This window comes from Trichosurus vulpecula, chromosome 1, assembly GCF_011100635.1.
Source record: "Trichosurus vulpecula isolate mTriVul1 chromosome 1, mTriVul1.pri, whole genome shotgun sequence".
Taxonomy (NCBI): Eukaryota; Metazoa; Chordata; class Mammalia; order Diprotodontia; family Phalangeridae; genus Trichosurus; species Trichosurus vulpecula.
Window position 1 is genome coordinate 63,695,956 of NC_050573.1, and position 53,698 is coordinate 63,749,653.

The 53,698-nt window shown below is 43.0% G+C and overlaps 2 protein-coding genes across 2 annotated transcripts; both read right to left on the reverse strand.

Annotated features, from left to right (window-relative positions):
- Positions 1-5,325: 5,325 nt before the first annotated feature.
- AP1M1 (adaptor related protein complex 1 subunit mu 1) lies at positions 5,326-36,201 on the reverse strand. Its single transcript, XM_036752380.1, has 12 exons — positions 35,963-36,201; positions 29,352-29,508; positions 27,257-27,324; positions 26,042-26,172; positions 25,108-25,255; positions 22,504-22,630; positions 19,289-19,431; positions 14,304-14,375; positions 12,479-12,637; positions 10,729-10,854; positions 9,707-9,782; positions 5,326-6,818 (listed from the first exon to the last, which is right to left on the reverse strand). Exons 1-12 carry the CDS (start codon positions 36,002-36,004, stop codon positions 6,796-6,798), a joined length of 1,272 nt encoding a protein of 423 aa, XP_036608275.1. The 5' UTR covers positions 36,005-36,201; the 3' UTR covers positions 5,326-6,795.
- A 7,895-nt stretch (positions 36,202-44,096) lies between these two features.
- Positions 44,097-49,083, reverse strand: FAM32A (family with sequence similarity 32 member A). Its single transcript, XM_036752392.1, has 4 exons — positions 48,935-49,083; positions 48,618-48,756; positions 45,298-45,351; positions 44,097-44,632 (listed from the first exon to the last, which is right to left on the reverse strand). Exons 1-4 carry the CDS (start codon positions 49,006-49,008, stop codon positions 44,564-44,566), a joined length of 336 nt encoding a protein of 111 aa, XP_036608287.1. The 5' UTR covers positions 49,009-49,083; the 3' UTR covers positions 44,097-44,563.
- Positions 49,084-53,698: the final 4,615 nt, after the last annotated feature.

Consider the following 53,698-nt stretch of genomic DNA (forward strand, 5'->3'; position numbering starts at 1 on the left):
TCCTCCTGGCTTTTACAGTCTGCCCACTTCCTATATGTCCAATCTTCTTACACTTTATAATTCAGCAGTGCTGAGCTTCTTGCTAAACCTTCAACATGACATTCCATCTCCACACCAGCTGCCTCCAATTCTTGGAATGCTCTTCCTCCTCATCTTTGCCTCCCAGCTTCTCGGAAGACTCAGCTCAGTTCTGTAGGAGGCCATTCCAGCTCCCTCCCCACCTCTCTCCCAGCCTAGGACCTTCCAGATGAGATCACCTTTCAATATCACACTGCATGTATTTCTGTATATTCTGTATAATATACATTATATAGTATATATTTACAGTGTGTAGAATATACATTGTATATATTTCATATATAAATTTTTTTTGCATGTTGACTTCATTAGAATGTAAATTCCTTGAGGGCAGAGATAGAGTTTTTGCCTTCCTTTGTATCCCCAGTGCTTCGCACAGTGCCTACTACATAGTTTGTCCTTAGTAGAGGCAGCTAGATGGCACAATGACTAGTGTATTGGACTCAGAGTCAGGAAGACTTGAGTTCAAAACTGGCTTTAGATACTTTCTAGCTGTGTGACCCTGGACAAGTCACGTAACTGTTGCCTGCCTCAGTTTCCCTATCTATAAAATGGAGACAATAAGAACACCTACCTTCCATTGTTGAAGATGAAATGAGATATTTATAAAGTGCTTTGTAAACCTTAAATTTCTCTTTAAGCACTGGCCATTAATACTTATTGGCTGACTTAGCTGAAAAGGGGGCTGTGGGGAATACCCTCAAAGCCTGGGACCCAACACTTGCTGTCACCATCCAGACAAATAAGGTAATAGTTGGCTTGTTCTGCTCAAGGTTGGGAGTAATGGGAGGAAGCTTCAAAGCAGCAGTTGAAGGCTTCCCTTCAGGAAGAACTAATGAGAACTGTCCAGCAGGAGAATAAGCTGCCTCAGGAGGTTGTGGGTTACTTGACTAGAGGTCTTCCATGACAGCTGGTCAGTTCTTCTTTCCAGGGGATTCTGGGAGGGGCCAGGCTAGCTGTTTGCTGAGGTCCCTTTTCCAGCTGAGATTCTGAGAGTAGTTTGACCCTCATCCCTGGGGCAGAGCCCAGTTGCTCCAGGCAATTTCATTCCTCACATTTCTATAAGTGACACAAAGGTGAGGACCAGATAAATGTTGGAGCTGGAAGGGAACTATGAAGTCTTCTAGTCCAGGGGTGTCAAACTCAGATAGAAAAGGGGGCCACTGAACCCGTTGCCTGTGGGCCACACATCAACTTTGAAGGCCACATATGATCTTTTATTGTGTTTTTATCTATTTTGTTAAATATTTCCCCATTATACTTTAATCTACTCCTGGTACACTCAGGAGGGCTGTGGGCCACAAGCCACGTGCCTGACTCCTTTTTTCTTGTCCACTCCTCTCACTTGGCAGATGGCAGCTTGTATCTCATTACAGCACTAATAATTAAAAATCTCTTTCCTTTGCTTCTCTCCTGTGAGCTCGTTAGTATAATAATCGCCCCTATTTTTAAAGATGAGGAAACAGATTCAGAGGGGTCATGAAGCAAGTCACGTGGTAGCAGTAGACAATCACTTGCATTGGAGGGGAAGCTAGGCACTGCAGAAGGGATCTTGTTCAGGTGAGCCTTCAAAGTCCATTAGAGTTTTTTGAATGTGTGACTTGGGTTCGAGGTGACCCAACTTGACCCTGACCCCTAAGGTCAGTTGGTCATTTGACATGAAATCTAGGATTCTTTTTAAAAACCAGAGAAGATACAATAGGCAGGCCTTGTTCTCAGCAGGGTTTGCTGCCTCTGGGTTTTTTTATTCAAAGTTTGAGGTGATTAACCTGAGCCCCAACCTGTTGATTACTCCCACCCATTCCAACTAATTCATCCCTCTGGGGCAGGAGTTGAGTCCCTTTTCCAGGCAGCTCATGATTTTGGTCTTCTTATGTTCAACATTTTCATCAGGGACTTGGATAAAGGCATGGACAATGTGCCTCTCAAGCCTGTGCTGGTTTCAGAGCTGGAGGGTATGACTGCCACGTTGGAAGTAGGCTCCAAAAAGGGCTCTGCAGGCTAGAATGGATCATCTCTAGTATGACCAGATTTAGTTGGAGTAAAGGTAAGTTCTCGCTCCTGAGTTCACAAGAACCAACTGCACGAGTATAGGATGGAGGAGGTGTGGCCAGAAAACCACACGTGAAAGAATGAACTTGTCTTAGTGCACTGCAAACCCAGTGAGTCATTCTGAAGAGACTCCTCCGGTCCAGCAGAGAATCCACTGACCTTGGAGTTGGCGGACCGAGGTTTGAATCCCAGTTCTGCCACTTCCTAGCTGTGTGAATAGGTGAGGGTCACTTGAGCATGATGAACCTGTGTGAGATGGGGTTAATAACAGCACTCACTGCATACGGACTGGTGAAAATCAGAGGAGGGAAGGCATTCAAAGCACTGGATTCCCACTGTACTCTGCCATGGCCAGACTTTGCTTGGTGTTCTGTGTTTGTTTCTAGGAGCTTCATTTTAGAAAGAGCATGGACAACCAGAAAATGTACATAGGAAGGTGATCAGGATAGGAAGGGGATTGGAGATTATGTCAACTGACCAAGAAAACCAGGAATGTTTAGTCTGGAGATGAGATTTTTGTCAAAGGTGTGATTGCTGTCTTCAAGTGTCCTGTCCAATGAGCATTTATTTAGCACCTACTATGCTTGAGGCCCTATGCCTAGCAATGGGGAAACAAAGTGGAAATAATCACTGCATATACAGTATGTACACAGGATAAGTATATACTTTACCTGTGAGAAGGTGCACTGATGACTAAGGGCATTCCTGTAGGACATGACACCTGAGCTGAGCCTTGAAGGATGCTCAGGATTCCTGGAGGTGGAGATGAAGAGGGAGGCACAGGGGACAGCCCAAGCAATGGCACAAGAGATGATGGATCACAGGATCCTTAGATGTCATTTCCTCCAACTTCCTCTTCCTTATTTTACAGATGAGGAAACAGAGGCCCAGAGAGGATAGTCACTTAAGTCCCACAGTTAAGTAGCAAGCTAGGATTTGAATGGAGGCCCTCTGATTCCTGAACCAGACCTTGTTTCTCCACACCTTGCTGTCTTGTGGAGTTTGGGGAAAAGCCATCAGGTTAATTTGGCTGCATCACAGAGTGTGGGGTGGGTAATGTGACATAAGGCAGGGAAGGTAGGCTGGGGTCAGATTGTGAAGGGCTTTAAACGCAAAGCTGAGGAGTTTGTACTGTATAGGGCGGCAAGGAGCCAAAGAAAGTTGTTGAAAACAAGGGAGTGACATGGTCAGACCTGTGCTTTAGGAAGATTATTTTGACAGTTTTGTAGGAGGCAGAATGGAGAGGAAAGACTGGAAGCTGGAAGTCCAATCAGGAGTCTTTCAATAATCCAAGACAATAAAAAAATCCAATGATTCACAAATGAAGAGGACCTAAGCCTGGATGGTGGCCACAGAGATGAAGAGAAGGGGGAGTATGGGAGAGATGTGGAAACAGAATCAACAAGATTTGGAAACTAATTGGATACATGATGTGGAGAGGGATGGGTCCTGGGTGACACCAAGGCTGTGACCCTTGGTGAATGGGAGGAGGGTGGTATCCTCAACAAAAAGAGAAAAGTTTGGAGGAGTGTCAGGTTTAGGCAATGAAGATAGTTCTATTTTGGACATGAATTTGGACATGACTATGATATATTCCAGGTGGAGAAGAGTTACTGTTGCTGGAATGGAGGTCAAGAGAGATTAGGACTGGAAATATAGATCTGTGTAGAAATAATAAGTGAACCCATAGGGGCTAAGATCACCGAGAAGGTAGAAAGGAGGGCCCAAGACAGTCTTACAATGGTTACCCATAGTTAGGGTGGGGCGGAGGATGAGAAGAAAGCAGGGTCACAAAAACCCAAGGAGAGTTACTAGGAGGGGAGTGATCAACCATGAAATGTTGCAGAGAGAGGTAAATAACACCGAAGACTGAAAATAGCTTGTCCCATTTAGCAAAGTTAGGCCCTTGGTAACTTTGGAGAGAGCAAATATAGTTGTGTGGTGAGGTTGGAAGCTAAACTCTCCGGGGTTGAGAAGTGAGTGGGAGGCAGCGTGTATAGAGGAAGTGGAGCAATGTGTGTAGAAGGCTTCTAGGAATCTGGCTGAGAAAGGGAGGGGAGAGAGATAAGATGATAGCTTGAGGTTATGCTAAAGTCAAATGAAGCCTTAAGGATGGGGGAGATTTGGGCACATTTGTTGGCAGCAGGGAAAGAAGGAAAAAGAGAGGGAGGGGGGAGGGAGCAAGAAATGAGGAGAAAGACAGAGATGGAGTCACAGAGGCAGAGGGAAGCTGAAAATCTGGGGATTTCAGGGGCAATCTGCCAGAGGAGGTGAGAGGGGCCATCTCTTCTCTAGCAATTAAGAGCACAGAAGGAAAGAATGAGAAAGGGTGTGGAGGGGTCCTGAGATGGGAGATGGGAGACAGAAGTTCACAACAGGTGACTTCTACGTCCTTGTAGAAGGTACAGGGCCTCTGCCGAGAGATGGGATGAAGTAGAGTCTGGAGAGGCATGTGCCCTCTGGTGATGTCACCCAGGTGCTTCTAGCTGGACTGGTAAACAGGTGTGGAATAGCCGATGTAAAGATTTAGGTAATCAGTTACATGTGGCTAGAAGGATCACTGTACAACAGCGAAGGAGCATGTGTGATTAGCTGATAAAGTTGCTGTGCACTCATCTGGCGTGGTTAAGAAGCATATAAGCATGGGGCAGAGAAGTCAGAATGGGGGGTGGGGTTACTAAAGGCTGGGATTTGGCAAGCACGAGCAAAGAGAAGTCCAGGGATTTGACAGGAGTCTATGGTTGAACTAGTTAACTATAGGGCTGGACTGGGAAGAGCGGGAAGTGAGGTCAGAGCAGGTATGAGAAGCCAGGAGAGGGGGCTGGGGTCACTACAAATAAGTTCTGAGCTCAGAGTTTGGGTGGGGTGGCAGTTAGGAAACTATAGGGATTCAGGTTTCACAGAATGATGTGGAGAAAAATTTCCTTAAGGTTGAAAATTTCTTCTTTGGAGGCGTTTGAGCAGAACTAAGACTACTACTTGTCAGAGATGCTGCAGACAGCATTCCTGCTTCAAATACAAGTGGGACTAGATGAGAGCTGGATGTGTGACTAAAGATAATTTCTGGCACTAGGATTTGCTGGCTTTGACTGAAGTCAGCAGTCATGCCCCGCTAAACCAGGCTATTTCCAGCTCTCAACAAGACTTTTTTGGTTGGACAGCTAAGACTCGTCCAGTCAATTTCAGCAGACAAAGTAGATTTGAAATCTGCATTTAATGCAACATTGACCAATATGTTCTACAGGTGGGTGTAATAACAGTAACTGAATTGGCGTTAACAAAACATACAGCACTTTCATTTACAGAACACGCTCTATTCTCAGTCTCCAGGAGCATCTTCAGAAACACCTGGGCTGAAGTCTCCTCTAGAACGTCACGATGGCAGACTCACAAGGACAGATGAGAGCAGACTGGGGTGCAAGACGGGACCTAATGTCTCAAGTCTCAAGCCCCTGCTACCTAACGGGACAAACACAACACACAGCCCATCTTCACCACACTCATCAGCCATCAGCCCCCCAGCAGAGCTAGAAAAATACTGTTCTGGCTTGTAAAACTAACAGAATGGCACGTGGTGTGTAAGGAGACCCAGAACCAGGGCCCCAGCCTAGTTTCAATACATCCAAAATTCAAGAGTCAGCGAAGCCCCTGGACTGAAGGCACACACAGCCTTTGAACCTTTTGGCATGGCTGTGACCAAAGAGGGCGATGGATTTTGAAAGGGTCTGTAAGATCTCAAAGATCCACCTGAACTAAAAAAGGGTAATTCAACAAGCTTCCCTGGCAAGACTACCTGGAATCAGTAACCCTACCCTAGTCTCAAGTATGATTTCATTTTCTCTATATTTAAATTCATCCTTAAGAACTCTATGTGGTGTTTCGGGGTAGGATGGTGGGTAGTGTGATCATGGGTCACTTCACTACCCTGACAATGTCCTGGGAAAATGAGTTCTGGCAGCCTGAAAGCAGGCAGCATGTGCTCTGTAAACATTCAGGGCTGTACCCCACTCCTGGTTAGGGAGACATCCTTGATTCCCAGCTCTGAGGAGCTGTTCTGGAAGCAGATGTGCTTGGTGAGAATCAAGGTGAATATTCGTGTCCTGACCTCCAGAGCTTTGCCAGATGAGCTAAAAGAACAACCTTGCAGAATATATCATTTTCCCTAAATTTCCACTCGGTCTGCTTCACTGGTGCCTCTACCGTATTTTCAGTAAGATGACTCACCTAGCAGTGATTTTGGCAAATCTAACACCATGCTTTTTGGTATCACTGAGCTCACATCACATTAGAAAAGAACATTTTATCTAAAATGGGACTTTTGTCTCCTTCCAAAATTGGCTCGGGCTGGCATGAAAGGGTAATTCTAAGATTATTCCTGTGTTCCTGCCTATTTGGGACAAAGTGTGACTCTTAATTTGAACAGCTGGTAACAGCAGAAACAATGTATACAAATGATGAAAAGATATCCACACAGTCATGGTCAGGGCATATAATGCTGGGTGTCAAAGTCAATAAATATCTATTTAATTCTCTCTCCTCAGTTTGTTCAGATTTATCGAAGTCACCACTGAAGACAAGACGTTGACAGTCTTCAGTACCACAAGAAATTCCTACAAACAAATTTTAGGCCTGGAGATGTGTGTCATCTGGGCTGGCAGAGAAACCTCATTGCGTTCGAAGCTGATAGTCTACAAGAAAGATAATTGAGAACAAGTGAGACGAGCTTCCAAGTTCACCGACAACCACCATTTATCTCCTTCCCTCTCCCACTTCCCTCTCCTTTTTATCAGGGGGTTAATGAAATAAGGATAGAACCAGATAACACGTGTTTTAAAATACAATGCTGACTAAAGACTAAAGCTTAGTGGGTGTGAGCCTCTCTCTCCCTAGAAGGCTCCCCACTCGGCTCTGTTCCTATGAACCTGACAGCCTCTTATAGTACTGTTCTGCCTATGCCAACTAATGACATCTGGGAACCTGTGACAATACAAAGATCGTTCTCACTCTAAAAAAGACAAGGTAAGAATGGGTGGGGAACCTGGATGAAGAATCAAACAGGAGAGAACACTAATGTGTGCTCATAGCTATGTATCTCAATGTGGAGTGAGCTTGGAGAAAGACTATGATTTTTCTGATATGGTCACTCCTTTTAACGATTCAGATCATGACCACATCTTTCCTTTTAATCCTGTGAATTTCTTGTCCATACCCTGCCATAAATCCTTTTTAGGAGGTACACCCAACGTGCTAGAGACTTTCCTCTAGGATTAGCAACCATGGACACCACTGCAGCCCTTATGCTGTCCTTCTGTTACGCCTTGCTCTCCCAACATGACTGGCCCACCTCCTTTTCTGCTAATTCGTCTCTCGAATGATCTATTTTTCACTATTTCTTGGGCATGTCACGTTTAGTGATATACTGTAGACTATTTATGCCCACCATTCATCTTTCCACAGCCCTTTTGTGTCACCCAAAGTTTTGATCTACAGTTTCTAGATTGCAGTGTTTCATGATTTTCAGTCCTATGGAATCAACAGAACAATACTGGTATGAAAAGATGAGTGTATAAAGAAGCAGCTCGGGATGGTTAATTTCCCAAATGTACTATAACATGTTCTTTTCCTTCTCTTCAGTTCCAAACTCAGCTCACTTTCCATCTGCAACACCTATTTTTCAACCACCTGTTATCTTTCCTCCCTTTTAAATATTTTGATAGGTCATCTCCAAATGCTTTCACATTTGTGTTGCCTACAATACAGAACTCTTCTGTGTGTACTTGGTCTGGTTCAGCTCTTTTTCGTGATCTCATTTTCTTAAATGTCATTTCCTCATGTAGCCCATCAAGTATTAAGGTGCTGAGTCCAAAAATGCAAAGTTCCACTGTTACTGATGGCTACAATAGGTAACTAAAAATACTGATAGATTCCGGTTCCATTTTTTTGCCTATATGTTCATCTCCATCTAATTTCATCTACAAATGGTCCTATGCTGATTTTGCTTCCTTAGGTCTTATGCCAAGCCTTCTGCAATCCCTTTCCTCCCTCCTACCAGTCTTAGCTTTATAAAGAGGAAATCCAGCTCATAATCTTCTATTTCGTTCCTCTGCAACATTTTGCACAAGTTTATGTTATTAGCCAATGTTACACTTGGCTGTCATGTTTCTTCTCGGCAAGATCAAGTGCTGAAAAGCTGAGGAAGTTTCTGGGCTCTTTTGCCTCTCTGTTGTGATGATTACTTTTCTATCAGTTAAATTTCAGTAGAAAATATTTTTTCCTTTATCCATAATTTGCGTGAGCTGAAGTTGTAGGGGCTTGCAATGTCTTCTCAAATTTATTCTTTCTTCTTGTTTAGTACTGATTTTAACCTTTAGTCTAACTAGTTGTTCTGAATGCACACTAATAGCTGATTTAGCAGTGCCCCCCACTCAAGTAACCAGTTATTTTCTGTTAAGAGAATCAATTTTAAATTTTGTGTATTTAGTATTGTTACTACCGGCACCTTCTAACAATCTTCTGGAAGAAAATATTCATGATATAAAGGCAGGAGGCTTTTGAATCCTGAACCATACTGTTTGTCCTGGTCTCCCATGCCCACACCTTTGCAAAAAAGTAGCACAATTTCTCTCCGTCTCTCTCTCTCTACATATATACACATATCCAGTCATCTGTCTGTTGTTTTCATTTGCAGGACTTCTTTAGCTCTTCACTGAATTTCTCTACTTCATTCTTGGCAACAGATATTGCTACAAAAACTGCAATTACCTTCTTGGTGGTTCTCTTGCTTATATTTATCATGAAGACCTCAAGGTGAGATAATTAAACATTTCATGATGTTATGTTTCTCTTTGCCTTTGGGTACAAAATAAAACCGATTTTATAAACCCCTTTATTCACCTCTTAAAGGAGAATGTGTAAGTGACCGTTTCATTTTTGTGCAGTTTCCTTGTGTGTCTGTTTTCATTTATGAGTAATGTCAATATTGATATGGTTTCCTTCTGCGTTGCACAAAACAGCTTAAAGACAATTATTTTCAGGGTTTTAATTAGATCATTAATCTCAAATACAGAGTGTGACCTAAAAGTCTGGACTACATCCCTAAAATATGATCCCTCTAAAAGGAAAAACAAAAAAGATCTACTTTGACTGTAAGCCACACTCAGGTTTTATAAAAGTCAGATTATAGAAGAAAGTAGGGCATATTTTTGGATCATATTGGTTATGAAGCATGAGAACTGCACTTCTCCATCTATAACCGTCCTGGAGCATGGATGTGGGAAACTGACCGACCAGTAGGTCTGGCAGCCTGAAGAGTGGGAAGAGCCCTGGACTGGGCAGAGTTTGGGCCCCAGCTCCAACACTTCATAGCTGTGGACAAATCACTTTTCCTCTGTGAATCTATTTCCTAAAATGAGGACAATACCTTCTGCTTAGACTCCCTAAAAAGGTTAGTGAGGCTCAAATAAGATTAACATGTGTAAAGTGCTTTGTGAACCATACATGCTAACAAATGTGAGCTAAAGGGTGATAGTAATGTCCAAGGATTTGAGACATGATCAGCTAGAGTAACCCAACTTACCTCCATTCTGGGTGATGTAACGAACCCAAGGCAAAGCTTGGTAACCACTCTTCTCAATGATCTTCAAGTAACGCACCTGCAAGGCCCAAGAGCAAACAATAAACATCTGCCTGTCCTCAGGAGAATAATGTACTACCTTCTTGGTGACAGACTGCTTTCCTCCTAAGAGCTCACTGAGCTCCAGAATCTGGAAATGCTAAGCAAATGTTCCATTGTAAGCAGATGCAGATGTATGGAAAAGCAGCCAAGCACATGGTCCTCCTTTATTTTTAAAACGTTGAGATAACCCAATTGTAACCTGCTTCAATAGGCAGCATAGGGATGAGGGAACCATGCATGACCTCTCACTAGGGCAGCGTCTAGGAAAGAGGTAATCCATGGTCTATTTTTGGCTCTGCCACTAGCTAGCTCCCTGTATGGACTTTCAGCAAGTGACTCCACTTCTCTGGGGCTCAGTTTCTTCATCTATAAAATGAGAAAGTGAGACTAAATGATCTCTAAGGGCCCTTGCAGTTCTGACACTCTGTGTTCTAAGGGCCCTCCAGCTCTGACATCCCAGGTTCTAAGGACCCTCCCAGCTCTGACACTGTGTTCCAAGGGCCCTCCCAGCTCTGACATCTTGGGTTCTAAGGACCCTTTTAGCTCTGACACTCTGGGTTCCAAGGGCCTTCCCAGCTCTGACATCCTGTGTTCTAAGGACCCTCCCAGCTCTGACACTCTGGGTTCTAAGGGCCCTCCCAGCTCTGACCTTCTATATCTCTTTCAGCTCTGACATTTGGTGCTTTGATGCTTTTAGGGCTTTAAATTACTAACTAGTGTTAGAAGTTCTTATTTGAAACAGCTTTTAGCCTCTTCACTTCCACATCCCTGTCCTCCTTTTCCAATTAGATTCATCTTTTTGCTTCAAAAAAGAACTTGTAGTACCAAAGAATAACAATATGAATATCCCCACCCCCACCCCCTCCCCCTGTCCCCAGCCTTGGACATTACTTCCAATAACTTTACATCATCACAATAAAGACCTGTATCCCTGAGGTGGTGAAGTATGGAATTTCAAACTTGACACTTATGGGTGGTTTTCCTTCTTTGTCCTCAGCTTCAACGCTGGGCAGGCCAAAGTGAGCTCTCATCAGATATTCTTTCCCTCCCTGTACGGAGATGAGAGAGATAAAAGAGTAAATACTGAAATAGAAGCAAATTGAGTCAACCGTCTCACCCCAAACCTTGACCACATTTTTGGCTGGCCTAAGTATTGGTTTAAGAGGAATAAATTCACTGGGAAAAGTCCAAGAAGGAGCACACCATTTCTCACTTGCAATGGCTGTGTGGCAGCAAGTCATTCTCATGTACCATGCTTGCTTTCAAACTTTCTGCCAGTTTTACCAAGAAAAATAGCTGGAGCTATGTCTACAGCTGGCACCTGATAGAGGAGGAGGCAAAAGCTGAATATGAATGGTGGTTACATGCAGGCACATTAGGCTAAAGATACAGGAATGATCTTCTAAAGGGATCTGCAGGACCTGGCCCACTTTAGACACAAACCACTAAATGGAAGTCAACCAGCTGGGTTTAAATTTCCTTGGTTTGATGAAATCTGCACTAAGTGCTGAAGTTTCCAACCTAATTGAGTCAGACCCTTTCCAAAGTTCCAGTTGACTTTAGGTAGAGAAAAATAGAAAAAGCAAAGGGAGAACAAAATCTTCCTATGTGATTCTCCAAAACCTGAAGCCCTGCAGTGGTTCCCTAAGACCATTAGAGAAGCCCAGACTCTCTGGCGGTATACTTGAGGCCCTCTGTACCTGGCATCACCCTGCCTTTCCAGTACCCCATGCTGACTGAGAAGATACTTGTGCTTTACTTCCCAGCTATGGCCAACACCCTTCTCTATAAACCCACCTTGACCTGTGGAAATCTTACCCCTATCTTAGTTCAAAAGAGCAGCTCAATTGCCTTCATTGATCATAATTTTTCCTTCCTTGGGCCTCTGAGATAACTTGGTTTTCTTTATTTTGCATCCCTCATCCACAGCTCTGCACTCAGTAGCTGTGCTACCCTGAATATGTCACTGAACCTCTCTAGGCCTCAGTTTTACATCCATATAATAGGGACAACAATTACACTGCTTACTTTAAGAGGAAAGTGCTCTGTGAACTTTAATGTGCTATTACAATGGAAAGTGGGATTATGATTTTTCATTATAGTTATCTGTTATCCTTAGCTTCCCTACTAAACTGGAAACTTCTAGAAATCAAGGAATGGGTCTTATCACCAATCTCCATATATGTTCCCTCATTAATGTAAGTCCCTTAAGGGCAAGGACTAGCTTTACTTTTGTATTCATATGTCACATCCCCAGTGCTCAGCACAGAGCTTAGCACAAAGTAAGTGCTACTAAATGCTTTTTCATTCATTCAATCACCTAATCCCCTTATTTTCTTTAGTGCCAATCATGGCCTCTGCATGAAGCAGGTACTTAATAAATGTGCTGATCTGAACCTTCCTCATTCAGACTGTGGGGGGAGGGATTAGTGAAAAACCTGAATTTTCCATTTAGAAGTCATTTTTTGGTATATATAGCAATAACCAATCAAGTTGACAATATATAGCTAAATTGGGCTATCACCAAGGCCTAGCAATCAAGCACTCTCCTGGTGCATTTGAAAAGTTCTTTGAGAGTCTTAAACAGGGGAAACACAGGAGGGAAGAGGCTAGATTTTCAGCTTTTAGATGGAGAAGTGGTGCTATCAGTTTGGGGCTGAGGTACCCACTCACCGGGAAGGATTTAATCGACCAAACTATTTCACTGTTCTCTGGGACCCACTTGACGTTCCCCACAGTCGTTTTGAACTTTGGCGAGTCGGCATCATTGGGCACAGGAATGTGGATCTCCACATTGTTTGCAGTGGATCGGCGTTTAAACTGGCTCTTTGCCTACAGAAAGGCCACAAACAAGCTGAGCTTTCTTAGCATAGGATAAAAGCAAGATCCACCACCCCCACTCCTTCAGTGCAACCTGTTCTTTGCAAGCTGTGAAGGGATATGACTACAGCTGTGGTCAGGAAATTGGGCAAGGAGGGAAGCTTTTTTCTGAGTAATATTATGAAAAGACTAGAGTAAAATGGTGTGGGGCAGAGAGAGAAACATTTAGTAAATATATGCCAGAAAAGTGAAATTAAATCCCTTCATGTTTGGCTTCTATTCAAGCATCTGTGGATTAAAAAACAAACCCAACTGGATCTTTGTGTTCTTTTCACCATGTGACAAAGAGTAAAAGACCTGCCTCTGAGTCCTAGCTCCAATACATATCAACTGTGTGACCTTGGGCAAGTCACTTTATGTTTATGTCAATGAATCAATAAAATGACTAAAAGCAGTTTTTTCATTTGGTATAAATAAAAGAAACCTGGATCTTCTCTGCGGGAAGATAGTGGGCTGGCTCCAGCCTACAAAAGGATCTCTTCTGGAAAGCCTAGCCTGCTGCCGTCCTGTAAGTGGCTCCTTCCTCTCTACTTTAGTAGCACTGCTCACATAAGCTTCCCTCGAACAATCCCAATGGGGGCTGAGCTCCCTCCTGCACACCACTATTGACGGGGAGCTCTCTGCTCACAAGGTAGCCTGTCCGTTTTTGCACGGTTCTAGCTGCTTACAAAGTGTCTCTGATATTGGACTGGCAACAAGCTGCCTCCCTGTAACTTTCACTTCTGTTGTGGTGCTCTACCTAGAACAACTCCACTTTGTCTGTCACACAAAGGCCCTTGGGAAGCCCTGGCTTCACAGCCTCCTTCCTGCCAGGCTAAACATTCCCTGTTCCTTCAACTGAACCTCATATGCCATGGTTTTGAGGCTCTCCCCACACTGGGCATACCTCTGGGCATGACTCACTTCTTGTAATCCATTAGGGACTCATTAAGTGTCCAGGCAGTGTGGCTGAGCAGAAGCAGCGCTGGATAGGTGACGTCAATTCAAATTCTGGCTCTGATACTTAATAATTATGAGATCTTGGGCAAGTCACAAACTCTTTGGAGCCTCCTTTTACTAGTAAGGGATAATAATACTATATACTATCTACACATAGGGTTAAGAGGAAAGCATTTTTAAAAGCTATAGAAATGTGAGTTATTCATAGTAGTGGAAACAGTAATGATAAATATCATTACTACACTAATTACAGTCTATAGCTAAATTTACGAGGGTGAGCCAAGCCATGAGTTAAAATTCTCCTTTGAGAGACAAGAGAAATTGCCTAGCATTTTTTTTTTTGGAGGGGGGAAGGCAGGGCCCAAGGTCACACAGCTAGAAAGTGTGTCAAGTGTCTGAGGCCAGATTTGAATTCAGGTCCTCCTGACTCCAGGGCTGGTGCTCTACTCACTGCACCACCTACCTGCCCCTTGCCTAGCATCTTCAAAGCAAACTGTCCCCTACCTCACAGGACTGTTGTGAGCAAAGTGCTTTGTAAACTTTAAACTGTTATAGAAATGGGAGCTGTTACTACAACCACCACCAACCAATAAAAGAATGGTTTAAAAATGAAATCTGTGCTTTGTCTGGCGGGCAGGATCCACTTAAAGCTAACCAGACTTCTGAAGGGGCAACTGACCTTAATCATGTACTCGATGCGGCTGTGGGAATGTTTTTCAATTACAGACTCAATCCATATCAAGGGCTTTACCTGGGAGGAGACACAAACACCATGAAAGCAATGAGTCTGATTTCAGCGTCAATTTAACCCTTGCCAGAAACAGACACCTCAAAACTGTCTAACACAAGGCAACATATCTATCTGTGTTTCTGGCAAACTGGTCTAAGACAGGGCAAATCAGCAAAGCTGTTTTCACAGAGTTAGGCTTGGTAGCCCCATGGAAAGGCTCAGAGCTCCATGAAGGTTGACACATAAGAAATGAAGGATCCTCACTTAGTCACCAATTTTCCATTTCTCCAGGACTGCAGCCTCTGAAGAAGCCGGGCTGCCCTTGCTGGGAAAATGGTCCCTTCAGCTTCCTCCTCCTTAAGCATTTACTCCCAGACCTCATGGCTTTCTTCATCTTCCTCCCACCCTGGCCAACATTTTCCTTCATGGTGTAAGGAGAAATGCTGCTGTTCTAGAAAATAATGTCTATACCACACAATTTAGCATGTGAATCTGGAATGCCCTACTTCCCATTCCTTCCCCAGAGAATCCACTACTAGATCCATATTTAGTTCTGTCCTATGTATAGTAACAAAGAACTGGGAACAATGGTACCCAAGTACTAAAATATTCAATCACTGAGGTATAGCTAAACTAGCTGTGGTATAGCAATAGAACAGACTATTATTGTGCTGTGAAATAGCACAAACATGTACAGAGAAATATGGAGACATACAGCAAAAGGATGCAGAAAAATATCGACAAATCAATTATGATGACATTAAAAACTCACTAGCAACAAAACAGTTCACTGGTAGAAACGAAATTGGAATGGGACAAAGAGCAAGCAAACCGTTACTATTTTATTCAAGTCATTTATAGTTCTATTTTTCCTCCTCTCCTTACTTAACATGTAAATAGCTTGGATTTGATGTTTTTATTGGAGGTTTCTTTCCATACTTTATGTGATGATTTATTAAATTTCTTTTTTATCACTTTGTTTTTAGTTTTCAACATTCACTTCCATAAGTTTTAAATTTTCTCCACCTTCCTTCCCTCTTCCCTCCCTGAGACGGCATGCAATCTAATATGGGCTCTACGTATACATTCTTATTAAACATACTTTCACATTAGTCATGTTGTATAGGAGAATTAGAACAAATGGGAGGAAACACAAGAAAGAAAAAAACAAAACAAAACAAAATTTAAAAAGAGAGCAAATAGTATGCTTCGGACATTTTATTAATTTTCTAAGAAAAATCATTTGTATGAGATATATTGATTTGCATGATTCTCTATTTTACTCTTATACCTTGTCTCCCTAGAGTAAGGAATGCCCCAGATGGATGAATAGTGGGTCAAGAAACTGGTCTCCTAGCCTTGAGCCCTTCCCTACCCTTCCATGAAGGTCTTTGCCATCAGAGTGTCACTGACCTCTTTCATTAAAATGCTAGCATTAGAGGGGGGCGGAGCAAAGATGGCTCTTAAAAACAGGGACTTACTTAAGCTCTCCCCCAAATCCTTCCAAACACCTGTAAAAATGCCTCTCAACAAATTCTAGAGCTACAGAATCCACAAAATAACAGAGGGAAACAAGTCTCCAGCCGAAGATGACCTGGGTGGTGACTGAGAAGGGTCTATCGAATCATGCTGGGAATGAAGCACAGCCCAATGTGGGCCCCACCAGGACAGACCAGGCATGGAGTAGACTGGGCAGAACAGGCCTCAGGGCCCTGACTCGCTGAACTGTGGCAGTCACCAGACTTCTCAACCCACAAATGTCAAAGAAAATGGAGCAGGTCAGTGGGAAAACTGCTGGATCTGGGTGAGGGAAGTGCATGGTTTGGAGACAGCTCTGGGGCAGCGGAGGTGGCTGCAGTAACAACAGCAGTGCAGTGACTGCTTCTGGCCCCAGGCCTACACAGTGGGAGGAATCAAGCAGCTGATAAGAGTGGGAGTGTAGAGATTGCTTTGCTGATGCTGAGACAAGGTTCTCTTGCTTTGCCCTACTTGGATCTGAGTCACAGTCCTGGTTGGCAGTTCTTGGGGGAGGAAGAGCACTAGTGCAGCAAAGCTTTGTGGTACATCATACTACCTCAGAATAGAAGCAGCTCTGAAAACAGCAGTGCAAAACCCCCTGAAGCTTGGGACAGAGCACTCTATACTCTGAAAGCCACCATACCCTGGGAAAAAGCTCAAAAGTCAAGTAATTGGCTGGGAAAATGAGCAAGTAGTATAAAAGGACTCAGACTATAGAATCTTTCTTTGCCGACAAAGAGACTAAAACATACAGCCAGAAGAAGGCAACAAAGTCAAAGAGGCTACGTCAAATGCCTTCAAAAAAATATGAATTGGTCTCAGGCCATGGAAGAGCTCAAAACGGATTTGGAAAAGCAAGTTAAGAGAAATAGGGGAAAAATTGGGAAGAGAAATGAGAGTGATGCAAGAAAAGCATGAAAAATAAGTTAATGACTTACTAAAGGAGACCCAAAAATATACTGAAGAAAATAACACCTTAAAAAACAGACTAACTTAAATGGCAAAAAGAGCTCCAAAAAGCCAATGAGGAGAAGAATGCCTTGAAAGGCAGAATTAGCCAAATAGAAAAGGAGGTCCAAAAGACCACTGAAGAAAATACTGCCTTAAAAATTAGATTGGAGCAAGTGGAAGCTAGTGACCTTATGAGAAATCAAGATAGTATAAAACAGAACTAAAAGAATGAAAAATTGGAAGACAATGTGAAATATTTCACTGGAAGAACGACTGACCTGGAGAATAGATCCAGGAGAGATAATTTAAAAATTATTGGACTAACTGAAAGCCATAAAAGAGCCTAGACATCATCTTTCAAGAAATTATCAAGGAAAACTGCACTGATATTCTAGAACCAGAGGATAAAATAGAAATTGAAAGAATCCACCAACTGCCTCTTGAAACAGATCCCCAAAAGAAAACTCCTAGGAATATTGTTGCCAAATTCCAGAGTTTCCAGATCAAGGAGAAAATATTGCAAGCAGCCAGAAGAAACAATTTGAATATTGTGGAAACACAATCAGAATAACACAAGATCTAGCAGCTTCTACATTAAGGGATCAAAGGGCTTGGAATATGCTATTCCAAAGGTCAAAGGAGCTAGGATTAAAACCAAGAATCACCTACCCAGCAAAACTGAGTATAATGCTCCAGGGCAAAATATGGATTTTCTTTTTTTATTTAAATTTATTTATTTAACATATTTGGTTTTCAGCAGTGATTTTCACAACAGTTTGAATTACAAATTTTCTCCCATTTCCACCCTCCCCCCCCACTCCAAGATGGCATATATTCTGGTTGCCCTGTTCCCCAGTCAGCCCTCCCCTCTATCACCCCCCTCCCCTCTCATCCCCTTTTCCCTTCCTTTCTTGTAGGGCAAGATAAAAAATATGGATTTTCAATGAAATAGAGGACTTTCAAGCAGTCTCGATGAAAAGACCAGAGCTGAATATAAAATCTGACGTTTAAATACTAAAATCAAGAGAAGCATGAAAAAGTAATCAAGAAAGAGAAATCATAAGGGACTTACTAAAATTGAACCATTTTGTTTACATTCCTACATGGAAAGATGATATTTGTAACTCATGAGACCTTTCATAGTGTTTATGTATATATATATATATATATATATAGACAGAGGGCACAGGGTGAGTTGAATATGAAAGGATGATATCTAAAAAATAAAATTAAGGGATGAGACAGGAATATATTGGGAGGAGAAAGGAAGAGATACAATGGGGTAAATTATCTCACATAAAAGTGCCAAGAAAAAGCTGTTGTAATGGAAGGGAAGAGGGGGTAGGTGAAAGGGAATGAATGAATCTTGCTCTCATCGGATCTGACTTGAGGAAATAACATACACATGCAATTGAGCGTCTTACCTTACAGGAAAGTGGGGGGAAGGGGATAAGGGGTGGGGGGGTGATGATAGAAGGGAGGGCAGATTAGGGGAGGAGGTAGTCAAAAGCAAACACTTTTGAAAAGGTACAGGGTCAAGGGAGAAAAGTGAATAAAGGGGGACAGGATAGGATGGAGGGAAATATAGTCTTTAACAACATAACTACTATGGAAGTGTTTTGCCTAATGATACATGTGTGGCCTATGTTGAACTGCTTGCCTTCTCAAGGAGGTGGGTGGGGATGGAAGAAGGGAGAGAATTTGGAACTCAAAGTTCTAAAAACAAATGTTTAAAAAAAAAGTTGCTTTTACAAGCAACTGGGAAATAAGATATACAGGCAATGAGGTATAGAAATCTATCTTGCCCTACAAGAAAGTAAGGGGAAAGGGGATGGGGAAGGAGTGGGGTGATAGAAGGAAAGGCAGACTGGGGAAAGGGGCAATCAGAATTTATGCCATCTTGGGGGGGGTAGAGATAAGGAGAAAATTTGTACCTCAAAATCTTGTGGAAATCAATGTTGAAAACTAAAAATATTAAATTTTTTTAAAAAGGGAAAAAAAGAAACTGGTCTTCTGTGAATGCAGTTAGTGTGTGACTCAATTTACCTATACCTGTTATCCCTAGGTGAACGGAATTTCTGAACCTGCCAGGCTTAGCTTGTAGCCAAGACGCATGGGCAGAGCTCCCAGTTTATTATTATCTGTCTGATATCTCCTTAGGCTGGTGCTTTAATACATTAATTACGAAGCCTTCTTATCTATTCATTAAATGGCTTCCCAGCATGGCTAAGCAAAGCCCTACTCGTAGAGATGGCTGGCTGTCTCCCCAATCAGGAGATAGCATACCTACAGCACTCCTTGGGACACATGGATGCCTATGCCAACAACTGGGAAGATGTTCCTTGTTTCCTTTCTCTCTTAGAGGACATGTTTCACTTAGACTCTGGTGAGGTACCAGGCATTCCTTACCTTTTTAACTAACGTTCACCATCACTGCCACCACAACCTAGCCCAGGCACACTTACATGGGTGTTGAGGCGATAAGACATCAGTTCAAATTCTCCATCAGGAGGGATGAAAGAAATCGTCCGGTCATTCTCAAAGCGGGAGAGGCGCACACATTGGTGGAATTTCACATCTTCCAACTCTACTGACTTGCTTTTCCCACCTGGAAGACAGTAAGGACAGAATGTGAAGAAAAGAAGCAGTGAAGAAGACAGTATACTATCTTAGAAGACAGAATACAAAAGGGGCCAGGAGCGAGTAAGACCTGGCAGGGAGGTCAAGCTTAGTCACTGACAACAAAGCCACTTCTAATCTCTGAGCCTCAGTTTCTTCACCTGAAAAACTGGGAGAATAACCTCTGTATTACCTACCTCATGAGGCTGTGTGAAGAAAACATTTTATCTAAAAGTGAGTGATTAATCATTAACTAACCAAAAACCAGTAAGGAAACAAGGAAACAGGCCTTTCCTCCTTGCCTTATCAGCAAGTTCCACATTTTGCTAGCTGTGGATCTCAGGCACATCACAACCCAAGCCTTAGTTTTCTTGGCTTCAAAATGGCATCTCCCTGATAAGTGGGGTAAGAGGATCGAAAGAAATATTGGATGTAGAAGCCTTTCAAAACTATAATGCATTACAAAAATGCAAGGTGATACTAATGATGATAGTCAATCAATGAGCGTCTAAGGCACATAAGCTCTGCAGACACAAAAAGAAGCAAAAGGCAGTCCCTGCTCTCAAGCTCACAGGCTAACGGAGGTGGCACTATGCAAACAGCTGGACACAAACAAGCTACTGACAGGATAAACAGGAAATAACTGACAGAGGGAAGCTACTAGGATTAGGGAGGAATGGGAAAGGTTTCTTTAGAGGCAGGATCTTAGTTGAGACTTGTAGGATGCCAAGGCTACTGAGAGGTGGAGATGAGGAGGGAGCTCATTCCAGGCATGGGTGGACAACCAGAGAATATGCCGAGAGCAGAGAGATAGATAGCCTTGTTCAAGGAACAGAAGAGCTGGGGTACACAGAGAGGATCACACCATATACTGCATGGGGCAAGAGGGAGGAAGGTGTAAAAAGCCCAGGAAGTTAGGAGGGGGTCAGGGTATGAAGGGCTCCGGATGCCCTTCAAATAGGATTGTATATTTGATCCTGAAGGTCAGAGGGAGAGCTACTGGAGTTTACTGAGTAGGAAAGGGGGTGATGTGGTCAGACCTGAGTTTTCAAAAGATCAGTTGGACAGCTGAGTGTAGGATGGACTGGAGGGTGAGAGAGACTTAAGGCAGGGAGACCAAGCAGTAGGCTAATAATAATAGCTGACATTTATAGCAGACTTTGAACTCTGCAAAACCCTTGATGCTATTATCCCATCTGACTGATAACAACAATCCTGAGAGGTAGAGATCCCCATTTTAGAGAGAAGGAAACTGAAGCACAGAGAGGTTCAATGTCTTGCTTGGGGTCACATGGCAGTTGTATTGGTCTCTTTGCACTACAGGACTCTGACAGCTTCCTTTAGTGGATCTTCTTTCAGATTGTTCCAGCTAACCTTGGCTATCCCCTGAGGCTGTCCTGGGTCCTCTTCTCTTCTCTCTTGGTACTACTTCCCTTGTTGATCTCATCAACTCCCATGGGTTCAACGATCATCTCTATGCTGACGATTCTCAAATCTACTTAACCAAACCTCTCTGAGGACCTCCGGCATCTCCAGCTGGCTCCTGGACATCTCAAACTGGATATCTTGTAAACATCTTAAACTCAACATGTCCAAAACTGAACCTATTTCCTCTCCCCCCAAACTTTCCCCTCTTCCTGGTTTCTATTGCTGCTGAAGGTACCACTATCCTCCTAGCCCCCGGGGCTTACAACCTAGGAGTCATTCTTGACTCCTCGGGCTCTCTCTCTCACCTCCCAGGTCCCATCTGTTGCCCAAGGCCTGTTTTCACCTTTGCAAAATCCCTCACATATACATTGCCTCCTCCTCTTTTTCCTTCTGATGCTGCTACCACCTGGTACAGGCCCTCCTCACCTTGCACTTGGACTACTGCAATGGTCTATGGGTGGGACTACCTGCCTCAAGTTTCTCCCTACTCCAATCCATCCTCCATTCAGCCACCAAAGTGATTTTCCTAAAGTTCAGGTCTGACCATATCACCTCCTTCCTTACCCGATAAACTCCAGTAGTTTCCTATCACCTCCAGTATCAAATATAAAATTCTGTCTTGCATTCAAAGCCCTTCACACCCTGGCCCCACCCCCACCTTTCTGGTCTCCTTATACCTTACTCTCTACCACACACCCCGTGATCCAGTGGTATTGGCCTCCTTTCTGTTTCTTCAAAAAGATCCTCCATCTCCTGATTCTGGGCATTCTCTCTGGCTATCCCCCCATGTTGGAATGTTCTTCCTCATTTCCAATTTATCCTGTCTACAGCCTACCTATTCATGTTGTCTCTACTATGAGATGGAGCTCCTCAAGAGCAGGGGCTGTCTCTTGCTTTCGTATCTGCCAGAGCTTGGCATGGTGCCTGGTACACATAGTAAACACTTAATACATTTTACTGAATGTCTGAGAAGAATGAACATTGGACTATGACCTGAGTCACCATCCTGGCTGACTTGATGACAGGCTGTGTGACCTTGGCAAGTCATGTCCATTTCGTGGGCCTCATTTCTCTCACCTGAAAAAGGACCTGCATGGACTAGATAATCTCTGAGGACCCTGCAAGTCCTGATATTCTATATACTTATGGAGTAAACCACATAAAATATGCTAAATTTCACTGAAGACTTATTGGTAAATCTAGTCTAACACAGACAAAATGTATATTATATGCTACTTGTAAATAAATGTAGTTTCATAGTTTTACATGTATACAGCAATTTCAAACGGCCTAGGAAAGGCTTGATTTTTAAAGAAAAAATAAAAATATTTTGCATCAAGTGTCATCCTGAACAATGAATACTTCAAAAGAGCTTGAAATCAGTTTCTTCCTATGGGGAAGCAAACATTTGTCTTAAAATCTCATATCATTTATTTGCTTAGCAAAGTCATCTTTCTAGGGTAGAAAGGTTTTCTTCCATCTACTGCTTTCCTGGAACAGTGAATAGGGTTTTGCACTCACCTCTAAGAATCAGAGGCTTGTTCTTCTACCAAAGAAAAGGCTAAGTCCTTATACAGCAGGAACATGCTCAAGAGGAAACATGGGCAAAGAGGCCACTAGTGAGTATACTCACGCCCTGTATTGTCAAAGAGAACTTTGTCGTTGAGGCCCAGGCGCAGTTCTGGCATCCCTGAGAGAAACACCCTCATCTTAATGGAGCCCACAATTTCACTACGAAGGACATTCCCATTGGCGCTGACCTATGTGAAGAACCAAGCAGGTTAGGCAAAACTGTTGTGGGATGGATGAAGAGAGCCTTTGTACATTACTATAGTGAAATTAGATCAATCAATCAACAAGCATTTATTAAGTTATTACTACGTGCCAGGTATTGTGAAAAGTGCTGAAGATTCGAAGAAAGGCAAAAACATGGTCCTTGTCCTCAAGGAGCAAACATTCTCATGGGGAAAGATAACATGCAAAAAGACATACATGAGATATATACAGCATAAATGGAAAGTAATCTCAGAGGGAAGGCACTAGCAATGGGGAGGAGGTGCAGTGTCTGGGACAGATCTTAAAATGGCAGAGTTTGACAAGTCTGGGCTTTCAACAAAGTAGTAACATCTCTATGCAGATGACCCTCAAATTCACCTACCCAGCCTTCATCTCTCACCTGAGCTCTAGTCTCATAGGCATCTCGACCTCAACAAGTCCAAAACAGAACTCATGAGGCTTTCCCTCTAAACTCATTCCCTTCTCCTAACTTCACTATTTCTGCTAAGGTAACACCAACTTTCTAGTTACCCAAATTCAAGAATCTTCCATTCTTCACTCTTACTCTCTCCCAACATCCAACTGTTTGCCAAGTGTTGTTGATGGAAATGGAAACTTGGAGAAGTAAAGTGACTAGTGAGTATCAAAGGCAAGATCCCAATCCAAGCCTTCTGATCACAAGTCTAATACTTTTCCCACTTCTGATTCAGAAAAAAAGGACCCTCTTTTTAGCTCAAAATGAGGCATTCAACCAAACTTTCACAAATACATAAAACTACTCTTGCTTAGTTTTACACAGAAATAAATCTTCCATTCTATGCACAAGGACCAAATGGTAGTGCTTCGTGGAAACCCCAAATTCCTGCTAGTTTCAGTGTCACATGTTCCAATGCTCCCACCTCCTTAACCTGGACAGAAGTACTTTCAGCTTGGTGTTGAGTTAGAAAGAACAAGTTCAGGCAGAATAGGTGGGAAGAGAGCAGAGATTATTTTGATCCTCTCCTTGCTTCCCAAACTTTGGGAACCTCTTCCTTTTATGACACACTGATATTGACACTGAATGAAGCAGGCCTCATGTAGGTCTTGTTCATCTAGATGTGGTTTCATAGAACATAGGAACTAAAGAGGACCCTGGAAATCATATTCTACCCCCTCATCTTCTAGACGGAGGACCAGAAAAAAAAGGAACATGGCTCAGTTGCACAGCTAGCAAGAGCCAGAACCAGGGTTCAGGATCCAGGTTTCATGACTTTTACTTCTGCAATCTCAACCAAACAAGGGATGGGATAAAGAGGATCACAGACGATAAAATGGACAATTCTGATAACATGCAACTTAAAAGTTTCTGCACAAACAAAACCAATGCAGCCAAAATTAGAACAGAAGGAGGTAATTGGGGAAAAAAAAATCTTTTCAGCAGGTTTCTCTGATAAAAATCTCATTTCCAAGGTATATAGGGTCCTGACTTAAATTTAAAAGACTAAGAATCATTCCCTAATTGGCAAATGATTAAAGGATAAAAAGAAGAAGTTTTGAAAGAAGGAAATCCATGCTATCAATAGTCATATGAAAAAAATCATTAATATTTAGAGAAGTGCCAATTAAAGCAACTCTGAGGTTCTACCTCATACCCATCATATTGGCAAAATTGACAAAAAAAAAAAAGGAAAATGACAAATATTAGATAGACTGCAGTAAAGGAGGTACATTAATACACTATTGGTAGATCTGTGAATTAATACAGCTATTCTGGAAAACAATTTGGAACTATGCCCCAGAAGTTGTTAAACTGTATTTGATCCAGCAATACCATCACACACACTCCAAAGAAATCAGTGAAAGGGGGAAAAATATTTGTATCGTCTCTTTTTGTAGTAACAAAAAATTGGATACTAAGGGATGCTCATCATTTGGGGAATGACTGAACACATTACAGTATCTGAATACAAACAAATACCATGTGCCAAAAGAATGAAATGGAGTGGTAGCAGTGAAACCTAGGAAGACTTGTATGAACCATTGAAGAGTGAAATGAACAGAACAAGAACAAATTTGGGCAATATCAACAACTCTAAAAACCCACTTCGAAAGATGTAAAACTCTGATCTGCCCAACGACCAACCATGATTGCAGAAGACAAAAAGATGAACCATGCTCCTGACAGAAAGGTGATGGACTCAGGGTGCAGATGAGACGTATTTTTGGACATGGCCAAAGCAGGAATCTGTTTTATTTGACTATGCATATTTGTTATAAGTATTTTTTCTTTTTTTCCCTCACGGATGTAGGGTGGGAGGGGGAGAAAAAATATAAAAAGTAAAATTTAATAAACAATCAAACAAAACATATTTTAGCACTCTTTCCATTATGCTTGGGAATGTGGTAGGCATCTGTAGATCTGCTAGTTTACATAGTAGCTTTTATTTTCACTTAAAAAAAGCAAGTAAATCAATGGGCTTACCAAAAGGTTAACAGATTCTATGACATCCAGGAACACCTCATTCTTTCTATACTTGATTCCCTCAGATCTCCAAGACACAGCATTGGTGACCGTGGCTGGTGGGCGGGGGGCTCCAGTTTCCAGCTTGTGGCCTTCTTGAGTGATGTATCTTTATAACCAGATGATTAGTGTTAAGGAAGTATGACTAACACAGAAATAGTAACTTTAGTCATTGACTTATCGCTACATTTCAAGAGGTGAACAAAGGAAGCTCTTGGCAGCCTAGCAATATCATAAGGCACAGAATGATTACCTCAGAGCTGGAAGGGGGCTTACAGGGATCTAGTCTAGATGGGTACCACTCCTTCCCTGCCCTCCCCTCCCCCATCTATCTACCTAAGCTCTAGGAAAGAGAAGCTTAGTTTTTGGTTTTCCCAAGTCAAAAGAAGTCACTTAATCCATGACTTATCTGGCTGCCAATAAAGAAACTCAGGAGAGCAGGATAAAACCTAACAAAAACATTCTGATGGGGTGAAGCATCATGGCAATTGAAGGCATCAAATTCACTTTAAATTGTGCCCAAAGAGCCCCAATATAAGGACATTCAAACCCTTCAAGGATGGCATATGAAAGATTAGGAGACAAATAATGTTTCTGAGGCTGTATCAGTAACACTGAGATACCACTGTGCCAATTTGCTTCAGGATTTTGAAAGGCTGCCATTTGATGGTACTGGGGCTGACCCAGATCAAAGCCCTGTTTTCAAACATGGTAGGGTTTGTGAATTGCTGTGACTGAAAAGGTCCCTCTCTACACATAGGCTAGGGCTAGCCTGATAGACGCAAAATCCATCGTCCCCCAGGCCACGCCTGTCAGTACCTGCCATGGAAAGGTTACTTCCAAACTACAAGGAGGAAGTGGAAGAGGGTAGATACAGCTGGCTACTGATACTCACTCTTGCAAAATTTTGCTGTCAGTGGTTTGAGGGTATCCAAAATCCATTAATTCATCTAGTAATTCATAAATAATAACAAAATTATCACGAATACTCTCTTCTTCCAACTCTTTGAAATATTCGGAAAACACCTAAAATGAAAGAGAAAGCACATGAAAAGTTCACAACTGATGCCTACATATCTCTGACTCTTCTACTTGGAAAGTAGAAGTGTAGCCTATATGTCACTCTCCAATCATTTGTGCTGGGACAATGAAACATTTAATTTCCTCAGTTCTACGCTGAGGATGGAACAAGTATCAGGATGAGAAGTTCAACCCTGGCTAGAAGGCAGAGAACTGGCTGGTCTAACTTAGTCAGCAGAACACTTTCCCGCAACGACCTATGTCCTCTTCTTTCTAGATGTTTCCCCTCTTCTATCTCAAATCTAGACCTCTGGCAAATATGTCATCTGTCTAATGTGCTGCTCCTTCCTGATCACCTTTTCTAACTCTCAGTCAAGTTCTGATAACCTAGCCTACTGTAACAGTCTGCCAACTGATTTCTCTGCTTCAGGCTCCTATCTCCAATCTCTTTTACCACAGTAATTTTCCTGATTAATGTTCAGATCTGATTAAATCCCACAGCGGGCCCCCCCTCCCGCCCCTGGCACAAAAGCCTTCAGCAATGTGCTCTTGCTATCAAATAAGAAAATCGATTCCCCAACCTGGTATTTAAGGATTTCTAGTTCTACCCTACTTTGCTATCCTTACTTCCCAGTGCTCTCCCACTTACATTATTATTCTTATTTTTATTATGTATCCCAGGCTCCCCTCAATTCACTCTGCCCTTTCTTGCTTCTGTTCATTCATGCAAGCCATTCCTTAGGCCTAGAATAGTATTCCACTCCTTGCCCCCACTTCTGCCTTCCAAGAAACCTTCCATCTTCCTCTACCTGGATATGATCTCCCTCAGGGAACACTGCCAAAGAGCATTCTCACTCACCCCACCCCTCCCCCCACTCCACTATGATCTTCCAGTTCAAACTGTTCCCTGTTACTATCCTCTACACCACTGCAGGACTCTTATCAAGGTCCAAGGGGCAACCTCTGTAGAGTACTGCCCTCTGGGGGACAAAGGGCAGATGACAAGGGTCATAGTGAAGTTGGCTATGCAGGGTGAAAGAGGTTATATCTTCAGGGAAAGGAAAACCCAATTTCCTAATTTGCCACTTACCTGTACTACCTTGTAAAGAAAGGCAAACACCAGAGACACACAGGCATTCTTCTTAGATGTTGCAACCACTGACAGAAACCCCATTAAGGAGCCTTCAAAGGGAGTACATTTGGAAGGGTCTGATAAATCATTTACTCTGCCACAGGCCAAAAGACCTGATGGAATTGTTGTGGTAACTGAGATCACCCTGTACATCAATCATCAACAGGACATGTGTGGCAGTGGACCCTAAATACTTCAAATTGAAGAGCACAAATCACATGAAACCCTCTTCCTAACCTTTAACGCCTGGCTTAAGCCCTCTAGAATTTACTACCTCTCCCTCCCAGTCTATGACTCCTGCTTTTTACATCCCTATATATAAGTGTTAAAGCACGAAAGGCAGCATAGTGCTAGGAGAAGCTCGAGGTCTGTGCTCTGGGATGTTACTCTCTCCACAGGAACTTGGTTGAGTCATTTTACTTTTCTGAGCTTCAATTTCCTCATGTGTAAAATGGGATTAATAATACCTAACTGGGTAGTTGAGAAGGGTGACAAAAATCTAAAGCATTACCACTTACTCACCACGAGGAAAGCATTTTGTAAACCTTTACATGCTATATAAATGTGTAGATCATTATCCTGGTCATTTTAGACCTTGGTTCTTCACCTGAATGTGAATGAGTCTGTGAACTTTCTTTTAAAAAATATTTTTATATTATTTCAATATCATTGGCTTCCTTAGTAATTGTGTATATTTTATTTTATGCATGTAAAAACATGATTCTGAGAAGGGGTCCATAGCTGCCAAAGGGGCCCACACACACAAAAAAGTTAAGAACTTCTGTTTTAGACAGATATCTAGAATTTAATTCTAATCTATACCTGCTTTAGTGCTCTTTATCCTTGCAATGTGTCAGCAAAGGGCTTTGTCCCCCCACCCCCCAGAGTGCCTTCCAGTATGGAGAGCCAAGGGGCAGGGGCAAAATACCTTCCATCCTGTTTCATCACTCCCCCCACTCCTCCCGCCATGGTCTGGCAGGTGCAGGGGACTGAGGAGGGGCACTGCCCTCATGGCTGCTTAGTCTCCAGCTTCTTCTGTCTTCAGTATACATACTCAATCCTTACACTAAACACAATGAAAAAGGTCAGGCAAATACAGTCTCCATAAGGGTGTAAACATTTAGGAGCAACTCAGAACTTTCTCTTCCTGGTGCTCTATTCAGGTCTTTCTAACATCCATCAGTTGCCCTAGATTCTTTCCTTCATGCTTAGGCTCTGAACATGATGAGCATTTTAGTGGCACAGCTGTGATGAATCAGACCCAGTCGGGAGGTCTGCTTCAGGGAGTAAGGATAATACCGGCCTGCATTATGGACTGTCCAAGGATAAAGAATATCTTTCAAGTAGGAATGGAACAGCTTTTATAGCTGAATCCTAAACCTCATTCCCTAATAGTGTCAAATTCTAGATCTGTCGGGGGAAGAAGGCAAAGCAGCTTGCTGTCATTAGTCCCTTCTTACTTAGAGTCATTTCAAATGATGGCAGTAGAATAGAGACAAAAAGGGTTACTACTCTAACAGTTTTGGTACTTGAGCTGCAATAGTACAAGAAAAGCCACAAGTTGAGCTGGGCCTGGGGTTATTTCTTTACACTGTATTAAAGACAGTTATCCTTTAATATGATCAGATCTGCTGGAATAACAAGATGCTTGAAAATGGGGCATTTACTGAATTCAGGAATAGGTACTCAGATAGGAGTAAAGCGGAAGTACAAAAAGGGATTTTGGGAAATAAAGCATCATTAACAAAGACCTAAGAAAAAATCAGGTAAGTGTGTGCGTTTGTGTGTATATACAGAAAGAGGGCTGAGGAAGTCCATAAAATAATGTCAGAGATAAAAAGAACTTCAGAGATCACCTAATCCATTTTTTTCATTTCATAAGGTAAGGAAATTAAGGCAAAAAGAAGGGAAGGGACCTGCCCAAGCCTACAATAAGCTTGCAAATTAGTGACACTGCTGAGGATAAAACCTAGGCCTCCTAGCTCTAGTCACACACCAAAGGTTCTCTTTGGGAATAACTTGGAGTCACAAGAGGTATTCCCCAAAAGGATACAATATAAATTGTTGTGTTTAATCCACATAAAACGAACTCCTCCATGGGCCAAGATGGGAGATAGCATCCCTTCTTCTTCCTTTTCCATCAGGATTGGCATGAAATGCTCCACCTCTGACATGTCCACATCTCCTCGGTAATTTCGACAAATAAGCACCTGTAAAAGAAGCAGCAGCTGACTGCATTTCCAATTCTATCTTCTGAATCACCAAGTCATTACATATGTTCTCTTGTTCTCTTTTGAGACTTTACTAGGAAGGCCTCTTCCTTCCTTCAGTCCGAGGGTATTCCAAGGGTTATTCTGACTGCTAGGCTCTTCAGTCAAGATGTGGGATTCCCCTGGAAGACAAGACCTTTGGAGGCTCCAGTAAACTAACATTTTATTTTGAGCTCTGGGACTGCCTTATTTTGCAATTTTAGTTCTGGCCCTGTCCTATGACAAATAAATCTTAACTTCCTGTTCCTCTTATGCCAGCTGCTCAAAACTACTACTTGCAGGCCTAAGTAAAAATAAAAATCCCTTTTGCCCCTACCTCCCCTTTCCCTCTCCAATCCCTATTATTCTTTGCATGCCCCTTCTGCTGTGCCTTCTTGCAGTCTCCACTCTATTGTTAAGCTCTCCTTCTTGCTAGATATTTTTCTCTGATACTGAATGAAACCTGGCTTTCTTTTAAAGACACCAAACCCGTCTCTATCATTTTCAGTGATGGTGGTTCCCTTTTCTCACACCTGAAACACATTACCCATAAAATGTAAAAGCTTGTCAGCTGACTCACAGCATCAGGAGGACCCCCACTGCCACTTTCAGAACCTGGCTCCACATACCCTCCAGCAATTGTCCTGGATCTTTCTTCTCTTTCTCCCATTTTCAAACTCCAAGAAACAGCTATTTACACTTGTTGCCTCTACTCTCCTTCTTCTCATTCATTCCTCAATGCTTTACGTTTGGTTCCTGACCTCATTACTCAAATGAAACTGCTCTTTCCAAAGCTATTAACAATCTTTTAATTACCAAATATGACAGTCTCTTCTCAGTCTTAATCCTGGACCTCTTCCCTCTCTATCTGATGCTGTTTACTACCCTCTCCTCCTGGACACCTGTCTGAGGATCAGGTCATCCGGACCTTCACCCTGGACAGCAGAGAACAAAAACTGCTGATGTCCATTATTCTGCGGCTGAACTCCAGCAGTGCCTGGCCAGCATGCTTTTTGACACATCTTTCACTTCTCCTGAGACTCCCACCATTGACTATATTCCAAGAACTGAACTGGAGTCAAGGCCACAGACATCCCAGGCATCCCTAGACATCCCAGGCATCCCCTGGCTCTGCTGCTTCCTAGTGTGTGACTCTGGGCACATCAGTTCCCTCCTCTGTGAAGGGACAGAGATGAAATAGTGATCCCTCAGGTCCCTCTCCAGGGGGCATACTCCTCTATGTTCCCCCTCCCCAGCTCATGGAAAAATTTAATACCACCACCTTGGGAGGAGAAAGAAAGAAAAAAGGATTTACAGGTATATGCGAATGGATTAAGGGTGATAATCAGTCTGAGAGTTGGAACACCTTAATCCACGTAAGGTTATTGCCTTTTGCACCCTTGACCAGACTGAATGGTTTGGGGAAATGGTTCCCCGAAAGGTGCACCAACATTTTAAGTCCCTACTTTTCTGTCAGTCAGTAAGCACTTATTAAACACCTACTATGGGTTCAAGGCTAAGCTCTGGGGAGACAAAGAAAGGCAAAAAATCCCCAAACAAACCAGTTCCTGTTCTCAAGGAGCTCCCAGTCTAATGGGGGAGTCAACATGCAAACAACTGTGATGAACAAGCTAAACGCAAGATAAATGGGAGATAATCAACAGAGAGAAGGCACTACCATTAAGGGGAGCGAGGAAAGATTTCTTGTAGAAGAAAGAGTTTGGCTGAGACATGAAGGAAGTCAGGGAAACCAGGAGGAGAAGATGAGGATGGGAGAACGCCAGGCATAGGGGCCAGCCAGTAAAAATGCCCAGAGTTGGAAGATGGAGTCTCTTGTTTGAGGAACAGCAAGGAGACCAGTGATACTTAGCTGCAGAGTATGTTATAATGCTAATGAACAGGTTGGAGAGATTTCTTACCAACTGCTCTTTATTAATAACAGCTGACATTCATAGAGCACTTTTAAATGTTACAATGTGCCTTACACGCATGTTTCTTTGAGCCTCCTAACAACCCTATGAGGTAGTGTAGATATTACTATTCCTTTTTTATAATGAGAAAACAGCCTCAAAGAGATTAAGTGACTTGCTCATAATCACATAACTTGTATGTGTGATGTACATTTTTGTACACTGCAGTCTTATCATTGGCAACCTCCTTGAGATAAAGTCCCTATTGTGAGATTATAGACATTACTGGGTCATAGGATCATAGCTCATCAGATCACAGATTTGGATCACTGACACAGGCTAGAAAGACAGTAGTTACTAACTGATCAATCGTCCAACCTACTCAAAAATCTCCTGTCCTTTAGAGAAATTCAGGATATTGGTTTTGGTTTTTGTTTTAATTGCTGATGGGATTGGGGTGGGGAGGAGGTGGGGAGCGAAAAAGCTCAAGAGCAATGAAGTGAGTGATTTGTTTGATTGGGGTGAGGGGGAGGGGTTTGTTCTCTTTCCTTTTAGCACTTTTCATTCTTCGTGGGAAAACAGCATGACTAGCACTGTTGCAATGCTGCAAAGCCTGTTGAGTGATCTGATCTGTAACATCAACATTGGACATTGACCAAAGCCAACATCCAATGTGTAATCCATTGTTGAGCCTCCTTTCCCTGGAACTGTTTTTAAGTGAGTACCCAAACCACAGTGAGGAGATGATTTAAGTACCTTGTGCAAACAGTGAACCAACAATCACGTGTATTTGTCCCTATTTCTTCTGTATAAGGTTCTTTTCCCTTCTGGCACTTAACATTTAGGTAAACAGAACATTTCTTAAGCACTTACTATGTTCCAGGCACTGTAGTAAGCACTATGGATACAAATATAAGCAAAAAAAGACAATTTCTAACCCTACCTTCAAGGAATTTACATTTTAATGGAAGAAGGCGACACATACAGGGGTTCTGGAACTTGAGGGGTTGGAGTGGTCAGAAGGTGAAATCTAGAGAGTGAGAAGTGAGCAAGAGCAAAGCGAGCATGACATAGGTGCCAAAAATGGCAAAGTGGTGGTCCAGCTAGGGAATCCCCAATCAGAAGAAAGGGCCACATAGCAGAGGCATCTCTAGGGTGAGAAGGCCACTGATGAAAAGGTGAAATCCAGAGTATGAGGAATGCGGCTGGGAGTAGAATGAATTTCAGAACTTGACTTGCAGCATCTAAAAATAATCATTCCTTTAGTGGGCTGAATCCCAAATTATCTTTGTCTTGTCTTTCCCAAGCTTGCTGACAACAGAGGTGTCCATGGACATTTGGTACCTGGGAGTACCAAGGAAGAAGGACTTGAAGAGTCTAGATATGAAGGGAGAAGAGGCCAGAACTGTAGTGTTTAGACAGAAGTGACTTGAAGAGGGAGGTATGCATGCTAGAATTCATTCCAAGGAAGGTTACAGGATCTCAACTGGAAGGAACCTCAAAGATCATCTAATCTAGCCCATTCTCCGAAAACATTAGTAGAAAGAAGTATGGGTATTTATATTGAATACAAGAAACCTTGGTGGGAGCATAATCACTGTCCTCAAATATCTGAAGATTTCCATGTGTAAGATGCAGCAGACTTATTATAGTGAACCCAAGAGCCAGGCATCCAGAGCCCTGAATTCTGGTCCTGTCTCTGTGTCTCCTTCCTCTTTTGTGCCCTTCTAAGCTGCTTCCTCCCTCTGGACTTCTGTTCCTTCACTAGAAAAATGAGCAAACAACTTAAATGGACAAGTGTGGTGGTCTGCTTGTGAGGCTCTGCTGACAGGCAGGGAAGGAAAGTGGAGCTATTTTTTAACTTACGTATAAGAGCTTTTTCCTAAATGATAGAATTAATTAGTTCATTGACCTACACTAGAAAGACCAGCAGTGAGCACCTAAGAGAAAGTCTGGCAATATCTGTCAAATCTATTCATTCAGTTTTAACAAACATTTCAAAATGACTACTATATGCTGAAAGGATGTAAGTTTCTTGACGGCAGAGGACAATGATAACGAATGGAGAGAAGACAATTATTCAACTAGGACTTTGCTTCTGTTTCTCTGCCAAGGAGGATGGTCTTTGAAATAGAACGGAAAGAACCAATAGAGATATCAAAAGAGTACCTAGCTGCCCTTGATGAGTTCAAGTGACCGGGCCCAGGCAAATGGCATTCCAGGCTACTGAAAGAATTTTTGGATGCTATTTCTGAGCCACCGTCAGTCATCTTTCAAGGATCATGCAGAAGAGGAGTGGTGCCGGGGCTAGAGAAAGGCAAACGTCTCTATTTTCATAAAAGGGAAAAGAGCAAAATGTGAAACCCATTGTCCAATAAGCTTGACTTTGACTCCTGGAAAAATTCTAGAATGTATCATTGGAAGGAATCTATCTCAACGCTGGTTAACATTTAGAAAAGAAAGCGGCAATCACAAAGTGCCACACTTTCACCAAACAGGTCATGCTAGACTAACTAACTTCATTTCCTCTTCTGACAGGATAGATCAGGGGACTGGTGTTGATAGTTAACTTCTCTTTAGCAAAGCATTTGATGAAGACCCTCATGCTATTCTTGCAGGCAAGATGGAGAGGTATGGGCTCGGCAGTAACAATCAGGTGGATTAGGAGTTGGCTGAATGGCCATACCCAAAGCACAGTAAAAGACCTACCATAGTGTTCATCGAATTTGTGCTTAGCTCTGTGCTATCTAACATTTTCATCAATAACCTGGAAAATGGTATACATGGCATGCTTATCAAATAAGCAAAAAGCTAGGAGAGGTAGCCAATAAGTCAGATGGTACAGCCAGGACCCAAAAAATACTTGACAGTCTAAGACACTGAGCCAGATTTAATAAGATGAAATTTAATAGATTAATGGAAAGTCTTCCACTGAGGTTTAAAAAAATCAGCTACTCAAGCTGGAGGAGGCACAGCTAAGCAAAATTTCATATGAAAAAGAACTTGTGGTTTTAATGGGCTGCAAGCTGAATATAAGTCAACAGTGTGACAGGACAGCCAAATGATTTTAAGGTACACTGAGGCACAGGTATTCAGAAAGGGGGAGCAGATATTCTCTGCTGAGTTTACACTGTTTTGGTTAGGCCATATTTGGAGTACTATGTTTGATTTTGCATGTCATGTTTTAAGAAGGACATTAACAAGCTGGAGAATGCCCCAGGGAGGGGGAAAAAGAACTGTGAAGGACCTTGAATTCACATCTTGTGATGACTGGTTGGAGGAACCTTGGATCTTTAGACTGGAGGAGAGGCTTAGGAGGGATATGATAGCTGTCTTCTATTATCTGAATGGCAGCTACCTGGAAAGAGGGATTTTACTTGCTCTGTTTAGGACCAGGGAATAGACCTAGGAACAATGTGGAAGCTGCAAAGAAAAAAATTTTAGTCTTAGTGTCAAAGAAAAATTTCCTAACACTGAGAGCTAGCCAAAAGTGCAATGGGATCCACTAAGACAAAGATAGTTTCCCTTCACTAGAGGTCTTCCAGCAAAGACTGGATGATCACACTACCTGGGATGACACAGAGATTTATATTCAGGTGAGGATTGGGTTGGACGGCCTCTGGAACGCTGGGGTCCTGCAGCCAACATAAAGCTCAAGGGCCCCCATCAGGCGTTCTTAACACTCCACAGCCTGGCACCACCCCACTTTTTCAAACATTCTTCCAATCTATACTCTCTAGGCTCCAGTAAAACTGGATGGTCCCCTGTGACCCCAGGCAAGCCCCTCACTTTGCAGCCCTATCTTTGCTTCCGTTGTCGACTGTATCTGGAATGCTCTCCCTTCTCATCTTTATCTCTGGATCGTGTCAGCTGCCTAAAGGCTAAGTCCGGTGCCACCTCTGATCACTTTGCCCTCTTCCTCCAAATCCTCCCCTTTCACTTCATCCGTCTCTAACGTACCTAACACGGACCTTGATACGCATTATCACCACGGCATTTTAACCTCCTCCTAGACCTGACTCAGCTCCTCGATGACATGGCCACGTTCAGCTCTAAACTTCCCTTCTGCAGAGGCAGCGCGGTCGAGAGGGAAAAGCCCTGGCTGGCTCGTGAGAGGGCCTGGGTTCAAATCCCATCTGATGGTCCTCATTTGAACCATGACCTCCTTTCCGCCTCGACGCCTGGAGTCCCAAGACAGAGCTGGCGCTGCCTCTTGCCTTTCTTTGTATCCCCAGAGTTTAGCCTTAAGCGCTTAATAAAAGCTCCTAGGCTGACTGCACACAGCAGGTGCTCCCTAAGTGCTCGTGGATGTGACGGGCTGCCCTGGGGCTGGAGCTGCGGCCAGAAGCGGTAGGGCGGCTGTCAAAGGCTTTCCTTGTGAACACTGACAGGGTGACAGGGACCTAGAGCAGGGTGGGGGAAGTCCCCGCCCCCGCCTTGGGGAGGGGCCGTTACCAGGCAACGCGGAAGGGGAAGCGGCGCTGGCCGCGGCCAGGTTTCCCTACCTTGCCCTTTAGGTCTAGCACATACACGGCGCTGGCCGACATGGCGGCGGCGGCGGCGGCGGCGGCGGCGGCGGCGGCAGCGGCGGGGAGAGGGCGAGGTCGAGGTCGAGGCGCGGCAGCTAGAGAGGCGGCGGCACCCGGGCGAGCAGGCGGGCGTACCCGACCCGCGGCACCTCACTTCCACTTCCGCCCTGGAACCGTTATGTCCGGCCTGGGGAACGGCCTTCGGCCTCTGACGCACGCGCAGAGGAGGGAAGACGTGGACGTATTCTCCGTGCGCGCGCCGCCGGGGCGCAGGCGCACTGAGATCTGCAGAAGCTGTTTATCCTGCCCCAGCTCTGGCGGCAGCCGAGCCCTGGGTTTGAGTGGGAAACCGGGAGGGAGGAGACCGAGAGGGACTAGGCCTACCAGGCCCAGCACGTAGCCATAGTATCCATAACGTTGGAGCTGGATGGCAGCTTAGAACTAGAATGTCAGCGCTCGGAAGCACAGACCATCAAACCTCTGGCAGGGCTTCTAGAACAGGGAATGTCAGGGCTGGAGGGGCCCTTAAAACATAACGTCACAACGTGAAGCGCCCCTAGAACACAGAATGTCAGCTCGGGGAGGGCCCTTAGAACACAATGTCACAGCTTGAAGAGACCCTAGAACGTAGAATGTGAGAGCCAGGAGGAATCGGAGCCAGGGGGCCATTGAACTTGTCAAGTCAAAGGTGGGATTTGAACCCAGGGTCTCCCTGAGTGCAAAGACAGGTACTGCATCACATCCACTGCACCCCACTGCTCTCTGAATTTGAATTCCTTTCTGTATCCTTTAATGAATTCACATGCCACCCCAGGAAGCTTTCCCGGATCCACATGTTCGACCACCTTTGTGCACCTCGGACCTCACATAGCCCTCTCTCTTCAATATACTTCTCTTGTTAGGTTGCATAGTATGGTTACCTGAATTTCTCTTATCCCCCTACTAGGCTTTAAGCCCTGTGAAGGCAGGGGACTGTTTTTATCTAAACATTTTATTTTCCCCATCATCTAGAAACAGTACTGCTCTGCATATAGTGCTATGTGCCAGGCACTGTGCTAAGCACTTTACAATTAATGCCTCATTTGGCCCTCACATTAACCCCAAGAGGCAGATGATATCATTATCCCCATCTTAGGTTGAGTGACTTGCCCAAGGTCTTAAAGTGAGTGTCTAAGGATGAATTTAAGCTCAGGCCTTCATTTAAATTTTAATTTAATTTTGAATTTAAACTCCCGGCCTAGCGGTCTGTGATTTGTGGCTCCCCACAATATTTGTCGAAAAAACAGAATTTTAGAGCTATAAGGTGGTAGACCAAAGAGCTGCAAGTGACTAGCATTGTGGCTGAGACCACCGAAGTTTGAGTCGGGGGTGGGGTGGGGGTGTGGGAAGCAGGGAGAGCCTTAGGCTTGGAGTCAAGAACACCCGGATCAGCCCCAAACACTTACAGGTTGTGTAAGCATGGGCAAGTCATTGAACCTTTGCTGGCCTCAGTTTTCTTAATTGTAAAATGGGAATAATAATAGGGTTGTGGTGAGGATCAAAGGAGATAGTTGTAAAATCACTTAGCATAGTGCCTTGCACATAGTAGGTGCTTAATAAATACTCAGTCCCTTATCTTCTCCCCTCTGCAGTAGGGATCCTTAATACAGGGTCCATGGATAGTTTCAGGGGGCTTGAAAAGTTGGAGAGAAAAAAATTCCATTTTTATTTCAATGTTTCTTTTGTAATCCTACATGTTTTATTGTACGCATTTAAGAACATTTTTATTTTATTGTTGGGACTAGGTCTCCTGTCTGGTTCAGGCAATGACTACTGCTGACCAGCAGGGAAGCTTTGACCTGCTCCATTTCTGCCCTGGCTCAGGTCACACACACACGCCCTGCTTAGGCAGCCTGGTGTCCTTCCTTATCCTCCTCCCCTCCCTTGCTCCCAGGGCTGGTCGTCTTGGTGCTGAACATGGTGGAGATAACTGATCAACTTTGGCCCCACTGCAAGTTCAGAAGTTCAGAGCTCAAGCAATCCACCAGCCTTGGCCTCCCCAGTAGCATGGAGGGCAGGCCTATGGAACTGCACTTGGGTAAAATTATGATTGAGAAGGGGTCCATAGGCTTCACCAGAGGATCCATGACTTCTGCCCTACATCAGGACAAACTTCTCTTTATCTTTACCAGCAACCATCATCCATATTTTAATTCAAATAAACAAGCACTTTTATACAAAGCCCTTTATCCCAGGCTGTTTTTCCTTCCTTCAGCAGGGTCAATATTCTTTGGTCTTATATAACTATAGTAATCAGTATCTTAAATGTTGCCTCATTCCTCACCGGAGAAAGGTGAGGAAGGAACCCATGCCCTGAGGCCATAAAGCAGGTTGCATCCTCAGACTTGAGACTGTTCTTGCCCAGGACCACCACCATTAACTCCAGTAGCAGAAGCGACCTTAGATCCCATGTATACCAGATCACTCATAGCACAACTTTTTTGTGGTAGCAGAGAAGTAGGAACAAAATGGGCATCCACTAGTGGCACAGGTGGCACAGTGGATAAAGTATTGGGGTCAGAGGGGGCAGCTAGGTGGTGCAGTGAGTAGAGCACCGGCCCTGGAGTCAGGAGGACCTGGGTTCAAATCCGGTCTCAGACACTTGACACTAGCTGTGTGACCTTGGACAAGTCACTTAACCTCAATTACCCTGCCTTCCCCCCCTCCAAAAAAAAAAGGTATTGAGGTCAGGAAGACCCAAGTTCAAATCCAGCCCCAGAAACTTACTATGTGACCTTGGGCAAGACACTTTATCTGCCTGTTTCCTCAACTGTAAAATAAGAGTAAATCACATCTACTTTTCAGGGTTGTTGTGAGAATCAAATGATATTTGATAAAAGCCCTTAGCAAATGCCTGATATGCAGGAGGCACTTAATATTTGTTCCTTCCCCTCTTCCCCTTCCTTTTTCACTAGTTTACCTCCACACTGGGATTGTATACTCTTGTCTTAGCTCCTCAATCCCTTATTTCCTTTAAGATTCAGCTTAAGCACTACTTCCTAGAAGCCTTTCCTGATCCCTGCAGCTGCTAGTCTCTTCCCTTCAGAAGTTACCTGTTTTTTTGTGTATTCTGCATGTACATGTTATCTCCCTGATAGAACTGGAAGCTTTCTGAGGGCAGGGATTCTTCTTTTATCTTGTGCCTAGTGCATAGTAGGTGCTTAACAAATGTTTTGTGATTGAATGGCTAAAGAAATTGTAGGTCATGAATATAATGGAATATTATTGTGTTGTAAGAAATGATGAGGAATTCAGAGAAACATGGGAATATCTGTATGAAGTAGAGTGAAGCAAGCAGGACCAGAAAAATCATCTATACCTCGGACTACAATCAAGTCAGCCAACAAGCAATAAGCATCTATTAAAAGCACTGAGTTAGGTGCCAGGGACATAAAGACAAACATGAAGCAGCCCTGGTCCTCAAGGAGCTTACATTTTATAGGGAAGACTACATGGACATTAATAAGTGTATATACAAAATAAATACAATGTAATTTTTTCTTTTGAGATTAAGGTCTTAACATCTGGTGCTGGGGCAGGGCTGAGAATTTGTAAAGGCTTTATTTAGAAATTAAAATTTGAATAGTTTTGAAGGGAAAAAGATCATAGGAGGCAGAGGTGCAGCTTGGCAAATAGCCAGTGCGGCTAGACTATAGAATGTAGGAAGTGGAATAGTATGTTAACCTAAGGAAATAAATAAATCACCAGGCCCTTCATGTTATGCCATAAATTTCTTCAAATAAGTAAAGTAGCAAAACCAGACTTTGAACCTAGATCCACTTTTTTTCTGGCATGCTGCCTCTCCAGGGATAGAGATTACAAAACACAATTTTGATTATGTCAAATTATAAAGCTTTTGCCCCACAAAATCAACGCTGCTTTCTCTAAAAGAGGTTATGGAATGGGGAAAACTATCTTTCTATCAGGGATTTCTGGTAAATACTGACATTCAAAATGTATATGGAACTGACTCAAATATATGATCCAAAAGACGTGGCTAAAGGCTATGGATAATTTTCAAAAGAAGAAATGCAAATCATTAACAATCATATAAGAAATGTTCCAAGACATGAGCCATGTTGAAATAAAATGAAAAATAAGCAAATTAAAACATCTGAGGTATTATCTCACTGAATTGGCTAAGATGGTAAAGGGCAGAAGTACTGGAAGGGCTGTTCACTAAGGCACTGATGAAATTGAACTTAATCTTTCTGGAAAACAATTTTGAAAGATGTTTAAAAAAGTCAAACTGAGAAGCACAGTAACCTACTGTTTGATAAACCCAAAGATCTCAGCTATTGGAACAAGAACTCACTGACAGAAAATGCTAGGAAAACCTGGAAAGCAGTCTGGCACAAACTACATATAGATCAACATCTCGCACTGAATATCAAGATAAACTCTTAATGTATATGTGGTTTAGATATAAAGGGTGATATCTTAAGCAAATTAGGAAAGCACAGTTCTATGGATAGTGAGAGTATGACCAAACAAGAGAAAGAGAGGCTCACATGAGGTAAAATGAGTAATTTTAATTACATTAAATTAAAAACAGGGCAGCTAGGTGGCGCAGTGAGTAGAGCACTGGCCCTGGAGTTGGGAAGACCCGAGTTCAAATCCAACCTCAGACACTTGACACACTTACTAGTCGGGTGACCTTGGGCAAGTCACTTAACCCCAATTGCCCTGCCTTCCCCCCCCCCTGCAAAAAAAAAATGTAAAAGAAAAACACAGCCAGAGCTAAAAAGGAAAAATTGAGATAAAGGTCTTATATTCTCAGGTATATAGGTAACTGAGGCAAATTTATAAAAATAAAAGCCATTTCCCAATTGCTAAATGGTCAAAGGATATAACAGGCAATTTTCAGAAGAAATCAAAGCTATCAATAGTCATATAAAAACATCCTAATGATCTTACGAAAACATGGAAAGACTTGCATGAAATAACAAAGAGCAACATGAGCAAAGCAAGACATTGTATACAGTCACAGCAACAGTTTTAAGAAAGACCGTGAATGAGTACGTTATTTTGACTATTATAAACACCCAAACTAACTATAAAGGACATATGAAGAAAGATGCATCTACATCCAGAGAAAGAACTGACATACTGAATAATTTTACACGTGTGCGTTTGTGTTTAATGGTAGCCATCTCTAGGGCAGGGGAGGGAAGAAAAAAAAGGAAAAAAGAAATTTTCACAATTTCATTATTTATTTAAAAGGAACAGCAAGCTGTACATAATGATTTGCAGTTTCATGTGCAATCATCCTTATTATACTGTTATGGAAATGCTTGTTTTATTCCATAAATTAAAAATAAAATGGAAAAATGTCCTAAATCACTAATAATTAGAGAAATACAAATTAAAACAACTGTGAGGTACATCACCTAATACCCACCAGACTGGCCAATAGAAAAGAAAAATGACAAGTGCTGGAGTGGATGTGGAAAAATTGGGACGTGAACGCTCCATTGGTAGAGCTGTGAACTGGTCCAATCGTTCTGGAGAACAATTTGAACTATGCCCAGTGGGCCAATCAAACTGTGCATACCCTTTGGTCTAGCAATATCACTACTAGGTCTGTATCCCACAGATCAAAGAAAATGGATTCACGTATACAAAAGCATTTATAGCAGCTCTTTTTGTGGTGGCAGGATGACCATCAAATGGGGAATGGCTGAACAAGTTATGGTACAGTGTATAACTGTGATGGAATACTATTGTGCTATGACAGGATAAGGTGGATGGTTTCAGAAAAACCCAGGAAGACCTATGTGAATTAATGCACAAGGAAATGAGCAGAACTAGATCACTGTACGTAGTAATAGCTACATCGTAAAGATGATTGACTGTGAAACTTAACAATTCTCATCCATACAATGATCCGTGACAATTCCAAAACATTCATGATAAAAAATGTTATATACCTATAGACAGAAAACTGACGGACTAAGTGTAGACTGAAGCATGTTTTTTTTTTCTTCCCACGATACGGTTAATATGAAAATGTCTTGCATGATTTCATATGCATAAAGAGGGGGCGCTGTGGGAGGGAATCAAACCATTCCAATGCTTTGATCCAGGGCATGTGGAGAGGCAGTATGATAGAGTATAAAGAACTGACTTTGGTCAGAGGGCCTGAATTTGAATCAAACCTCTAGTATTTATCACCTGTGTGTCATTGGTAAGTCACATAACTTCTCTCTGGACTTGTTTCCTCAGAAGAGGGTTGGATCAAACGAACCCTAAAGTTCCTTTCACCTCTAGACCTCTTCTTCCTCCCAGCAATCAGCAAGGAGAGACTCTGGCAGGGGAGGGGGAGCCTGTGGCTTAGAGGCCACATGTGGCCTCAAGATTGCAGGTTCCCCCCCTGTTAAAAGAGTTTCTAAAAATTTGTTCCTATACATACCAAAGTATTTACAGCAACACTTTTTATAATAGCAAGAAAGTTGGAAGTAAAGTTATCTCTGGATTAGGGAATGACAACAAAGTCATGGTATAAGACCGTAATTTATATTCCTTATTCATTTCCTTATTGTGCCATAAGGAATGAAGAATATGAGGAATTTTGGGAAACATGGAAAAAGCTGTGTTAAATGATGGCGAATGATACATGTGGAGTATACATGCAGAAAATAATGTAAATGAAGATACCACCAAAAGAAGACAAGAAAATTCAGATCAAATATAATGGACACTGTTGTTCCGGATAGCTGAAGTGAAAACTCAAGTCTGTGTTCTGTTAAAAACCATTAACAACTAACGTGGACTAGTTCTTAGTCACTGTGTCAAAAATTTTGGCTTAAGTGCCTTTTTGGGGGGGAACGGGGGAGATACTATGGCATTTGTGGGGAAGGGAACCACAGAGTACATATACATGTTTGTTGTGAAGTTAAATGGCTATGTAAAAGGAGGTAGAGCCAAGATGGCGGGGTAGTAGGAATCAATATAGTGAGGTCCCAAACTCCTCCAAACAGATGCAGAAAACGCACCAAACTGAATCCTGATGGGGAAATATAAAAGCCACAGTGAATGAGACAGACTAAGAGGGACACTGGGGCAGGGTATGGCCAGGTGGGGATGGGGTGGGAATTTTAGCACCCAAAGAGGGACTGTGAAAACATAGGGGGCACCAAGTGCGGAGTTGCATGAACCAGTTGGCAGCTTTGTCACCTACTTCCTGCTTCCAGGTCACAGAATAAGGAGGGGAATTGTGTTTGGGGTGGTTTTCCAGGGTAGGGAGTGGTTGAACGGTCACTGGTCCTGGGCTGTGTCAAGGAGCAAGTTCAGAAGTAGCAGCTGCAGTGTGGCCCAGATCCCAGGAGCAGATCAGGGCCTCAGTTCCAGTTTTTAACCCAGTCTGAAGCCTGCAGAGGAATAACCAGAACAGAAATCCCAGACCAAAAGGGAGCCTACAGTTCTGTCATTTTGAACCTGCAGAGCTTCCCAGATAGCTGATAGTGGTTGAGTCCAGTCAGCTCAGGGGGCAACAATCAGACACTATACTGTATGCAACCACTCTGGGAGCACTGAAGGCCTCAGCCTGAGATCTTGGACAAACAGAACAAAGCAGCAGCAGGCCAACCCAGAATTTCTCTCTGGCAATGCATGGAGCCCAACCCTAATATACTCTCCATCTACTCCCCTTCAAGTCATGGTATTATAGATTTCAAGCTGTAAAGTGGTCACTGAGTCCTACCTTCTCATTTAACAGGTGAGGAAACTGACTTTAAATGACTTGCTCAAGTTGATGCAAACAAGTAGCAGATGATACATGCACAGTACAGCAAGTTAGGAGCAGCCTTGCTTCTCGGATATCCTTCCTGATCCCTTATGAAAATGTGGAAGCAGCTCTGGGCTCCCACACTATGGTCCTGGAGCACACACTCTGGCAGATTCTATCAAACTGGGAAGGCTTTGAATACAAGTCTTTGATTGCCTATGAGCCTGCTGTCTAATGTCCATCTGGCTTTGATAAGGAGGCAGCTTCACCACTAGAAAGGTGATCACCAAGTGATCACCATAGGAAACACTGGGGGAAAGAGCTCCTACATTCATGAAATCATCCTTTAAACATTGAAACAGCTTTATTATCTTCAAGTAGGAAAGTAATGAAACGATAACTGGCTATAATTAGCACCTTAGAGTCTGTTGGTACTGGCGTAGCAAGGTTTTTTTTTCCTATAGTGCAATAAAAGTAACTGGTAGATCACAGGCTGAATTATCACACTTTCCTAGTTGGATGTCCTTACGTGTAAATAAGTTTCAATGACCTTGTATAAATAACTGAATTTTTTTAACCTAAAAGATTAGAAATTTTACATGTCACAAAGAAACATAAATAACTATGAGTCCCACCTTAATAAAGTGTGACAAGTTACTAACTTGATTAGAGCGTTTAAAAATTGTCTTAGCAGGAAACATAAAAAAAAAAAGGAAAAAAAAGCATTTACAGAAAGAACATGCCACAGTTATCCAGAACAAACACAGATGAGTACTCTTCCTGGGGGCCACACCATACAACGTTGCAGGAATCTATTTTGTCCAGCTGACTTTAGGGATATCATAATGCTCAGTGAGAGTATCTAAATGTCTGTTGAAATCCTAGAGGAGAGGAAGAAAAGAAGATGCTTTTACCACAAGACCAGAAAAGTTATACAAATTCCTTATCTCAACTGCTACTTCCCAAAGTGTCCTCCTTTGCAATTAATGCATTTTGCCCCCTGGATCCCTATCCTAATGTAGGCTGGAAGCTCCCTTTTGCTAACACAAATCCACGATGGGGCAGTGGCAAAATGGAAAGAACATGGGCTTTGGAGTCAGAATACAGTTTTAAATTCTAATTATGGGCCCTATAGTGTCACTCTGAATAAGTCTCTTTTCTACTCTGTGAAATGGAAATAAACACTTGCAATATCTGCCACACCTGGCTATTATGGCTAAAGTGCATTTGTAAATACACCCCAAAGCATTTTATAAAGGTGGGCTCTTGTTAACAATTACACCTACCTGGAAATCCTTTTCTCCATTCACTATCTCCCCCATATTTACGTATTTGGTGAGCGCTTACGATATGCTGGTTAGCAAGAATTCTCACCTAATCAAGTTACTAGCAAATCAAAGATAAATGCCTCCTCTCATATCCTTCTGCCTTCTACCATTACTTCCTGCCCTACTCACCACTGAAGATGGTACAACGTATAGGACTCAGAATGCTTGCTAAAACCTAGTGTTTCAGTCAGAGTATTTTATTGCTTGGTAATTCTTACCTCCACCCTCTGCTTATGAGTTTTGGATGCTTTCTTTAAGATTCTTTCCATTTGCTTAAAGGAAAAAAAAAAGAAAAAAGATTATAAATTCACATATCCTAACCACTACCCAGACCCACTAATAGCAGGGAGGTGTAGCTCTTCTGGAACCAACTGCCCTCTGTAACATTTTGAGTGGTTTCTTGAAATATTACAGAGGGCAGCTAGTTCCACAGACAATTTGATGTGCTGCTGACAATGGGCAGAAGAATGTTACAGTAGGTGTTTGAAGGATTTTTAAACGTTGTAGTTATACTAAACAAGTTGCTTCTGAACAATACTGAGCAAGGGATAAAATTATAAAGCATGATGACCCTCCCCTTCCTATGCCTCTCAACCTCACCCCTACCTATTCCGCCACTCTCCACATTCTGAGAAACCCCCATTGTTGTACATAAACTTCTCCAAATCCTCTCTTCTTAAAGAACATCACATGTAGAACAGACCTCACAGATCATCTAGTTGCACCCACTTAATTCCCGATGGGGTGACTGAAGCCGACAGAAGGTAAGTTGCTCTGGAACTAGTTAAAAAGTATGGTGTTGCATATGCCCTCCCTCCCACTCCCCTTTACCCCTGCCCCCATGACTACAGCTTTGGCCTCCAAAATATGTCCTTCAAACACGGCTAGGTAATTCTTTCTCATACAGAGATTTTTGTCTGTATTAGGTGGCACAGTGGAAAAAGCACTGGACTTGGGAGTCAGAAAAGTTTGTACTTTAATTTCTGCCTCAGTTACCAGATGTTATGACTCTGGGCAAATCACTAGACCTCTCTCAACCTCAATTTCCTTATCTATAAAAAGAGCTTAACAATGGGATCTACTTTGCAGGGTTGTTGTGAGGATCAAATGAGATACTATATGCAAAGTGGTTCGCAAACCTTGGAGCATCATATAAATACTTGCTATTCTCTGCTTTAATATTTTCATGGTTCCACATTGCCTACTGTGGTAGTCCAAAAAAACTGCCTCTCTTTTGTAGGCCACTTCTGCTTTGAATGAATAGTCCTTCCCCAATGTCCTAGTCTCCTACCTCTTCCTAGAAATGTGTGTATCTGGAATCTTACATGATGAAAGCTTCCATACCTTGTGTTAGGAGATCAATCTCTATACCTTCTTCATCTACAACATCAAGGTTAAAAAAAAAAAATCCGACCCTCCTGGGCTCAGGATCCTGTCTCATGTAAATTTTCTATTTCCCCAACAATAAGCATAGTGTTCTGCACACAGTAGGTGTTTTTAAAATAAATGTTCTGTGAATTGAAGAGAACAGGATTTCAGAATTAGGCAAAACCTTAGAGACCATCTGGTTGAACCCTCTCACGTTATAACTGAGCAATATGAAAGAGGGTCAACTTGTACCATAGTTACCTTTGTATATACTCTACCCTTGCACTTTGTGGCAGGCTCAGTGAATTTGAGGCAGTGTGGTGTGGCACAAAGATCGAAAGACAGCCAGGGCACCCGGAGTAAAAATCTAGCTCTTGTATTCATCATCTGTCTATGTGAAAGACATATTTACCCCTCTGGTCTTAATTTCCACATCCGTAAAACCAAGAGGTTGGTTTCCATGATATCTAAGGTCCTTTACAGCCCTAAATCCTATGCTCCCATAAGGAGCTTATTTAAATTTTATTCTTCCTTCACCACAGATGGGCACACTGCTCCATGGACATCTCATGAAACAAATCTTCTATCTCTCCCAGGGCCCAACACAATGATTTCTAAAGAGCAAGCACTAAATCAATGCTCATTGAACTAAATTATCATTCTAATTTGTGATCGATATTCCTGTCAAGAACAACGGATCTTTCAAAAGTCAAAGTATACACATTTTTAAAGCACAGGAAGGTCTATAGCATCTACATCCTCTCTTTCAAAAACTACAAGTTCGCCAGTACACTACAGTGATCCTACAAGGACTGAAAGAACATAAGAATCAGAGACTGAGAGCTGGAAGAGATCTCAACATCACCCACTAAGCCTAACTCTCTTACTTATAAGAATAAAGAAAACTGATGCCTAGAAAGTGAAGCCCATTTTGATTCTATCCCGACAATGATCACTCTTTTATGCCACATTTCCCTCAGCAATCAAGTATTTAGCTTGTGATAAAATGCTGGTGCCTTTGTTGTTGTTGTCGTCAAGAGACTGGGATGTTGTGAGGTGGAAAGAGACAGGAGTTCTAGAGGTACAGGAGCAGCAGCTGCAGAGTAAAACAATGATCCCATGGCTCTTACATAATGTTTGGGAAATTACTTTCATTGCTATACAAAAAAAGCTAAGGAATCCTCGTTTCCTATAGTGGCTGCTCAGGCTTTCATTTAATAGCTTATGACTTGAAAATAATCTCTCTCTCAAAATAGGAAGGTTTTCTATTATTAGCCAGTACCTGAGCAAAAATCCTCTCTAAAACCTAACAACAATTTATGATAATCCCTAAATTATCTTGGGCATGTATTAATCCAGCCCTCCACTCAAGACCTCCAGTAATGGAGAACTCATTGTACTGTAAGGCAGACCACGTTCTTTTAAACAGCCCCAGTGCTTAATAGCAACACATACATAGTGCTTTAAACTTTGCAAAGGGCTTGGCCTGAATTGTCTTACTCCCAACTCTCTAAGATAGATGTCACAGCTGGTAAATTAGGTATTACATACAAATGACCCCCATTTTACAGATAATGAAACTGAGGCTGAGAGTTGCATTCACAGCTCATGTCGGGGTGGAATCTGAACCAAATATTTTCTTACAAATTAAGCTTAATTCAGCCTTTCAGTCACTTACTGCCCCCATCCGCCTCCCCTGCTTGTATTTCTATCCTCTGAGGCAGGCAAAAATTCTAAAATCTCTCTTCCACATGACAACCTTTCAGTTAGATTAAGGCAGCTAGAATGTAACACTTCCCTCTTTTTCCCCACGTCCCCCTCCCCCTCAGTAGTCTGTTCTCTAGGTTAAAAACACCCTCGGTTCCTTCAGCATTTCACCACGATCTCCAAGTCCCTTCAGGATCTCGGTCACTCTCTTCTGGATTACGAATGTCTTTCATAAAGTGTGGCATTCAGAACTGAACAAGGACTCCAAACGTAGTGAGAATCTGGCAGAGGTAAAGGCGATCCCCTCCCTCCCTCTCTGTTTGCTTAGCTGCTGCCCAGGGCCTTAGGGCAGGGATTCTTCACCCAGTTTGTGTCAAGCCCCCGTGGACAGTCTGGGGGAAGCCTAAGGCTCCCTTCTCAGAATATCTTAAACTACATAAGAAAAAATGCCTCCATCGCCCACCCTCTTCTCCTGCATCTTCTCGTAGGCGATCTGCGCTGGGGTCCGCTTGTCCAGCCCCCTCCGCTTCTCCTCCTCGTTCTTCTTGCTCGTCACGATCTGCTCCAGGACCTTGCTCTTGTCCTTGTCCTTCCTCTTCTTCCTGGGAGAGCAGACAGATAAACCGACGGTTGGACGGACGGACGGACAGACAGACAGACCAGGCCTCCCCTCGGCACCAGGTAAGGACTAGCTCCGGGCCTCGGATCCTGCCTCCCGCCCTGCCCCAGTCCCTCCTGCCCTATTGCCTCAGTCCCTCCTGACGCTGTCGTCGCACTTACCGCTTCGTAACGCCCAGTTCCGACACCCCTTTAAGCTTCAGAGCGCTTCTCTGTACCTGCTCGTATTCCGCCATACCGACAACTTCCGCCCAGCGCTGCTTCTACCTCACTTCCTGTTTAGGATCCACGCAAGGCACGACGGGAAAGACGCGAACCGCGCCTAGGGTGGGGTCCTTTATGTCTACCGACGCCGAGGTTAAGCAAAGAGGCCGCCCGGAGTGCCGCAGAGCACGTCGGGAAGCTAGACAGTGCGCATGCGTAGCTTCATTGCTGAAGGCATTGTGTTTGTGGTCCCCGCAGCGGACGGAAAATAGGCCGTGCGCCTGCGCAAAGTGCCTGAGGCTAGAGGGCGGGGGTACGGACTTTCATTCCCTTTGGAGAGAGACCGGAAAAACTGAGTCCAAAGTAGGGGAGTGACTGCGAATGTTCTTTGTGGAGAGCGAAGCCTGACGCTGTAGCTCAGCTGTTTGGGTTGTTGTTCTGCCCCGAGCACTGGCTGTGTGTCTTTAGACAAGCTGCCCGCAGACCCTCAGCCTCTCCCTCTATCTGTAAAATGATCCCTCCCATTCACTTGATTTCAAGGGGCGTTTACTATGTCCTCAGACACTTACTAGCTGTGTGACCCTGGGCAAGTCACTTAACCCGTGATTGCCTCAGTTTCCCCATCTGTAAAATGGAGATAATTACAGCATGTACTTCCCAGGGTGGTTGTGAGGCTCCAAAGCACTTAGCACCGTGTGCCTATGTAATATCAATTAAGTTGGGACTTTCTTACTGTTTTACAATAATTAATGGTCTTTGAGCCTTACCAGGTGCTAAGCCTATGTGGGTGTGAATTGGTGACTAAGGTGGGGCTCTAGGTGGGGGCCAGTGAAGGGAGGTGCTAACACCAGAGCCAGTCAAAGGAGCCTAAGTTCTGGTGGCTCAGATGTTTGATGATGTCTGAAACTGCATAAAAAGGAAGACAGAGCTATTTGCTTAGGGCTGTTACTCTTGGTGTCACACCGATGTGGAGACTCCAGGCAGCTGTAGCTAAGAGCCCTTCAGCTCCGTAAACCGGATGTTGGGACTTTGTTAAACTCTGGTAACTATGTATCGGTATTTGAATCAGACAAGGTCTGTCTGTTGATGTTTTTAATTTGTTTGCATTTGTCCTGAAGTTCAGGGTGCTGGCTTTTCCCCTGGAACTAAGTGAATGATACTTGTATGCTGGGTTAAAGTAAATTTGTTGATCCCTTGATGTTGCTTTCCTTAGTAAAGCAGATCAAAAGAACCTGGACTTGCAACGTTCTGTGAGCTGGTTGTTGTTGGTTTCATACCGCCACAGTAGCTGCCAGCCGGATTGTTGAAACAACCTGGCATGTAGTAGACTCTCAACAAATGCTAGCTACTGTTATTATTGTGAGGCACCCTCTGTGCTAAGCTTTAGGGACACAAAAACAAACATAAAACACTTCCTGGAGAATAGGGCCTTCACCCAGATGTGTAAAGACACATCCATTTAAAGAAAAAGAAATCACTAATAGTTTGGGGGTGAGGAGGTAGTGGCCATCAGGGAAGGCTGCCCTTAGGCACTGACAGCTGAGCTGAACTGTTGTGTGAAGCTAGGATTTTCCAAGGGACATTGGCGTATGGAGGGAGTTTATGCCTTGCATCTTGGATAGTCATTCAGGTTTATCCTTGTTCTGAAATTCTATCACCTCCCTCACCTCATAATTCACCTCATAATGGAGGCCATCTCTCATGCTGAGCTCTCTGGTCACCCATGTTCCACCCATAATGGCCTACTTGTGGAACTCAGCATGTTGTCCCTCTTTGCCTTTGCATAAACTGTCCTCTATGACTCACATTTTTTGCTTGCTGTTTTTGTATCCCTAGTGCCATGCATATAGTAGGTGCTTAATAACTGCTTATTAAATGCGATTTCATCTATGTAGGAAGCTCTCCAGGGACGAAACCTTTTCTAAATGCAAATCTGCAACTGTTGTGCAGTTTATACTGTTATAGAGGTATCTTGTAGAAGAGAAGGGAATCTAAATTTTTCCAGGCAGCATGATGCTGGAATTGAGCCAACTAGGAGAGAAAGATTTCTTGAGCCTTGGGGTTGCTTCCGGAGTAAGCCCAAATTTGAAAGTGAAAGGATATGGCCTTTCAGAGAGAAGGGGAAATTCCTGAGCAGTGTATCTCTTGGAGAAAAACAGGGATTGCTCCTGTGATCTCAACAGCTTCAAGTGAACCAAAGGTGTTTTGTAGGAGAATTAAAAGTTGGGACTTGCCACCCACTATTACCATAAATTATTTGGACAGTAGAAGTCTGACCAGAAAGGGGAAGCACAGTATCCCCAGCATATATTTGTTTCCTGAAGGAAGTCCAAAACAGTGACACAATCTGAGAGGGCCTGTGTTGAAACCTGTTGGAGAGGTTCACTGTTGGAATCCTTCCCCACTGGCTATTCTGAGAAAAGTTTATTGGCTATTGTGAGTGCTTTATATTTTCTGCATCAATTTATGAGACTCCAGTGAATGCTTTGAATCTTTTGTATTTTCTGTATAATGAAATAAACAGTCTTCTACCAGATATGCATTTGTTACCTTGAGTGCTTGTAATGGAGCTGGTGACTTTTGTTATTCACATTTGTGGAAATCTAGATATAAACATATTTGGAGATTCCTTGAGTAAACCCTGAGTGAGGGCAACATGTCAAAGAAAATAGACCCTTTTGGGGTCAACCCTTCTGGATTGGACTCAGTCCATTTGAACCCAAGCTAGGATCCATGAGATGCAGTTAGGATAGTAGATTTAGGACTGGAAAAGACCTTTGGATTAGGAAGGAAAACTTCAGCTGATTTCTTTCTATAGCTCATAAACCTAGCGTTGGAAGGGCCCTCGTAGGTGATCTAGTACAACCCTCTCCTTTTATAGATGACGAAACTGAAATTAAGTGACTTGCTTAAAATTAAATCACTAGAGAGATATCTAGGTGGCACAGTGGATAGAGCACCAGTCTGGGAGTCAGGAGGACCTGAATTCAAATGTGGCCTCAGACACTTACTAGCTTGTCACTTAACCCTGATTGCCTCAAAAAAAATAGTAAGTGGCAGAACTGATATTCAAACTCAAATCTCTTTCTGTTGTTTTCATGTTTTCCCTGGTAGAATATAAGCTCTTTGAAGGCAAGGAGATCCCTAGCACTATCACGTAGCCAATGCCTGATGCATAGTACAGGCTTAATAGATAAATGCTTATTTGTTGCACCATGACTAATATTTATAACCCTTATGTTTCAGGCAAACTGGCTGTGCCCTGTACTTCTTCACCACTACGCTTTTCTTTATGGTGTTATTCCTGGTATGTTTCCTCCTCCATGTTTGTCTGTTGAACTATTGTTTTCTTGGCACATCAATTATGCATTTATTACATATAATTTTGTATCATAGGTTTGTAGGGCTCCTTGGCTTCTGAAAATGGAGACTCTGGCAACTGACTGCTCCCTCTCTTTTTTTTGCATGGTGTTATCTCTGGAGTCAGGCAGCCTAGGTTCAAATCCTCTGCCTGGACCTTCATCTCCCTGGGCCTCAGTTTCTTTATTTGGAAAATGAAGGGATTGGACTGGTGACTTCCAGCTCTAGAGCTAGTTTATATGGAAGGGATTAAGTGAAAATTTTCTTTCCTAAGATAATGATTGGACATATGAGGGTCCCACCTTTGTAAGAACTAAGGGAGAGAAATGGGCTAGAAGGCTCTGAGTCTAAGACAGCAGAGTCCATTCCTTCTCTGAGCTCTGAGCTGACAGAACACGTCAGCTGAGGACTCCAGGTGAAACCTAGAGGGGAGTTTTACGGGAAGCCTTTCCAAACCCCTCTCAAACTTTAGTGCCTTCCTCCTCTGCTAAATATTTCCTTGCTTGCTTTGTATAAATTTATTTGCATGTTGTCTCCTCTATCAGATTGTAAGCTCCTTGAAAGTAGGGATTTCCTTTGCCTTGTTTTTTGTGTCCCCAGCGCTTAGCTCAGTGCCTGTTACATGCTCAGTGCCTGTTACATGTTGTTTAGTCATTTTCAGTGGCGTCCAACTCTTTGTGTCTCATCTGGAGTTTTCGTGGCAAAGATACAAGGATGGTTTGCCATTTCCTTCTCCAGCTCATTTTATAGATGAGGAAACTGAGGCAAACAAAGTTAAGTGACTTGCCCAGGGTCACATGGCTTGTAATTGTCTGAGGTCACATTTGAACTCAGGAAGATGAGTCTTCTTGACTCCAGGTCTGGCATTCTATCTACTTTGCCACTTGGCTGCCCAGTACCTAGGTGCCTGGCACATAATAGGGACCATTATCATAAATTGGTGGTGAATAGACTTTCCAGAGTCAACTGGATGGAACCAGCCTCTAACCTGTGGATGGTCAGAGCCGAACTGACCAGGCAAGAGACAGCAGAGTCAGGAATCAAACAGATGTTTAATTTCAAAGTGAGGGAAATGGCTTGCAAGCAAGGAGAAAAACTAGACACATATATTGGGGCCCTGCCCCTACTGGGGGGACTTGTTTTAGTGTGGCTAAACCTTGATACTTACACCAGTGGCTACATAGTGAGTTGTAGCCCTGACAATAGGGAGTAACGGCAACACTATGGCAAGTTTGAGTCATAGCAGGCCTGCGTGACCAGAGCTTGTCCAAGCTTGTTGGGTGCTTGTCTGAGCTCTGAGAACACTTGTTACTGGTCAAAGAAATATGACCAAAATGTGATTTTGCCAGAAGCTGAGATCAT

Excerpts from the sequence above, each read along its gene's own strand:
- FAM32A (XM_036752392.1), bottom strand. The coding sequence starts at position 49,008 with ATGGCGGAATACGAGCAGGTACAGAGAAGCGCTCTGAAGCTTAAAGGG. Across the intron at positions 48,757-48,934 it reads GAACTGGGCGTTACGAAGCG|GAAGAAGAGGAAGGACAAGG; the intron begins GTAAGTGCGACG and ends CTGCTCTCCCAG. Across the intron at positions 44,633-45,297 it reads CTCATAAGCAGAGGGTGGAG|GATTTCAACAGACATTTAGA; the intron begins GTAAGAATTACC and ends CCTCTCCTCTAG.
- AP1M1 (XM_036752380.1), bottom strand. The coding sequence starts at position 36,004 with ATGTCGGCCAGCGCCGTGTATGTGCTAGACCTAAAGGGCAAG. Across the intron at positions 29,509-35,962 it reads TGCTAGACCTAAAGGGCAAG|GTGCTTATTTGTCGAAATTA; the intron begins GTAGGGAAACCT and ends CTTCTTTTACAG. Across the intron at positions 12,638-14,303 it reads GCATCGAGTACATGATTAAG|GCAAAGAGCCAGTTTAAACG; the intron begins GTCAGTTGCCCC and ends GCCTTTCTGTAG.